Here is a 72,089-nt window from a genome sequence, read left to right as displayed (position 1 = left end):
TTAAAGCCTTGGAATCCCACACTAGTCTTGTCATTACTCTTCTTTAACCCACCCATCATATGTTTCATAACAAAAGTAGAATCCCTGAATTGATCCAATTTCTTTTCAAGTTCAACAATTCTGAGTTGAGCATCTGACAACTCTTTGTTTTTATCAGAAATCTCTTTTGTTTTCTCAGCCATCATGTCATGAGCTAAGTCTATGACTTGAAGTTTTTCATTTAATTTGCAGGTTACGGCTTCAATTTCACTTTCATAACCTTTTATTTTCTTCAAGTATGACGTTTCATTTCTTTTAGCAAAAAAGTTTGATTCTTTAATGTTAGACATCTCGCTTACCAAACTTTTGTTTTGTGCAGACAACCTGTCAACCTCACCCTGTAATTCACGACATTTTAAACACACAGAATTAGATTTTACCTCTCCTGTTTGTTTGTCAAGGTTTGCCATTAGAGCTGCAAGCTGAGCTTCCAATTGTTTATACTTAGCATCCTTTTCCTCAGCTACTCTTTCATGTTCAGACTTTTGTTTTTCATCTTCAGCACCTGTTGTCTGATCAACCTTCTTTTCTTCAGCTTTATTTTCTACCTTCACCTCAGCATCCACTTTCACTTCAGCATCATCTACTTTAGCTTCACCATCATCGATTGGAGTAATCTCTGCCATGAAAGCTTGAGTGACATTCCCATCATTTTCTAAGTGAATGCTCCAATCATATGAACCCTCTCTTGCAGTAGAGATCAATGCCTTTGAGCTGGAGTTGTTTGAAGCATTCGTGTTGTTTGAATTCTGGCTCGAATTATCTTGCTTTTGTTTCTGACATTCCCTAGCAAAGTGCCCATAACTTTGATAATTAAAGCACCTCACTTTGGTCTTGTCAAAACCAACACTTCTTCCTACAAATTTTCTTCCTGTCCTGTTCATGAACCTCTTCACACGCCTAGAAATCATTGCCATTTGCCATTGCAAATCCATCTCTTCAAGATCATCAGGGTCAATCTGATCGTAGTCTTCATCTAAAGTAGCAGGATCAGATATCTTACCCTGAATGTAGTTTTCATAAGAAGCCACAAACGAAGCAAGTAGAGCCAGATGCTCTTCAGCAGACTTCACACTCATTGGCATTGACTTAGCATTATTACTCTGCTTAGAAGCTGACATTTCTTTACTCCTGATGATCCTCCTGAAGCAGCAACAAAACACACATCACCATCCTGATTCACCATAACCTGCTCATTTTCACATGATAAAAACACAGTAGCAGAGTCGCTAGAAGTGTTGTGAGATGAAGAAGATGTAAGCCCATTGTAAACAGCCGGATCTTGAACCTGATCATATCCAGTATCTTTCTTCTTCATGCTGAGCTCATAAGCTCTCAACTTTCCTACCACCTCTTCAAGCTCTTTTGTTTCATAATCTGCTTCACCCTTGATCATAAGAGTGTAGATATCCCACTTAGTAGGCAAAGCATCAAGCAGCTTGTCATTCTTCTCTACGTCAGAATAGCAATCGATCTCATAATTGTCCATTTCTGACATCAGATGGTAGTAACGAGTGATGACGTCTTCAAGTGACTCATGCTTCATGTACTTGAAAACAGCAAACTGCTTCTTCAGTAGATCAATCTTGTTCTTCTTGACATCAGCATTTCCAGCGTATCTTTTCTCCAAAGCATCCCACATATCCTTTGAGTTAGTGTACTTCTTGAAGGTATGTTTGATGCTATCAGGTAACGACATTTTGATTGCAGCCAAGGCTCTCTTTTCAGCCTCATACATCTTTTTATCATTATCTTGCATGTTCACATATTCTGTTCTACGTGGTCTGCCCTCAAAGTCGTGTGTAGGATTCCTACATCACAAAATATGCAATCAAATATGCGTATTTGATTATTGTTTATTGCTTCATTCGATCCCAGGCAACGGCGCCAAAAACTTGATGTGCTGAAAGTGGTTCAATTAAATTAACTAAATTAAACCCTAAACTAGACTCTTTAAGCTTTAAATTTATAAAACTAAGACTCTCTAAACCCTAAACCACACGACCGGCAAGTGTACCGATCGATGCAGTATAGCCTAAGGAAGTCCGAGTATCGAACCCAAGAGACTCTAATAAATTACGCTAATGACTCAATCTAGACCTAGACTGACACGACATACTAAATTGTTTATTTGATGGGGGGTTTTTCTAAATATCCTAAAAATATAATTAAAATTATACTAACTAGACGCGAACTCGAACGAAGGTTTTGACCAGAGATGATGAAGACTACCTAGGCTAGACGCAAGCTAAACTCAGACTGGATCTCTATTCGATGATTTTGTGGTGTGGAACCGGGATCTTTGAATGCTAAACCTATTAAGACGCCACTAAGCCCCTCAAACACTCTCAAGGCGATTCTTATGGCACTACCTAGGCTGTTACGCTCACCGGTTTTCTAGATTTCTTTTCCGTCCTCTAGTTTCTTGAAAGTGCTTATGTAAGACGCTCTACTTTACCGCGCGAACGTCTAAAGCAACTATGGGTTTAATCTTGGCTTAATAGACAATGGGTTGTTAATTCCTTATAACTAAACCGAGACCTATTAATATCCTCGAGCCTTTCCGCGACGAGTCTAGCAGCACACTTGATTTTATTAAATTACCAAATATTGTTTCTAAGGTTACTTACGCGTTTTCACCCTAAAGGATTAATGACCTATTACGTGATATAGACACTCACCTAAATCAAGAACCCTAATATAACCCTATTTTGTGATAAAGACCGTCACCAAGGATTATATGAAACAAATATCAATAATAAGATAATCACAAGCACACATACGCACCAAGTTAAATTCCCTTAGCGTTTACAATGCAAGAAAAATCCACAAGCACGCCAAAAATCGAATAAAGAACCAAACTTTATTATGCTATTGTCATGCCTAGGTAGTTAAAAATATTTAGCCAAGAACCATAACCAAGAATGCAATACAAGTCTTAAAATAATAAATCATAGTCATGAATTCAATAAACAAAAAGTATATCGAACCAATAGATTAAATATTTGCAAACCCGTAATCGAATCTTGAATCGTGGCCTTGAAACTTGAACCGTATGAACCTCCAAATCGTTCCTTCTGTTCCCTCTTCACGTCTGATCACCTGATGTGTAGATATTGCCTCCCCAAAGTCGGCTCCCCCCTCAAATCTTTCGGTCGTAATATATATATCTGATGTTGCGTATAATTCTTTTGTTCACATATTGGGCTCGGCCCAATTAGTGCATATCGCCTCCTCCTCAACCAATCAAGGTTGCCTCCTTCCTAAGCCAATCAAGGCTGCCGTGATGATATATATTTCAATATGTCCAGCCGCCCTCCAATATGTGCCGTCCAAAAAAATGTGTTCGTGTTAAACGAACTTTTAAGTGGGCCTGGCCCCTCCTCACCGTAGCCCTATGCTTTATGCCACCTTTATTGTTCTCGAAGACCAATAGGGATCCCCCTACACTTCTGTTCGTCTCTCCTCAATTAATATCTTTTTGTTCAAGTTGATTCCCCAAAATATTAATTGATGTCCACTCGTAGGTTTCTCAAAACCAAAAAGAATATATCAATCATCCTCATAATAGTAACATTAATATGCTTCTTTTATCTTTTTGAATATCCAGCCTCCTATAATAATATAGAGATAGCGGGCTCGGCCCACTCGAGAAAAATAGCGGCAATTTTAATTCGGTCTCTGGCATCCTACTCTGCTCAACTGGCTGGTCATTTCTATATTACTCGTTTTCACTCCATTTGCACCAAGACCTGCCAAAACACAAAATAATATAATACACTACTAAAAACTAAAAATAATAAATAAAAACTATACAAATAATATACAATTTACACGGGACAAATATGCGTATTTTACCCTACATCACAGACATTGCGCCCTTTGTACCTGAACACACGACTTTGAGCCTACACATTTTTTATTTGCCCTCAAAGTCGTGTGTAGGAATCACATATTTTGATTGCAGCCAAGGCTCTCTTTTCAGCCTCATACATCTTTTTATCATTATCTTGCATGTTCACATATTCTGTTCTACGTGGTCTGCCCTCAAAGTCGTGTGTAGGATTCACGTACCCATCTTCGATGCATATCCACATGCGCGTATCCTGATATTCAATGAAGGACTGAAAACGATCCTTCCATGTCAGATAGTTTTCCACCTTCATCATCTTAGGTGGTTTGTTTCTAGTACCAACCTCATGCTCCATCTTCAACAACTCGTTCAAAGTAGACATGTTTGACATTTAAACGTTAACAGACTGAGAAAACCGTACAAAAGTCGTCCGAAAACAGTGGTTACCAAATTACACCGTTAGAATCGTCTCGAAAAGACGAATCCAATGATATATAATGTCAAAAACCGAATTCGGGATTTTCCAGAGTCTATTTTTTTTTTTGTCCTAAAAATCCAAGGAATCTAACGGCCGAAACGGTTTCGTCAAACGAGCTACGGATCTAATTCTATTTGCAAAACACTGAAAATTTTCCGACGCTTGCCAACTTAAATTCCACCCCTTAACTTCTCTCCTAATTTCGCTAGGTTCTTTGTTAAATTCGCTGGTTTAAGTTCGCAGGATAGGTTCCCTGACAAGTCAAGTTCGCTGGTTTGCAACTAGTTCAAATTCGTTGATCAAGTTCACAGGTTCGCAGGTCAAAATCGCTGGTCAACTTCGCTCCAAATTCGCTGGTCAATTTCGCTATTACGACGACCAGTAAATTCGCCGAAAACCGTGGTAATTTCGCTATGGAAAATTACACGGTCACCAAAGTCGCCTTTGGATTTAACTTCGCCGGTAAGTTTGCTGGTTAAACTCGCAGATCAGTCAAATTCGCCCAGTACAGCTAATTTCGCCCAGTAACTATGGAAACTCAATCTGTTCGAATTTTTTGATGATTTTCTGGATTCTGCTAACACAATTCTGCAAAATCAAAACACCAAATCAGCAACTTAAAACCGAAAATTATGAAGAACTGATTGAATAAACACGAAGAACACGAAGAACAGTATTCGAATCTTCAAGAAATTCAGCCAAAATTCTTCAAAACTATCAACCAAAAACAGTCCTGCAAACCCTAAAACCTGCAAAACAACAATCAAACAAACCAGAATATCAAAACAGCCAACAAAATTCGAAAATCAGAATCAAACACCCAAAAATTTTCGAAAATTTTAAAACCCTAATTTTCAGATTTCACCAATTTCGAAAATCCTTCTGCCAAGCACAATTCTGAACCGAGCAATCAAGAGCCTAATGCTCTGATACCAATTGTAGGTCCCCTTGATGTTATGGATCTTCACAGAATCGTCTTTCCAATCAAGAGTGCGGAATCCTCTTGATCAGAATTAGCAGAAAACGTGTAGAAAACAGAAATCAGCAATCACTTTCAAACCGGGTTTTCTATTGATTATCAATCTCACGAATTACAATCAATCCAAAACCCTAACACACTCAAATTCGTCCAAGCTGTAGGAGCTCTCACGAAATTCTATCTCTCACAACTGTTTTGGCTGATTAACTGATTAACCTAAACCCTAAAACCTAACCTTGTTTATATAACACAAGGTTTACTATTTTGGGCTAGGGTTTGCAACATGGGCAAGCCCAATTCGTTTCCCCTTGACCCAAATGGGTTTAGTTTAGCCCAAACTCTATAATCTCACTATTACAAAGCTAAACCCGCTAACTGTTTATCGTTTAACTAATTACAAGATATCCAAAGACCAAATCTAAGCTTTTGTCACAAATATGCACCAACACAAACCTTTAACTTAGCAAACTGGGCCAATTCCTCTTGCATAGCCTCAACCCATTAATTGTCTTTAAGAGCCATGTGAATGTTCTTCGGCTCCTCTTGGGAAATAAAGCAACTATACAAGCACTCGTTCACAATCCCAGTCTTCTCAATCGACACAAATAAACCAGTATTCGCTGCTATGCTTCTTCTCGTCTGAACACCTGCAGTAGGATCTCCAAGTATCATGTCAACTGGATGATCTCTATTTGCTCGTGTAGTAGCAACCGCATCGACTACTAGATTGTCACCCAGGTTTGATCCAACCTCCCCCTGAATATTCTGATTTGCAAACGGATTAATGAAATCCTCCCCCTGATTGGGTTCGGGTTCACCATCACTTGAATCAGTATCAGCAGCATCTTGGGAAGTTTCAGGAGCATCTGTCATATCAACATTTGATCTAGGCATGAACTCGCCTTCATCATCTCCATTTATCACTGTTTGAATCAGCTGAGACTCATCTGCATTGGAAAACTCAGGAATATTAAATGACTTAAAAACACTTTCATAATCATATAATATAGCTGGTCCACTCGTTGATTGTTGAGGTTTGTAAGAAGTAATTTCAACATTAAACACAACCTCAATTTTACCAGTTTTTAGATTAAAAACCCTTTTATTCGGTGTGCCAGGCACGTAACCTAGAAAGTAGCCATCGTCAGCCACCTCACCGAATTTTTGTTTATCTTTATTACGCACAATGGTGCAGGGTAATCCAAATGGTTCAAAGCCTTCTAAGTTTGGTTTCTTGTTAAACATCAACTCATGACAAATTTTGTTAAAACATTTAACAGTCAAAACTTTGTTTAGGACATAGCAAGCTGTATTCACAGCTTCTCCCCAGAAAAGAACTGGTAGCTTAGAATCTGAAAGCATTGTCCTAGCGGCTTCAATCAACGTCCTGTTTTTCCTCTCAGCTACTCCATTCTGTTGAGGCGTATAAGGAGTAGAATATTGATGTTCAATTCCCTTGCGAAGACAATAGAGATCCAGAATGCGATTCTTGAACTCCGTGCCATTATCACTCCTTATCCTCTTGATCTTTGTATCATGGACGTTTTCCAATTTTGTAAAAAGATCTATCAACATCTCTGCTGTCTCATCTTTTGTACCTAAAAAGAAAACCCATGAGTAACGTGAGTAATCATCAGTGACAACAAGACAATAGTACTTTCCACCTATGCTCCTTACGTTCACTGGACCGAATAAATCCATGTGAAGTAATTCATAAGGGGCATCTATGGAATTTACTGTTTTAGACTTGTGAGGTTTCTTATGTTGTTTTCCCTTTTGACATGGAAGACATTTATCTTCCACTTGAAACCTCTGCAATGGAACCCCTTTCACTAGCTCATTTTTAACAAGATAGTTCATTTTTCGATAGTGAATATGGGCCATGCGTCTGTGCCACAACATCGATTCAGCTTCAGATGCTTTTGATAGTAAACACGCCACCACTGCAGTTGGATCCTTAGCACCCATGTCCATGACATAAGTGTCATTTCTCCTTGGCGCTCGCATCACTATCCAATCGTCCGGTATCTTCAAACCTGGTTTCAACACTAATGCTTCATTCTAGGTAAAATGGACCGAGTGACCCTTGTCGCAGACTTGTGACACGCTCATAAGATTGTGTTTAAGCTGCTCAACATAGTTCACTTTGTCCAGTGTGATCTTCCCATTGGTCACCTTTCCTCGTCCTGTAATTCTACCACCTTTCGCACCCGAAAAATTCACATGTCCTCCATCATAATCTTCAAATTCAGTCAACAACCTCGCATCCCCCGTCATGTGCCTGGAGCAGCCACTATCAACATACCACAAGTTGATAATCCTCCTTAGCAGCTCCTGCACACTCACCAACCAAAAGATTAGTTAGATTGGCTGACCCAAGCCTTAATGGTCTTGGGTCGTCCAAATTCACCAACCACCGGAACATCCATCCAATATCCATTACTCCTAACTGGAGTCTTGGATCGTAGACCTGTTGGAATTTGATTTTGATTTCCACTAGGTCTTTGGTCCTGAGGGTTCCTATGTGTGTTTGGACTATTTGACCTTTGAAAATTTTGATTTGATTCCAAGAAGCATTATTGTTGTAATTTCTAAAGCCATTGTTATAAAAATTTCGACCACCACTATTTTGGTATCGATTTTGATATTGACCTTGACTTCTGAAATTATTTGAATTTTGATTGTTCATTCTTGGTGAACTGCTTCTAGGTCTCTCAAATCTGCTTGGTGGAGATCTAGGCTGAAATCTAGGTTGATTTCTTTTAAAACGAGGAACCTGTGGAGTTCCTTTTTCAGCCTTATCCACACCAACAGCAACTGTCTCTGGTTGCTTAGGAGCAGATTTCTTTGGAGAGTTGGACTCTCTCTCGTGCTTATCACCACTTTTCTCTGGTGACTTCTCTCTCTTCCTCTCATTCACTTGTGCTTCATTCTTTTTGTTAGGACAGCAGCTAGCTACATGTCCTTTGGTGTGACATTTGAAACACGACATCTTTTTCGAAGACTTCTTATCTGAAGCCTTTGAACTAGATTCAGGCTTTGATGATGATGCTTTAGAAGAATCTGGTTCAGTTTGCTTAGTTTCAGAATTTTCTTTGTTCTTGTTTTTAGCAAACTCTACATTAGATTCATTTTCAATAACAGCTGTTTCGTTTTGCATGTCACTTCCTTGAACAAAATTAATCTGTTTAATAACAGTTGGATTCTTATTCTTAGGATGTGAAGTTTTCTTTTTCAAAGCTGGTTTGCTGTTATCATTCTTCTTAGCATCATCACACAACTCATCACCTCGACTTGTTGTGGAACTACTTGGTGCTGTTGACATAAACTTTGTTAGCTCATCTTCATCAGGTAGGAATGAATAATCATGACTAAGAGGACGTGGGACTTCATTAAAGCCTTGGAATCCCACACTAGTCTTGTCATTACTCTTCTTTAACCCACCCATCATATGTTTCATAACAAAAGTAGAATCCCTGAATTGACCCAATTTCTTTTCAAGTTCAACAATTCTGAGTTGAGCATCTGACAACTCTTTCTTTTTATCAGAAATCTCTTTTGTTTTCTCAGCCATCATGTCATGAGCTAAGTCTATGACTTGAAGTTTTTCATTTAATTTGCAGGTTACGGCTTCAATTTCACTTTCATAACCTTTTATTTTCTTCAAGTATGACGTTTCATTTCTTTTAGCAAAAAAGTTTGATTCTTTAATATTAGACATCTCGCTTACCAAACTTTTGTTTTGTGCAGACAACCTGTCAACCTCACCCTGTAGTTCACGACATTTTAAACACACAGAATTAGATTTTACCTCTCCTGTTTGTTTGTCAAGGTTGGCCATTAGAGCTGCAAGCTGAGCTTCCAATTGTTTATACTTAGCATCCTTTTCCTCAGCTACTCTTTCATGTTCAGACGTTTATTTTTCATCTTCAGCACCTGTTGTCTGATCAACCTTCTTTTCTTCAGCTTTATTCTCTACCTTCACCTCAGCATCCACTTTCACTTCAGCATCATCTACTTTAGCTTCACTATCATCGACTGGAGTAATCTCTGCCATGAATGCTTGAGTGACATTCCCATCATTTTCTAAGTGAATGCTCCAATCATATGAACCCTCTCTTGCAGTAGAGATCAATGCCTTTGAGTTAGAGTTGTTTGATGCATTCCTGTTGTTTGAACTCTGACTCGAATTTTCTTGCTTTTGTTTCTGACATTCCCTAGCAAAATGCCCATAACTTTGACAATTAAAGCACCTTACTTTGGTCTTGTCGAAACCAACACTTCTTCCTACAAACTTCCTTCCTGTTCTGTTGATGAACCTTTTCACACGCCTAGAAATCATGGCCATTTGCCATTGCAAATCCATCTCCTCAAGATCATCAGGGTCAATCTGATCGTAGTCTTCGTCTAAAGTAGCAGGATCAGATATCTTTCCCTGAATGTAGTTTTCATAAGAAGCCACAAACGAAGCAAGTAGAGCCAGATGCTCTTCAGCAGACTTCACACTCATTGGCATTGACTTAGCACTACTACTCTGCTTAAAAGCTGACGATTTCTTTACTCCTGATGATCCTCCTGAAGCAGCAACAAAACACACATCACCATCCTGATTCACCATAACCTGCTCATTTTCACATGATAAAAACGCAGTAGCAGAGTCGCTAGAAGCGTTGTGAGATAAAGAAGATGTAAGCCCATTGTAAACCGCCGGATCTTGAACCTGATCATATCCAGTATCTTTCTTCTTCATGCTGAGCTCATAAGCTCTCAGCTTGCCAACAACCTCTTCAAGCTCTTTTGTCTCATAATCTGCTTCACCCTTGATCATAAGAGTGTAGATATCCCACTTAGTAGGCAAAGCATCTAGCAGCTTGTCATTCTTCTCTACGTCAGAATAGCAATCGATCTCATAATTTTCCATTTCTGACATCAGATGGTAGTAACGAGTGATGACGTCTTCAAGTGACTCATGCTTCATGTACTTGAAAACAGCAAACTGCTTCTTCAGTAGATCAATCTTGTTCTTCTTGACATCAGCATTTCCAGCGTATCTTTTTTCCAAAGCATCCCACATATCCTTTGAGTTAGTGTACTTCTTGAAGGTATGTTTGATGCTATCAGGTAACGACATTTTGATTGCAGCCAAGGCTCTCTTTTCAGCCTCATACATCTTTTTATCATTATCTTGCATGTTCACATATTCTGTTCTACGTGGTCTGCCCTCAAAGTCGTGTGTAGGATTCACGTACCTATCTTCGATGCATATCCACATGCGCGTATCCTGATATTCAATGAAGGACTGAAAGCGATCCTTCCATGTCAGGTAATTTTGCACCTTCATCATCTTAGGCGGTTTGTTGGTAGTACCAACCTCATGCTCCATCTTCAACAGCTCATTCAAAGTAGACATGTTCGACATTTTTAACGTAACAGACTGAGAAAACCGTACAAAGTTTGTCCGAAAACAGTGGTTACCAAATTACACCGTTAGAATCGTCTCGAAAAGACGAATCCAATGATATATAATGTCAAAAACCGAATTCGGGATTTTCCAGAGTCTTTTTTTTTATTTATTTTTTTTGTCCTAAAAATCACACGAATTCAACGGTGCAAACGGTTCTGTCAAACGAGCTACGGATCAATTTCTATTTGCAAAACACTGAAAATTTTCCGACACTTGCCAACTGAAATTCCACCCTTCCTTTTAATTTCGCTAGGTTTAAATTTGCTAGGTTAATTTTGCTGGTTTTAATTCGCAGGTCAAATTCGCTGACAAATCTGTTAATTTTGCTGGTCTATTTCGCTGTTAAGTTCACAAATTCGCTGGTCAAATTCGCTATTGCGACGACCAGTAAATTCGCCGAAACCGTGATAATTTCGCTGTGGAAAATTATTTCGGTTACCAAAGTCGCCTTTGGATTTAAGTTCGCCGATGACCGAGTTATTTCGTCCCAAATTCGCCGTGTGTTAATTTCGCTGGTCAGTCAGCAAAATTAATCAAATTCGCCAGATCAGTATGGAAATCCAATCTTTTCGAAATTTTGAAGATCTTCCTGATTCTCCTAACAACTTTCTGCAAAATCAAAACAAGCAAATCAATAACGTAAAACCGAAAATTATGAAGAACTGATTGAATAAACACGAAGAACACGAAGAACAGTCTTTGAATCTTCAAGTCTATCAGCCGAAAACTTTTCCAGAATCAACCGAATCTTTCCAGAAATCCTGCAAACCACCAAACAAACAAACCAGAAGATCAAACAGCTAAAAATTCGAAAATTTTATCAAACCAAAACACACAAATTTCGAAAATTTTAAAAACCCTAATTTTCAGTTTCAAAAATTTTCGAAAAACTTCCTGTTTCTGCAGCAAACAATTCTGAACCGAGCTTCTTCAAGAGCCTAATGCTCTGATACCAATTGTAGGTCCCCTTGATGTATGGATCTTTAACAAAATCGTCTTTCCAATCAAGAGTGCGGAATCCTCTTGATCAGAATTAACAGAAAACGTGTAGAAACAGAAATCAGCAATCACTTTCAAACCGGGTTTTCTATTGATTATCAATCACAAGGAATTACAATCAATCCAAAACCCTAACCACTATCAAATTCGTCCAAGCCTATGCTCTCACGAAAATACTCTCTCACACACCTGTTTTGGCTGATTAACCTAAACCCTAATGTCTAACCTTGTTTATATAACACAAGGTTTACAAGTGGGCTAGGTTTACAAGTGGGCTAGGTTTACACTCTTGGGCTGCGAATTGGACAGGCCCAATTCGCCCCCCATCACCCAATCCTTTGGGTTTAGTTAGCCCAAACATTACAACTAACTATTACAAAGCTAAACCCGCTAACCGTTTATCGTTTAACTAATTACAAGATATCCAAAGACCAAATCTAAGTTGTTGTCACAAACATTGCACCAACAATTTTCGCACTTTTGCACTTGTTTAAGAGATTATCTTAGTTATTGTAGTAGGCCCCTCTTTTGAAGGCGACATTACCCTCAACCCAGTAGTTTGAGTCAGCAAGGATACAATCCTAAAGGGTCGGATTATTGAAAGATAATTAATTAAGTTATTAATGCATAATGTGGTAGGCCCCTCTTTTGAAGGCGACGTTACCCTCGGCTAAGTAGTCTGAGTCAGCAGGGATACAGTCCTAAGTAGCCGGGTTAAAGTTTTAATAGTAGTTTAACTTATGAGGGGATCAAAGAGTTTGGACCCCCGCCATCCAATACCTTTGGGTATTGAAGGAGGTCCTACTAAATTTAACCCAGGTCCTTTGCAGGATCTATACACTGAACAATGGCAAGACTCTTACCAAACCGTTCCCTTAACCCCCGACCAGGTAGCCAACATACCTCCATATAGACCTGGAGATATGAATGGTGAAAATCTTTTATTTTATATAGACAGTAAAATATTGCCAAGACACCACGGACAAACGATAAGGAAGAATCACCTTCAACATAAGAAACTAGTAATTAAAGTCATTAATACAAAACCAATTAAAAAGTGCAAAAGATTAAAAATAAAAAGTATTACACTAAACACTTGTCTTCACCAAGTGATGTAAGAGACTTAGGCAAACATGGCCTTTAATTGTCAAGAACTCTTACGATCAATCTTGGATCCTGAGACGACTCACACACTCTATGATGGACAATGGATAATGGTGGTGGATGATGGTGTTATGGTGGTGGTGGGTGGTGGGTGAAGTGTGAGAGAGTTGGTGTGCCAAGGGATGAGTTGCAAGAGGTCCAAACACTCCTATTTATAGGCTGAACAGAAGCTCGGGCACGGCCCCGTGTCCATCTGACTCTCTCTCTCTTCATTAATTGTAATTCGTAATTACAATAAATGCGCCTGCAGGAAGTTGACCACGCCCCCGTGTCCGCTGGGCACGACCCCGTGGTGGGCAACAGAAGCTTCTATTAGTTTGTCTTTTCTGCTGACACTTGGGCACGGCACCGTGCTTGCTGAGCACGGGGCGTGTTCAGGCTTCTGTCTTCTTTGTTTTGCTTGGGAAGATGTTGTTGGGAGGTCGGGCATGCCACTTTTGTTCCTTTTCTTGTATTTATGTTAGATTTAGCTGTCTTTTTGCTTCTTTTGTTCTTCTGAGCTCATTTAATCCTGAAAATACAAAAGGAAGACAAAAGCACACTTTTTCCAACATTAGTACTAAAAAAGGGTTAGTTTTATGCCACAATTGATGTAATTTATATGTTGCATTTTGTGCACATCATATATGTATACTCAATTTATATAGACAAGATAGTAAATAAATCTAAGTAAGTTTTAACTAATAATTCGTCAATTTGTTCGGTTCAAGCTCGTTTTCATGGAAATAATTAAAAACTATATAAAAACAACGTAATCAACTTCGCCGTTAAAAATTTACCACTCTTCATGTCGAAACGTCGAACCGGTTGACTGAGTTGACCGGTTGACTCGGTTTGACCTAGTCGTCTGAGTTGACTGGGTTGATCGAGTTGACCCGAGCTATCTTGAATCTGACCGTTAACTATCGTTGACCGAACCGAACCGCGAGACTCGATCTTGGTCGTGTTGACTCGAACCTACATCTGACCGCGTTGACCGGGGTTGACCCGACCCATTGACCGTCCTTGACCAGGTTTGACCAAACCCGAAATTTTGACCTGAACCACAGTTGAGCCGAACTAGTTGAATCTGAAACCCGAACGATTCTGCACTAACTCAAACTGACAATGTGATATCCTACGAAAACGCTCAACAAAACTAGCTTCCTCAATGTCTGGGTGCTAAATTTCGGGACAAAATTTCTTTCAACTTGGGGATGATGTGACAACCCGTAACTTCAAGGTAAAACCGTTTGTTGCACTTTTATAAATAAAACCGTACGTTTTGATTATTTGATGAATTAATCCTAATATATCTATATTGGCATATCGTGTTGAACAGACTAAACTGTTGGAACCCACTCGCGTAGCTCGAAACTTACAAGACCCGAACCATACTACGAACTTTGTACATCTATACTATTTGATTAGTATTAGTTACACTTATACTAGTTTCTTAATATTAGTGATTAGGAAAAAAACAATAATTAGTATGCATTTTTAAACCTCCCCTACCTCTACTATTTTCGTAAATATGCATGTGCTAGCCAAACCCCAACTGATTCTTCCTTATGGCCCATGATGTGCAGCCCACACAAATCATCCTACACCCCCCCCCCATCGTCGCTATCTCTCCTCCTAGCTAACTCCCTCTCATTCTTTCCCTCTCGCACTCCATCTCAATCGGTTAGTATGTTCATTTGTTGTTTTCGGTTTGCAACTCTTGTATACATGGCTGTGTTTTTGGTATGTCTTGATGATCATGTTGATTTTAGGGTTAACTTGATAAGTAGTATGCATGAGATTCTTGTAGGATGTTCGTTTTTACCGTTTAGATATGCATGAGTCTACAGGAGTTAACTAGGGTTTGAAAGTCTTGGTGTTATTGTTATTTGTCTTGACAAATCTGAAGTAGATACATAATAACCTATTGTTAATAAGGTCAAATGTCCTTGTAACTAGCTAAGTATGTGTAGAGGAATCATAAAACTTGTTTTAAGAAGTCATGGAATGAAGACAGAAAGCTGTTTGGCATTTACAGCCAACTTCAGTTGGTGTAACCGAGTTGTAACCTAACGAAAACTCAATTTTCTTGAGCCCACAAAGTAGAGTTTCTAAATACGATTACAACGGCGATGAAATCATAATTTTTTGACGTCGTTAACTACTTAAATGGAATTTTTCGTTAAAGTGCGCTGAGCTGTCCATTTTCTGCAGAAATTGCAGGTCACGATTTCAGTCATATCTAAGGCTATATTGGTACATAAGTTACGAAATTTAAAATGTAGAAAATATGCGAGTAAAATGAAGTTCTTCAACTGGAATCACCTCATTTGGAGACTCGGTGATTTTTAAATAAAATAAACAGTGGGCAGGGGTAGGAATCGTAACGATTCAGACCACTGCCCATTGTTGGAATTTTTACGAAAAATTTGTAAACAATTAGACTTTGAAAATTTTACAAAAACATGCCGAGACCTTTTCACATGTCATTTATTTTTTTTGGGAATTTATCGTGATTTGCAACTATTTTATAAAAATACCCGAAAACAGCCCAGTTTTGAGTATTAAAGCTGAAATGTATTAAGTCGCAATGTGTGCATCTGATTGTTAGTTGTGTTATCTAAGAATGATCGAACAGGTTTAATGTCAACATTAAATGTCGTTTAAGTTGTATGATTCGACCATCTATATATTCATATACATATACCATTTGAACGAAAATATATATGTGGGATATATATGTAAGTTGTCAACGTGATTGCATGATACGTGTAAGGATTTTGTGTCTTTCATGAGCACACTAATAAACTAAACGGTAATCATGTTAGGACATGATTGACCGGTTCCATCTCGCGTATTTCTCTCCATAACTTAATCTGCCGAGCTAATCTAAGGTGAGTTCACACTTTTTTATAAAAGCATGTATTCTCGGTGGTTTGGGAACGGAATAACCAACTATCTCCTTGTGTGGGATACCATTACGTATTCTCCTTGAGTAGAATACGGGAAACCTTGTCCCCTTGGGTGGGAAAACATGTTAATTTACTATTATACTACACGTCTTAAGCATACTAGACAGAAACTCTATCTGAAAGTCCCTACACATTTTATACCGATTAATCGTCGGGTCAATGGCGAACGGGTTATTAGTTGAATAGCACTATTAGGTCTAACAAGCCTCACGCCGTGCCGCAGAGGACGAGCGTGGACTAATATACTTGGGCACTAGTCAATGACGATAGACATTGACGCGGGGCACTAAACATAACCACCGTTAGTAGTCGGTATGGCAACGGGTTTAGTAGCTTAAAAAGGTGCGGTAGCTCCCCATGACGTGTTTTTATAAGAACAGCGTAATCTAACGAACTTATGTTTTTGGAACAACACTAAACAACTTTGAACATGCCAACATTTTTGTTGATACGTTACTACATGCTTTGCAGGTCGTTAGGTACTATGCTGGAGTTTGCACGGAGGAATGGTCGTTATGGGACATGAACCATTGTGGTGTTCATGATAAACTTTATGAACTCTAAACTTTTACTTTGGTATTTGAACTTAATGCTTCTGCTGTTGACTTAGATTATGTTTTGAACTCTTAGACACTAGTCATATTAATTGTGTTGGATTTACATTTACTTTATTAAATTGTTCAATATGATTGGTGGCATGATCCTGGTCAGTCACACGCCTCGTGGTAATACTCCGCATGTGGATTTTGAGTGTGTGACAAATAGGTATAAGAGCCATTGGTTATAATGAACTTGGTTTTAAAAAAGGAAAAATCTTTCTGAAAAACCAGACTATAACCTGCTCAGTACTCAACGATCCACAACGACACTTTGCTCCACGTGCAAGGCTCAACACTTTAGGTGGTATGATTTATGTTTAAATGCCTACTTGTTGGTTACTTGGTGTGTTGATTATGGTATGCTTAGTTCTTAGGGTTTCAGTTGCAAAATATCTATCAAACCTAACACGCTCTTTTGACACCCAACTGTTTACTTGAAAACCTTATGTGCTTAGGTCTAAACTCTCTTTTGTTACTCTTTTCACACTCTTGTGTCATCATCCTCACTTTGTGTTTTATGGATGTGAAGATCATGAGTGGACGCGGCAGAGGACGTTGTCACACCCCCAAAATCCACCTGCGGAGTATCACCGCTTGGGAGCGTGACTGACCAGGATCAAGCCACCAATCATATCGAACACAGCATTTATTAATAAAAGTAGATAATGTAATTCATCACGACATGATTGATGTTCAAAACCAAACATTTTTTTAAGTAGCGGAAGCATGTAAGTAAACCCAACATAAGCGACAATGTATAAAATGTCATAAAATGTTTAATTAAGCATTCAAGATCCATGCCCCACAACGACCTGCTCCTCCCTGTGCAAGCTCCATGTATCTAACGACCTGCAAGGCATGTAACAGAGGATCAACAACTAGTTGAGCGAGTTCACAGTTTATAGTTCAGTAATTGTAATAGTATAGTAAGCCTTGTGTTCGTTCGTTAAGTCGTATTTCGTATTAGTTCGTATCGCAGCCCTCTAGGCATGTATGCGAAGATTAGGGAAAATTCTCAAGTATTCTAGACTAGGTATGTTTGCATCGCGGCCACCCGGCACCTGTGCGAAGTTTTAATGTATAGTTCGCAGCCTTCCTAGGCATGTGTGCGAAGATTAGTCATATTATCGCAGCCAACCCTGGCATGTGTGCGAAGATCAGTCATATTATCGCAGCCAACCCCGGCGTGTGTGCGAAGATCAGTTCTATAAGCATCACTAGTCTAGCAGTATCTTAACCAATCACCTTCCTCACCCGAGGATCATATCATTACGTTCCATTATCTAGAGAGGTACAAATAAATAAATCAATCCCATTCCCACCCTGGGAACCCCATGCCTTGGCTGTGTGAACTCACCTTGGTTTGCTCGGTATGCTATGTTATGTGTTCACAAGTAATCAGTCGAGTCCTATTGTATGCACGTGTAACCAATCAGTTCATGTTCGTAATGATACGCATGTAGTCTATATCATAACATGTACTTAAGCAATTATCACGTATCACGTAAGCAGATAAACAAAGTCGTGCAATTCATGTTTCACGTAAGTGTCATTTGCAGTTTGCACTATCATGGTTATTCATAACATACTTAGTAGGGTTAACATACGTAACGGAAATGATAAACTAATAGAGTCAGTAAGTTAACAACTTAACCAATAATCAGATCATGTGAATAGCAAACAATTAAGCTACTTCATTATACCATCAAACATTCAGGCTAAGCTTCCTAGTTAATACTCGGACAATCAACCATGTTATAAAGTTCGGACAAGATGTAACACCCCCACAAGCATATAAACTCGGACAAGAAGTGAAGGGGGGGTTCCCTGTTCAAAAGTCGGACCATGGGGTGTGGGGGGTTTAAAAGTCGGACAAGTAGATGGGCTAAGAAACTCGGACCATAAGGTGTATTCATCATCAAACTCGGACTGATGCATCTTATATTAAAGCTCGGACCAAAGCCCTCCCATTGTTAAAACTCGGACACATCCCATCAAAAAGGTCGGACTATGATGCATTTGTTATAAAGCTCGGACACCACAACATCAAGTATTCGGACCATGAGTTACAAGTCCAAAAGTCGGACAAGTACCACCATTAAAAATTCGGACTCATCCCCCAACCCTGAAACTCGGACTAGTTACATTTCAATCAAAACTCTGACAATATAATATCACAAAGATCGGACTCCTATGTGTTACATAAAAGTCGGACATGGTTCAATCATCACTTAAAAAATTCGGACTATTCCCTTCCCTATAAAAGTCGGACTTGGACAAGAGGTACAAAACTCAGACTCCTATGTTAATAAAGTTCGGACAACACTTGATTTATAAAACTCAGACAAACAAATAATCATGCGTTCATTGTGATTGTAACAGTTACACTTCATACACTCAACAGTTACGTTCTTGTTTTCTACGATCCAAAAACCCTAATTCATGTTTTCATAATGCAGAATCAATCAATCATCAATAGTTTTACAACAATAATCATCACAAGAACAATCTATCAAGCATGCAACTAATCATCATCATCATTCTCACAATATTTCAGATTCAATCAAAAATCACAGAATAATTATATGAAGAACTAGGGTTTGCAAGGATTACAAGAATTAAGAATTGGTATCAATCAAATAATCAACAAACAATCATTAACAATTACCTTGTACTGATTCTAGAGAAATGTGAAATCAAGAGTGATGAATATCTTGCCAATGATTTGGTGATGATTGCCAGAGAATGTAAAGTACGTGCTTTGGTTTTGTCAAATGATTAGTGAAAAGGGATTAGGGTTATAAATCTCTAGGATTTCACTAATTACACTTTTCCTCCCTAAGTATCATATTTTACACAAGCACACCATCTCAAACAATTCCACAGTTTCACCACCAAGTTTATATATTTACCAAGTCTTTCACAATTAACAAACAACCATGCACAATCACACAATACGATTCATTGCATCCAAAACGTATACAATTCCAAAGCAATCAATTGTGCAAGTAAACAACTAAATAATAAATGAACGTGCAATAAATGCGAAATAGAAATCTTGGAAATTCGAGTTGTCACATTATCCCCAACTTAAAAGAAATTTCGTCCCGAAATTTGGTACGCACTCACTGAGGAAGCTAGGTAAGCTGTAATGTTCATTGGTTTTCCTGGGGTGTCACATCATCCCCCCGTTGATTTGGAATTTCGTCCCGAAATTCCGCAGTAGTAGCTTCAGCCTCAGTAGTGGTTGCATTGGTTTCGAATAACTGGGGGTACTTTTCTTCCATTTGGTCTTCGCGTTCCCAGGTGTACTCTGAGCCACGTCGGGAGTTCCAACGAACTCGAACAAGAGGGATTCTCTTGCTTTTGAGGACCTTAACATCCCGGTCCGTGATTTCAACTGGCTCCTCGACGAACTGCAACCGCTCGTCGATAGTGAGTTCCTTAAAAGGAACTATGAGGGTCTCATCTGACAGGCACTTCTTCAGATTCGACACGTGAAATACATTGTGAATTGCACCGAGTTCAGCTGGTAGGTTCAGTCTGTAGGCTACTTAGCCTATTCTTTCAGTGTTTTCGAATGGTCCAGCATACCGTGGATTGAGCTTGCCTCGTTTACCAAATCGAACCACACCCTTCCAGGGTGAAAGTTTGAGTAGCACTCGATCCCCAACTTGGAATTCGAGCGGTTTTCTGCGTTTATTAGCGCAGCTTTTCTGGCGATCACGAGCTGCCGCCATGCGTTGTCGTATCTGTGCAATTCGTTCAGTAGCGTCAACTACCATTTCAGGACCTGTAATCTAACTATCCCCCACCTCTGCCCAACAGAGAGGTGACCGGCATTTACGTCCGTACAATGCCTCGAGTGGAGCGGCTTGTATGCTGGTGTGATAACTGCTGTTGTATGAAAACTCCACCAAAAAGGGTGGTGCTTTTCCCAGCTGTTGCCGAAATCAATAACACACGCCCGAAGCATGTTTTCTAAGGTTTGAATCGTGCGCTCAGACTGCCCATCCGTCTGAGGGTGATAAGCTGTGCTCATGTCTAAACGAGAGCCAAACGCTTTGTGCATTGCTAGCCATAGCTCTGACGTGAATCGTGCATCCCGATCCGAAATGATGGAGGTGGGCACCCCGTGCCTCGAAACAACTTCTTTAAGATAGACGTCTGCGAGAGTGGAGAACTTATCCGTTTCCTTAATAGCCAGGAAGTGTGCAGACTTGGTGAGTCGATCCACGATCACCCATATAGTATCATTCCCACGCTGGGATCTGGGTAGGCCTGTAACAAAATCCATGGAAATTTCTTCCCATTTCCATTGCGGTATCTTGGGCTGCTGAAGTAGGCCCGCTGGTTTCTGATACTCCACTTTGACTTTTGCACACGTCAAACATTTGCCGACGTAAGTTGCTATGTGGGCCTTCATGCTAGGCCACCAATATGTAGTTCTGATGTCGTGATACATTTTATCCGAACCTGGATGTACCGAGTAGCGAGACTTATGAGCTTCATCCATCACAAGTTCTCGTAAACCGTCGTATAGTGGTACCCAAATACGCCATGTTACATAGTAGGCGCCGTCTCCCTTTTGTTCTAATCGTTGCCTTGAGCCGCGTAAAGCTTCAGCCTTTACGTTTTCTGGTTTCAATGCTTCCACCTGAGCATCTCGTATTTGTGCAGGAAGTTCAGACTGAATAGTGAGCTGCAAAGCTCGTACACGCCTAGGTAAAGTATCCTTTCGACTGAGAGCGTCAGCCACAACATTGGCTGTTCCTGGATGGTACTTGATGGCGCATTCGTAATCATTAAGCAGTTCGACCCATCGTCGTTGACGCATGTTCAATTCCTTCTGCTTGAAAATATGCTCGAGACTCCTGTGATCGGTGTAAATAGTGCACTTGGTACCGTACAGGTAGTGTCGCCATATCTTAAGCGCGAAAACAACAGCTCCCAGCTCTAAATCGTGCGTCGTGTAATTCCGTTCATGAATTTTGAGTTGACGTGAAGCGTAGGCAATAACTTTATCACGCTGCATCAATACACAACCAAGCCCCTGTATCGATGCGTCACAATATACTACGAAATCGTCTGTGCCCTCTGGCAATGAGGGAATAGGTGCGCTGCATAGTCTATCCTTCAAGTATTGGAAAGTGGTTTCCTGGGAATCTCCCCAACGGTAGGTGACATCTTTCTGTGGCAGCATAGTAAGTGGCTGTGCGATCTTCGAAAAGTCTTTGATGAATCGTCTGTAATACCCTGCCAAACCCAAGAATTGGCGTATTTCCGTTGGTGTATGCAGTGCGGGCCAGTTCCTGATCGATTCTACCTTGGATGGATCGACATGGATCCCATCCCTGTTCACCACATGGCCTAAGAAGTGGACTTCACGAAGCCAGAAGTCGCGTTTTGAAAACTTGGCGTACAGTTGTTCCTTTTGAAGTAGTTCCAAGATAAGACGTAAGTGCTGCTCGTGCTCCTCCTGACTCTTGGAGTAGATCAGAATGTCGTCGATGAAGACAATGACGAACTTATCTAGATAGGGTTTGCACACCCTGTTCATAAGATCCATGAAAACTGCAGGCGCGTTCGTAAGCCCGAACGGCATGACTAAAAACTCGTAGTGACCGTAGCGAGTTCTGAATGCGGTTTTGGAGACGTCCTCATCCCGGACTCTCACCTGATGATACCCTGACCTCAAGTCTATCTTGGAGTAGTAACTCGACCCTTGCAACTGGTCGAATAGATCGTCAATACATGGAAGAGGGTAGTGGTTCTTCACTGTCACCTTGTTCAATTCACGGTAGTCTATGCACATCCTGAAAGTACCGTCCTTCTTTTTCACAGATAATTGGTATCCAAGAGTTCTTGTAGCTCCCTAAGGCGAAGAGATAGGTCGGATAAATCCCTTATCCAAGATTTCTTGTAGTTGCGTCGATAGTTCTTCCGATTTTGGTGGAGCTAAGCGATACGGTGCGTGAGATATAGGTGCTGTCCAAACCTATAGGAATGAGGTCGATAGGGAATGTCTGACCGGCGAGGATAAGATTACAACCCTGAACTATGTGTGGCCTCCAGACTTGTACCATAAGCTAACACTACGACAGGTTTGGTGTTCAAGGGAGTTTGGTGTACGTTTTAACATTTGACTATCTTTTAAGAACATAAAACTGGTATCCACACCCAAATCAAACAAGACAGTAACATAAAAAATCGTCGAGAAGAAATTTACCCATTATTACGTTTGAATCGTTCCTTGCGTCACCCTGACCAATCACGTACATGCGGCCCAGGCGTCATTGTTTCCATCGTTTCCCCAACGCTATCCTCATTGTTGTCCCCGTTGCCATGGTCGTGGTTCTGCGTCTGGTCCTGGTTTATTTGTGGGCAATGCCTCTTGTAGTGGTCTTTAGCATCACACTGAAAACATCCTTTAAAACTTTGCTGTTGCTGCTGATTCTGTGGATGTTGAGGCGGCCGTTGCTGTTCTTGAGTTACAGGGCGTGAGTTCCGACAATCCTTAGCTTCATGACCAATCTTGAGACACCGCTGGCAACGACCCTTGTTGCACTGACCGCTGTGGTGTCTATTACATCTGTTGCACTTTGGATGATTACCTCGATATCCACTCTGCCCACGACTACTAGAAAACTGCTGTCTGGGGCTCTGGTAGTCATCTATCTTTTGCTGCTGCGCCAGGGGCTGGACCAAAATTAATTCCTTGCTTAGGCTTTCATCCCACTTGCGTTTGTTGTCACTAGAAGCACATGTAGTAGCAGCTTTAACACGTTTCGGTAGTTTGTTCTGTTCTACCGCCTGGTCTGTGAGACGATGAGCAAGCCGAGTGACTTGCTGGATAGTACCAAGGTTAGCTGTGGTCACATGACTCTGAATTTCGGGCACCAGTCCCTTGAGATACAGTTCGATGCGTTTGGTGGGAGGGTCTACCATAGTAGGACAAAATGTGGCTAATTCGTTCGATCTCTTCGTATAAACTTCAATTTCAGACCCCACCATCTGTAAGTTGAGGAACTCTACCTCTAGTTTGTGGATGTCTTCCCGACTGCAAAACTCTTCCTTAATTAGGTCCTTGAACTCGTTCCAGGGGGTGGCATTAGCAGCTGCCAGCCCTAACATCTGAACCTGTGCTTCCCACCAGGTTAATGCAGCACCTTCGAGTGTTCCAGTAGCAAACTTTACTCTTCGAGACTCAGGGCAATCATGCACCTCAAAGTCAGTTTCGAGCCTTTCAAACCAGTGGAGGAGGCCTTCAACTCCCTCAGTTCCACTGAAAGCACTAGGTCGACATTCCTTGAGGTTTTTGAAGGTGTAAACAGGTGACTGAGCGTGTTGACCTCCTGCTTGTATGGCTGCCAGTGCCGCATCAATTCGTTCATTAATGAGAGCCGTCAACTGAGCTTGAGTCAAGTTGATATATCCGGCCATGATCTTCATAGCAAATGTAACGTAAGTGAGAATGGTTCGCGAGTAGTGCGATGACAGAAGAGTGTAAGCACATAGGTGTTCTCATGTAATATCGAATAGCAAGTAATGTAATCTAAGCATACCACGAGCAAAGTTCTATGTAATTCTAGCATGTAGGCAATAAACATAAACCTTATTACCTAGGATGTTGAGTCTTGCACGTGGAGCGAAGCGTCGTTGTGGATCGTTGAGAGCCATTGGTACCAATCTGTCACACCCCCAAAATCCACCTGCGGAGTATCACCGCTTGGGAGCGTGACTGACCAGGATCAAGCCACCAATCATATCGAACACAGCATTTATTAATAAAAGTAGATAATGTAATTCATCACGACATGATTGATGTTCAAAACCAAACATTTTTTTAAGTAGCGGAAGCATGTAAGTAAACCCAACATAAGCGACAATGTATAAAATGTCATAAAATGTTTAATTAAGCATTCAAGATCCATGCCCCACAACGACCTGCTCCTCCCTGTGCAAGCTCCATGTATCTAACGACCTGCAAGGCATGTAACAGAGGATCAACAACTAGTTGAGCGAGTTCACAGTTTATAGTTCAGTAATTGTAATAGTATAGTAAGCCTTGTGTTCGTTCGTTAAGTCGTATTTCGTATTAGTTCGTATCGCAGCCCTCTAGGCATGTATGCGAAGATTAGGGAAAATTCTCAAGTATTCTAGACTAGGTATGTTTGCATCGCGGCCACCCGGCACCTGTGCGAAGTTTTAATGTATAGTTCGCAGCCTTCCTAGGCATGTGTGCGAAGATTAGTCATATTATCGCAGCCAACCCTGGCATGTGTGCGAAGATCAGTCATATTATCGCAGCCAACCCCGGCGTGTGTGCGAAGATCAGTTCTATAAGCATCACTAGTCTAGCAGTATCTTAACCAATCACCTTCCTCACCCGAGGATCATATCATTACGTTCCATTATCTAGAGAGGTACAAATAAATAAATCAATCCCATTCCCACCCTGGGAACCCCATGCCTTGGCTGTGTGAACTCACCTTGGTTTGCTCGGTATGCTATGTTATGTGTTCACAAGTAATCAGTCGAGTCCTATTGTATGCACGTGTAACCAATCAGTTCATGTTCGTAATGATACGCATGTAGTCTATATCATAACATGTACTTAAGCAATTATCACGTATCACGTAAGCAGATAAACAAAGTCGTGCAATTCATGTTTCACGTAAGTGTCATTTGCAGTTTGCACTATCATGGTTATTCATAACATACTTAGTAGGGTTAACATACGTAACGGAAATGATAAACTAATAGAGTCAGTAAGTTAACAACTTAACCAATAATCAGATCATGTGAATAGCAAACAATTAAGCTACTTCATTATACCATCAAACATTCAGGCTAAGCTTCCTAGTTAATACTCGGACAATCAACCATGTTATAAAGTTCGGACAAGATGTAACACCCCCACAAGCATATAAACTCGGACAAGAAGTGAAGGGGGGGGTTCCCTGTTCAAAAGTCGGACCATGGGGTGTGGGGGGTTTAAAAGTCGGACAAGTAGATGGGCTAAGAAACTCGGACCATAAGGTGAATTCATCATCAAACTCGGACTGATGCATCTTATATTAAAGCTCGGACCAAAGCCCTCCCATTGTTAAAACTCGGACACGTCCCATAAAAAAGGTCGGACTATGATGCATTTGTTATAAAGCTCGGACACCACAACATCAAGTATTCGGACCATGAGTTACAAGTCCAAAAGTCGGACAAGTACCACCATTAAAAATTCGGACTCATCCCCCAACCCTGAAACTCGGACTAGTTACATTTCAATCAAAACTCTGACAATATAATATCACAAAGATCGGACTCCTATGTGTTACATAAAAGTCGGACATGGTTCAATCATCACTTAAAAAATTTGGACTATTCCCTTCCCTATAAAAGTCGGACTTGGACAAGAGGTACAAAACTCAGACTCCTATGTTAATAAAGTTCGGACAACACTTGATTTATAAAACTCAGACAAACAAATAATCATGCGTTCATTGTGATTGTAACAGTTACACTTCATACACTCAACAGTTACGTTCTTGTTTTCTACGATCCAAAAACCCTAATTCATGTTTTCATAATGCAGAATCAATCAATCATCAATAGTTTTACAACAATAATCATCACAAGAACAATCTATCAAGCATGCAACTAATCATCATCATCATTATCACAATATTTCAGATTCAATCAAAAATCACAGGATAATTATATGAAGAACTAGGGTTTGCAAGGATTACAAGAATTAAGAATTGGTATCAATCAAATAATCAACAAACAATCATTAACAATTACCTTGTACTGATTCTAGAGAAATGTGAAATCAAGAGTGATGAATATCTTGCCAATGATTTGGTGATGATTGCCAGAGAATGTAAAGTACGTGCTTTGGTTTTGTCAAATGATTAGTGAAAAGGGATTAGGGTTATAAATCTCTAGGATTTCACTAATTACACTTTTCCTCCCTAAGTATCATATTTTACACAAGCACACCATCTCAAACAATTCCACAGTTTCACCACCAAGTTTATATATTTACCAAGTCTTTCACAATTAACAAACAACCATGCACAATCACACAATACGATTCATTGCATCCAAAACGTATACAGTTCCAAAGCAATCAATTGTGCAAGTAAACAACTAAATAATAAATGAACGTGCAATAAATGCGAAATAGAAATCTTGGAAATTCGAGTTGTCACAGACGTGGTGGTGGTATTAACATGACTCAGGACCAGCTGACGGCCCTGATTAACGCACGGGTTGCGGAAGCTTTAGCAGCCCAAATAGGAGGTCAACCTGCTTAGCCTCGAGCATGCACGTTCAAGACTTTTATGGATTGTCGACCTAGTTCTTTCAGCGGTACCGAGGGAGCCATAGGTCTTCTCCACTGTTTTGAAAAGATCGAGTCAGTCTTTGAGATGTGTGAATGCCCTGTCAACAATAGGGTGAAGTTTGCAACAGGAACACTTGAAGGAAGTCCGCTTTCCTGGTGGAACACACAGGTGCAAATACTAGGATTGGCAGCTACTAACGCAGTCCTTGGAAAGTATTTCAAAGATCTAATCAAAGAAGAATATTGCCACATGGATGATATTCACAAGCTTAAGGTGGAATTCTACAATCTGAAGATGGTAGGGTCTGAGATAAAAGCCTACACGAAGAGGTCAAATGACCTGGCAGCACTTTCTCCCAATATAGCTAATCATGCTTATAAGCGCATTGAGCTCTACATCAAGGGTTTAGTACCGGAGATACAAAGCATGGTAACTGCAGCAAACCTCCCGACAATTCAGCAGATTATATGACTAGCACACCGCCTCACTGATCAGGCAGTCGAGCAGGGCAAGCTGCCTAAGCGGGTTAGTGCCACTGCTGATGCACCCAGTGATAACAAATGTAAGTGGGATGGAAACTCAGGCAAAGGTTCAAGCTCCTCACAGCCTCAGTCACAGCAGAGAAAGACCGATGACAACATAAGCCCCAATCAGCATGTCGCTACAAATCAAAACCAGGGTGGGTACAGGGGAAACCACCCTAAGTGCAATCGTTGTAATTTGCACCACAGTGGACCCTGCGACAAGAACCGATGTCAGAGGTGTAACAAGCCAGGGCATGCAGTAAAGGATTGTAGGAGTTCGTATCCTGTAAGGCAGAACCAGTAACAGCAACAAGCCCCACAAAACCAGCAGCAGGGTCACAACAGGGGGTGTTGCCAATGTGGAGCCGAAGGCCACTTCAAGAGAAACTGCCCTCAGCTGAACCAGAATCGCAACAACAACAACAATCAGGGCAACGGGAACAACAACAGAAACAACAATGAAGACAATGGTGCCAAGAGGCGGGTTTTTGTGATCGGACAAGGAGAGGCAAGGAACGATCCCAATGTCGTAACGGGTAAGTTTCTACTGGACGACTACTTTGTTTCTGTTGTATTTGATTCGGGGGCCGATACTAGTTACGTGTCCTTAAGGATTAGTCAGATGCTTAAGCGTACCCCAATTCCCCTTAACTCCAAGCATGTTATAGAACTAGCAAATGGTAAAAACCTTGAGGCCACACACATTGTCAAGGGTTGTAAACTCGCACTAGCTGGTCAGACTTTTTTTATCGATCTCATCCCCATCGTTCTTGGTAGTTTCGATGTCGTTATAGGGATGGACCGGTTATCCCAACACCGAGCGGAAATACTCTGTAAGGAGAAGATTGTCCACAGTCCTCGTCCTAACGATAAACCTCTCACTATTCATGGTGACAAGAGTGGTGTTGTTGTGGGTATCATCTCGTTCCTTAAGGCCAAAAGTGTTTGCGAAAGGGCCACACTGCTATTTTAGCTCTTGTTACCGATACCCAAGCTAAAGAGAAGAAGATTGAAGACATCCCTATCGTACGCGACTTTCCTGAGGTATTTCCTGAGGAATTACCCGGTCTCCCGCCTCATCGCCAAGTCGAGTTTCAAATCGAGCTAACTCCTGGAGCGGCACCTATTGCTCGTGCACCTTATCGTTTAGCCCCAACTGAATTGGAAGAGTTGTCCATGCAATTACAAGAGCTATTGGACAAAGGTTTAATTCGTCCTAGCTCTTCGCCCTGGGGAGCCCCAGTATTGTTTGTCAAGAAGAAAGACGGTACCTTCCGTATGTGCATAGACTACCATGAACTTAATAAGGTGACTGTGAAGAACCATTATCCCCTTGCACGTATCGATGATCTATTCGACCAACTGCAAGGGTCGAGCTTTTATTCCAAGATAGATCTGAGATCGGGCTATCATCAGCTGAGAGTCCGAAACGAAGACATCTCCAAGACAGCATTCAGGACTCGTTACGGACACTATGAGTTTCTTGTTATGTCATTTGGGTTGACAAACGCACCTGCATTTTTCATGGACCTCTTGAACCGAGTGTGCAAACCTTATCTTGACAAATTCGTTATCGTGTTCATCGACGATATCCTGATTTACTCTAAGAGTCGGGAGGAACACGAGCAGCACCTACGCCTTATTCTGGAACTTCTTCGAAGTGAGCAACTCTATGCCAAGTTCTCAAAATGCGACTTTTGGCTTCGTGAAGTCCATTTCCTTGGCCACGTGGTCAATAAAGCTGGGATACATGTCGACACAGCTAAGATTGACTCTATTAAGAATTGGCCTGCACCTCGAACACCAACTGAAATCCGTCAATTCTTGGTTTGGCGGGTTACTACCGAAGGTTCATCAAAGACTTCTCGAAGATCGCACAGCCTCTTACTACTCTAACTCAGAAGGGTGTTACCTACCGGTGGGGTGATGCTCAGGAATCCGCGTTTCAGCAGTTGAAAGTGAAACTCTGTAGTGCACCCATTCTCTCGCTACCATAAGGCACCGACGATTTTGTTGTTTATTTCGACGCGTCTATCCAAGGACTTGGTTGTGTGTTGATGCAACGTGAGAAAGTCATTACTTACGCATCACGCCAACTCAAGGTTCACGAAAAGAACTACACTACCCACGATTTGGAGTTGGGAGCAGTAGTGTTCGCACTCAAGATAGGGAGACATTACTTGTACGGTACCAAATGCACTATCTACACCGATCACAAGAGTCTCCAGCATATCTTTGATCAAAAGGAGTTGAACATGCGACAGCGTCGATGGGTCGAACTCCTAAATGATTACGAGTGCACGATCAAGTATCACCCAGGTAAGGCTAACGTTGTAGCTGATGCCCTCAGTCGAAAAGAAACTAAACCTAAGTGTGTACGTGCGTTATAGCTTACTATTCACTCCAATCTTCCTACTCAAATTCGAAACGCTCAGATTGAAGCACTGAAGGAAGAAAATCTCTTAGCTGAATCCCTACGGGGCATGGAGAAGCAACTCGAACGCAAGGAAGATGACACTTACTACTTCATGAAACGTATATGGATTCCATCCTATGGAAACCTACGAGAGCTTGTGATGGACGAAGCACACAAATCTCGTTACTTGGTACATCCTGGTTCTGATAAGATGTACCATGATCTCAAAACCTTATACTGGTGGCCTAGTATGAAAGCTAGCATTGCCAAGTATGTTAGAAAATGCTTGGCCTGCGCTAGGGTCAAGATTGAATGTCAAAAGCCATCAGGGTTACTGCAACAACCAGAGATACCAACATGGAAATGGGAGCAAATTTCCATGGACTTCGTCACTAGTTTACCTAGATCTCAACAAGGAAACGACAATATTTGGGTAATCGTAGATCGACTGACTAAATTAGCACACTTTCTAGCAATTAAGGAAACCGACAAGTTTTCTACACTCACAAACATCTATTTGAAGAAAGTAGTCGCTAGGCACGGAATGCCAACTTCCATCGTCTCTGATCATGACCAGCGTTTTGCATCCGAATTGTGGCAAGCAATGCATAAATCTTTTGGCTCGCGTCTAGCCATGAGCACTGCCTATCACCCACAGACGGATGGTCAAACTGAACGTACCATCCAAACTCTCGAAGACATGCTGCGAGCATGTGTTATTGACTTTGGTAACGGCTGGGAAAGACATCTGCCTTTGGTGAAATTCTCATACAACAATAGTTACCATACCAGCATTAAGGCTACTCCGTTCGAGGCTTTGTATGGACGGAAATGCCGATCACCTTTATGTTGGGCTGAAGTTGGTGACAACCAAATAACTGGCCCATAACTCGTACTCGACACGACAAAAAAGATTGCCCATATCAGACAACGGATGGCGGCAGCTCGTGACCGTCAGAAAAGCTACGCTGATAAGCATAGGAAACCTCTAGAATTCCAGGTCAGGGACCGGGTTCTACAAAAAGTCTCACCTTGGAAAGGTGTAGTTCGTTTTGGCAAACGGGGCAAGCTTAATCCGCGTTATGTCGGACCCTTCGAAATCACAGAGAAAATCAGCAAAGTGGCATATAGACTGAACCTGCCAGAAGAACTCAGTGGTGTACACAACGTCTTTCACGTGTCAAATCTGAAGAAGTGTCTGTCAGATGAGACTCTCATTGTTCCTTTCAAGGAACTCACGATCAATGACCAACTACGTTTCGTCGAAGAACCGGTGGAGATCATGGAACGGGAAGTCAAAACTATTAAACGTAGCAAGATACCTATAGTTCGAGTTCGTTGGAAATCACTTCGTGGCCCAGAATTTACCTGGGAACGAGAAGATCAAATGAAGCGCAAGTATCCTCAGTTGTTTAAGAAAGATGAGTCTAGTACTGGAGCTACTATTGAATTTTGGGACGAAATTCCGAACCAGCAGGGGGATGATGTGACACCCCACGAAAACGCTCAACAAAACTAGCTTCCTCAGTGACTGCGTGCTAAATTTCGGGACGAAATTTCTTTCAACTTGGGGATGATGTGATAACCCGTAAGTTCAAGGTAAAACTGTTTGTTTCGCTTTTATAAATAAAACCATACGTTTTGATTATTTGATGAATTAATCCTAATATATCCATATCGCGTTGAACCGACCAAACTGTTGGAACCCACTCGCGTAGCTCGAAACTTACAAGACCCGAACCGTAGTACGAACTTTGTACATCTATACTAATTGATTAGTATTAGTTACACTTATACTAGTTTCTTAATATTAGTGATTAGGAAAAAAACAACTATTAGTATGCATTTTTAAACCTCCCTACCTCTACTATTTTCGTAAATATGCATGTGCTAGCCAAACCCCAACTGATTCTTCCTTATGGCCCATGATGTGCAGCCCACACAAATCATCCTACACCGCCCCCAACTTGAATCCCATTAAGTTACGTATATTTTTTTGCATGACCTTCATAATTACCCAACTTCTTTCTTGAAGATTTACGGCAGCAGAAGGATACCCCCCCCCCCAATCATCGCTATCTCTCCTCCTAGCTAACTCCCTCTCGTGTTTTCCCTCTCGCACTCCATCTCAATCGGTTAGTATGTTTATTTTTTGTTTTCGGTTTGAAACTCTTGTATACATTGTTGTGTTTTTGGTATGTATTGATGATCATGTTGATTTTAGGGTTAACTTGATAAGTAGTATAGATGAGATTCTCGTAGGATGTTCGTTTTTACCGTTTGGATATGCATGAGTCTACATGAGTTAACTAGGGTTTGAAAGTCTTGGTGTTATTGTTATTTGTCTTGACAAATCTGAAGTAGATACATAATAACCTACTGTTAATAAGGTCAAATGTCCTCGTAACTCGCTAAGTATGTGTAAAGGAATCATAAAACTCGTTTTAAGAACTCGGGGAACGAAGACAGAAAGCTGTTTGGCATTTACAGCCAACTTCAGTTGGCTGTAACCGAGTTGTAACCTAAGGAAAACTCAATTTTTTGAGCCCACGAAGTAGATTTTCGAAATACGATTCAAACGGCGATGGAATCATAATTTTTTGACGTCGTTTACTATTTTAAATGGAATTTTTCGTTACAGTGCGCTGGGCTGTCCATTTTCTGCAGAAATTGCAGGTCACGACTTCAGTCATATCTAAGGGTATATTGGGAAATAAGTTACGAAATTTAAACTGCCAAAAATATGCGAGTAAACTGAAGTTCTCCAACTAGAATCACCTCGTTTGGAGACTCGATGATTTTTAAATAAGATAAACGGAGGGCAGGGGCAGGAATCATAACGATTCAGACCACTGCCCTTTGCTCGAATTATTACGAAAAATTTGTAAACATTTAGACTTTGAAAATTTTACAGAAACACGCCAAGACCTTTTCACATGTCGTCTATTTTTTTGGGAATTTATCATGACCTGTAACTATTTTATAAAAATACCCGAAAACAGCCCAGTTTTGAGTATTAAAGCTGAAACGTACTAAGTCGCAATGTGTGCATCTGATTGTTAGTTCTGTTATCTGAGAATGATCGAACATGTTTAATGTCAACATTAAATTCTGTTTAAGTTGTATGCTTTGACCATCTATATATTCATATACATATACCGTTTGAACGAAAATATATATGTGGGATATATATGTTAGTTGTCAACGTGATTGCATGATACGTGTTAGATACGTGTAAGGATTTCGTGTCTTTCATGAGCACACTAATAAACTAAACGGTAATCATGTTAGGACGTGATTGACCGGTTCTATCTCGCGTATTTCTCGCCATAACTTAATCTGCTGAGCTAATTTAAGGTGAGTTCACACTTTTTATAAAAGCATGTATTCCCGGTGGTTTGGGAACGGAATAAACAACTATCTCCTTCTGTGGGATACCATTACGTATTCTCCTTGGGTAGAATACGGAAAACCTTGTCCCCCTTGGGTGGGACAACATGTTAATTTACTATTATACTACATGTCTTAAGCGTACTAGACGGAAACTCTATCTGAAAGTCCCTACACATTTTATACCGATTAATCGTCGGGCCAATGGCGAACGGATTATTAGTTGAATAGCGCTACTAGGTCTAACAAGCCTTACACCGTGCCGCAGAGGAAGGACGTGGATTAATATACTTGGGCACTAGTCAATGACGATAGACATTGACGCGGGGCACTAAACATAACCACAGTTAGTAGTCGGTATGGCAACGGGTTTAGTAGCTTAAAAAGGTGGGGTAGCTCCCCATGACATGTTTTTAGAAGAACAGAGTAATCTAACGAACTTATGTTTTTGGAACAACACTAAACAACTGTGAACTCGCCAACATTTTTGTTGATACGTTACTACATGCTTTGCAGGTCGTTAGGTACTATGTTGGAGTTTGCACGGAGGAATGGTCGTTGTGGGACATGAACCGTTGTGGTGTTCATGATAAACTTTATGAACTCTAAACTTTACTTTGGTTTTTGAACTTAATGCTTCCGTTGTTAACTTAGACTATGTTTTGAACTGTTAGACACTAGTCATATTGATTGTGTTGGATTTACATTTACTTTATTAAATTGTTCAATATGATTGGTGGCATGACGCTGGTCAGTCACACGCCTTGCGGTAATACTCCGCATGTGGATTTTGAGGGTGTGACAGACAACACCACCTCGATCACCACCACTCGTCGTCGTTGGTGGTGTCGGCCACCACCACCATCAAACATCAGATTTTCTTCGAAATACAAATACCGTCGCCGCAGACGATCGCTGAAAAACGGCACCTCCGCCGTCTCTGTGTCTCTCCAGTCTCTCTCTCATCTTCGATCTAGTCACCGGAAAACAGGGAACCGAGGTGGTGGTGTGAGTGTGTGGTTGAGAGGTGTTTGCTGGAGACAAACTGCCGGTCATCGACACCAAATTCCGGCGTGTCTGCCGGAATGAACAGAGAGGGATGGAGACAAGGGGGGTTGTCGGTATGTGTTTGAGGGTGTGCGGCTAGAGAAACTACCCCGACCGGCATCCAGAGAACAGCTAGCAAGTAGATCGATAGGGGTGTAGCTGGATGGTGGGATTGTTTGGGGAGATAGGAGGTTTTATGTATGTGTATGTTGCAGTAGAGATCAAGAGAGGGAAAGTTGAAGATGATGGTGTGCGTGGTTATGATCTGTATTTTCAAAAATGAAGTAGTTAGGGTTACACTACGCTTTTATAGGTAGGGTTTGCTTAGTGGGCTTGGGCCCAAGGCCCACAAGCCCACTTCCCGGGTTTCAAGTGGCCGTAATCTCCTACGAGGCCTGTTTTCAAACCCGAGCTTCGTAAAATATAATAACGTATATTTTTAAAATCAAAATCATGTAAAATGTACGCCGGTAGTCGGTTTTGACGCGTTCGTTCGTCGGTTGCGTTAAATCGTGTAAAACGCGTCGTTTGTCGTTTTAATCCGTTTTTCGATCCTGTTTCGACTATGGTTATTAAAATTTAATTACGAAGCTAGTTATATCGTAAAATTTTAGTTTTGAAGGTATTACGCATCTCCGATGCTTCCGTTTTGTTGCCGGTGCGCTACTACAGTCGCGTTTTTCGTTCACGTTTGCGCTTTGCGACATATGGAAGCACGATAAATTTGCAAAACTAAGTTTATAAGTATAAAATATTCGTATAAAATTCATATTCGTCAGCGTTGTCGGTATTTCGTACGGTTTCAGTTCGTTATCGTTTAATATTCAGCAGTTTTTCCGCAGATCATCATACGCGCACTGTAAAGTCGAATAGACGTTCCTAGACACTCCAAATGCCTAATTAAGTTAATTTGCATCTTAAACACTATTTATTATCGCTTTAAACATTTGTTAATCGCGTAAATAAAGGCGTTAATTACCGGTTGTCACATAAACCCTAAACCCTAAAGCTAAAACCTAATGCCAAACCCTAAAGCTAAACCAAAATGCTAAACCCTAAAGCTAAAGCTAAACCCTAATGCTAAACCCTAAAGATAAACCCCAATGCTAAACCCAAAAGCTAAAACATAATGCTAAGCCCTAAATACTAATGTTGAACCCTAATGTTAAACCCTAATGCTAAACCCTAAATACTAATGTTAAACCCTAAAGCTAAACCCTAAATACTAATACTAAACACTAAAACTAACCCCTAATACTAAACCATAAATACAAATGCAAAATCATAAAGCTAAAACTAAATCATTCACCTCAATCAAAGATTTACAACACTTATTTTTCAATTTTAAACATGGATATACATATATGTATAGTTAAAAATTGACAATATACACATATGTATAGTTAAAAGATTAACAATATACACATGTGTATAAATCCCTAAAAGAACTAATAGAAAAGTCTCTGATTTTTCCAAAAAAAAAAAAAAATCGTTTTTTACATTTTTTTTTTTTTTTTTGCATTTTTTTGCTTAGGGAAAATGTGTGTTCCAAAATACTTCTCAAGTTTCTCAATTAGCCTACTACTTCTCACATGATCTTTTATATATATATATATATATATATATATATATATATATATATATATATATATATATATATATATATATATATATATAGGGGAGGGTTTAAATGAGAACGTTAAATATTGTGAGAACCATGATAACAAATGAAAAAACCACGAGAACTTGATCAAAAACAAATCAAATTCAAAAAAAAAATCCTACACTTATCATTATTATTCGAATACAATGTTAGAAATTTAATTTACACGTTTAAATTTACGTGAATTCGTAAATAAAGAAAATTTACACATGTGTAAGTTTGCCATTTACACATGTGTAAATCTGTTATATTTACACATGTGTAAAAAATCTAAAAAGAGTGATTTTGAAAGGAGAAATGAATTATTTGATGTTGTAAATTCATTTTTTGATGCTGTATCTTAATTACAATGAGGTTTGTATTAAAAAAATTGGTTTTGATTGGTTTTTTCATTCGTTCTCACGATTCTCGCAATATTTAGCGTTCTCAAGATAACACTCCCATATATATATATATATATATATATATATATATATATATATATATATATATATATATATATATATATATATATATATATATATATATATATATATATATATATATAGGGGTAGGATCATTTCAGAACCATAAATATTTACAGAACTCGCAGAACTCCTAATAAACAATCTTTTTAATTATATATTTTTATGTTTAGGATAATTTTATTATTTATTATGTGTATTTTTACGATTACATACATGTTAAGAGTAATTTAATCATTTTTATATGTAATTTTATAAGTACACATATGTAAACTAGTTTTTTACATATATGTAATTAGTTATGACACATATATATAATTTTGGCAATTAAACATATGTAAACTACTTTTAACATGTATGTAATCAAAGAAATACATATAATAGATGATAAAAAATATCCTAAATACAAAATCTTATATATAAAATTATTGTTTATTAGGAGTTCTGAAAGTTCTGTAGTTATTTAGAGTTCTGAAATGAACTCAACCCTATATATATATATATATATATATATATATATAGAGAGAGAGAGAGAGAGAGAAAGTATAATGTACTTCACGCCTTAACGTACATTAACGTACTTCACGAAATATATAACATGCGTAATTATTTTTTTAACCAAAATAATGTGCGTGATTTTGGATCCCATGCGTGATTATGTGGTCCCATGCGTGATTATGTGGTCTCATGCGTGATTATACCCCTGATCCAACGGTTACCATTGCCTCCTACGTGAAGTATGATAAGCCGTGAAGTATGTTAACCTTTCTCTCTCTCTCTCTCTCTCTCTCTCTCTATATATATATATATATATATATATATATATATATATATATATATATATATATATATATATATACATATATAGAAAAAGTGTATTGTATAAAATGGCTTAACGTACGCTACGTACGCGATGTGAAATCGCATGTTATAAAATAGCATGGATGAAATCGCATGTGATAATTTTGATGAAATCGCATGTTGATTTTTTTGTAACAATTTCGCATGTGATAATTTTGATGAAATCGCATATTGGTTTTTTGTAACAATTTCGCATGTGGTAATTTTGATGAAATCGCATGTTAAAAAACCAACATGCGATTTCAATGTGGGATGAAGATCTGACGGCTGAGATGATCGCGTACGTAATATAGGACAAGGGCTCTTGTACGTTAACCTAACCCTATATATATATATATATATATATATATATATTATATCATAATATTCACTAATTTCCTCATTGGTTTTAGCCTAATTGAACAGAAATACAAATTCATCACAATAGTTGTGAATTGTACCTTCTTGACTTATTGACATAATCTTTTCCATTGTGATTTCCATGGTAGTGGCAGAATTGAATTTGATTTATAGTTGCCTCACCTTGATATGTTGTTGCTGGTAACTCACTGATTTTCTTTATCGCTATCTTGATTTATTATCAATCTCTAATTTGTTGTTCTCGACTATACGCTCCTTGAATCGTCACTTGAGATCACCACATTGAATCACCGAAAATCGTTGCTGCTACTTGAATTTTCCACCCAATTGTTGAATAATCGTTGTTGATCTTTTGTTCTTGAATGATACGAATCACCAGTATTTATAATTGTTGCTTCAAATTCTTGTTGTAAAAATCCAAACCCTAACCCACAGTCGAGAGGAAAGGAAGCGTTGATACCATTGTTACAAGTAAAAATGGTGATCGAGAGTTATGAACTAACATTAGAAGATGAAGAAGAATCACAAGAGAGAAGAGGAATAATCCCAAATCAAAGCTAACATACTCATATTTTTCAAACACCATTTAACAGACCCTTTCAGGACTTGTTACTATTTACAATATCAGTCCATATACTATGAACTACTGACACTCTAAACCCTAGACTATTTATCACATATCAAGGTGAATACTAATGTATAGGTCGTTGAAACCAAGCCTTTCATTTTTTAAGGGAATATTTCTGAGAATAGTAATCAATTTTTAGGAATGTTTCAATTAGGTCACTAAGTTCTAAGGATGTTTTAATTAGATCACTAATAAAGTTTTTGTTCTAATCAAATCACTCAAGTTTATATAATTTGAAATTAATGAAACAAATAAGAAAGCAAGAAAGAAACTTGAGTTTGATGGGATATTGATAATTAAAGCAAATTTTCGAGCAACTAGAAACGATTGGATAACTATTTGACCTGTGATTTTTTTTAACAGCCAAGATGATATAAATCGAAATAAGACGGTTAGCAAGAGACTAGCACCGAAGCAATGTTTTAAAAACCGGTTTTTAAATCAAACCGGATTAGGCTAAAAAATAGTTCAACCGGTTGAACCAGGTTATACCGAGCGGTTCAACTGGTTGACTAGCTAACTCTATAATTTCATAAATTACAACATCAACTCAAAAATTAATCCAAAAATGCATGATTACATATTAAAAGATGATCCAAAAGTAAATCCATAATAAAAAACAATCCAAAAGATAATCGAAAATCATTCAATTTTTCAAAAAGCTCTTTTAAATGGAAGTGTACGATATGTTTAAGTCATTTGAGTGTTGAATACATCTACTTCACGATCGCATAAAATATGAAATTCACTATTATCGCTATCCTCATCAACTAAAGGATAACTATTTTCATTTCATACAATACTAAACAAGAACTTTTAGTTACGAATAATCATAATATATAAAAATTACGTAAGATAAGTAACATATATAATAAAAATAAGTAACAACCCAAACTAAAATAACCCTGGGCCGGTACTGGTATTACGTTTCAAACTGGTATACCGGATTTCACCGCCGGTACAAACCTTATGCCGTTTCACTTATTTACCGGGGTGTTTCGTACCGGATTTACATCTGAAAACGGTAATACCGGTATAACTGGCCGGCATTTACCGGTTTAAAACATTGCACCGAAGTACAGCCACCAAGATTACAGTTTGCAAATAACATAAAATCCATTGACGCAGCTTCTACAGGGCGGGAGGGGGCGGCCGACCCCCCGAACTTTTTGCTTAGTAGTGGAGAGTATATAGTTTTCGTATAGTAATTTTTGGGTATATAAGTTTTTGACCACTCAGTCTTATAGAAATTTTTTGGTATATAAGTTTTCGACCCTCAATCGGAAATCTCGCTAAAATCTACACTATATACCATTAAAATTTCTCCTAGCTTTTACTCCATTGAGGGAACACATTGCTTTGATCTCTTCCAAGGCTCCACATTCGTGTCAAGTAAACCACACGTAAGATCTGTTTTGGGCTTTCTTTGGGAACACCATGGATGAAAGATCTTCATTATCTATCACCGTGCTAACATTGTGATGCGGTAACTTACACCTACATGTTGGGTTTGTTTGTTTTTTTTTTTTTTTTTTTTTTTTTTTGAACGGCAGCAACTATATATAAATATAGCGAACAGCAAGAAGCTGAAATTACAAGCGAAATATTAAAAACATCAAACAATTGAGGCGATGTCGAAGTCCACCCAGTTTTTCCACTCCAAATACACACCTTTGACTCTATTTTTAACACACATAAACGAGTCCTCCTTGATAGACTCGACAATCCTCCGCACCAGCTCCAAGTTGCAAACAGCTTATGTGTTCGGTTGTTGACTTAGAAATGATGTTTATCACGTCTTAAAGTTGCAAACATGCATAATTGGTAATGAAACAAGACAACGTGTTGCGTGTTTGGGTTACGGATTGGGATGGAGAAGTATATGTGCAGAGCTCGTTGGATTTGTTCCAATAGACCATAGTGTATTTAATAATCATCTAATTAGTTTTTCCAATGTTTGCTATCTATAAATGAACTATAGCTCAACTGGCATTAGAGGAGAGCTGAAGATTTAGGTCTGATACCAGAGGTCTTAAATCAAATCCAATCCCAACTGAGTTTTACCACAGTAGACCTTCAGGCTGCAGGTTTTCCCCAGAATTGGTGATTGTGGGCTTGGGCTACCCAACACTGTCTGCGATCGCGGGCGTATGGGATAGTCTTTTGTCATTGGGTTACCCCAGGTAGCCGGTCTTTTATTTCCGTCCAAAAAAAGTTTTTCCGATGTGGTATCTATTAAAATGAAACATGATGTTAAGTTTTATATGTCATGTTCAGGTTCATGACTTCATGTGTTTGACATGATTTTCGGGTTCGCGTCATGTTCAGAATTTTCGAGGTGCGTATAGGGTTCAACTTGCCAACCCACAAACATGACTCGTTTAGCAAGCCTACATAAAAGTGATAAGCAACAACCCGAAGCAGTTCAACATGTTACCAACCCAACCCAACCCAACCCGCTCACCAGTCACCTGTTTCCAGCTCTAAGAGAACCAACAACCAGAACTTATCAGTCCAGGCATCTCACACAGACGACATTTATTCATGTTTCCTCTTGTCAAATCAAGAATCGAATGAAAGTAAGTAACAATATAATAAAATAGAAGTACAAAAATAAAAATATTAAAAAAAATGGAAACCAACCTGTCATGCGGATATTTAAACCACTTTTACAACCTGCAATATACATGATCACAGCTTATTACCAAGTTTTTGAGGTTCATTGATCAAATATCAACCGTGGGTCACTGGGATCAGAACTCTCGCCCATTTTTGTGCACACATATATGTAATGTGAATCGGGATCTTCTAGAACATAATCAGCAGGAAGCATTCCCTTGTCGGTGGTGCGAACAGGTGAGAGGTGTGATTTAGGAGATGAGGTGGAACCTGGTGGCTTTTGGAAACCGGGCCTAGCTGCAGCAGACAATTGTTTTAGTACTACAAGATTGTATATAGTCGGTCGGGTAAAATAGACGGGTCAGGTAAAAAATGTTTGGGTATATAAATTGTACGGATTAGTTCTTTAAAAGCACGGATTGGTCGGTGAGACCATCGTTTGGATTTCATCAACGGCAATGGACTTTAAAAACATATTAGGTATCCTTAAACTAATCAAATAGATTATAGTGCAAAAAAAATAAACATAAAACATTTTACTGTGATGTGGAAAATATTGTTATCCGGATACACTAATTAGGTGAACTAAGAGATTTATAATATATTATTAAAAAGAGTTACACGCATAATCCTTGCTGTATGTACATATTGTGGTTTTGGTACCTGAGTTTGAAAATTATGGGTATGGTCCTCATTGTTTGCCAGCCTATAACATGGATGGTTCTTGGCGTTGACAGAACGTCAAAAGCTATGTTGAGTTTTTTTTTTTTTGTAAAATGACTAAAATACCCTTTATTTTAAAAACAAGAATTAAAAGATTATGGGAGTAAGAGGAGCCTCCTGTTAAGGTATGAGGAAGGCAACAATCAGGCCGATTTTTGTAAAGTTTCGGTTCGGAATCTATGTTACCACATTATTTTTAACCACCAGGCACCATCTTTCCCGGTTTTTTCTTACTTCTTAGGACGCCGGAGCTTCCTCCCCAAAAATTTTAAGTTCCTAGTATTGTTTACACATGTTTGAAAAGTGCTAAAATTGACCAAGAATTGTTACCTCTGTACGACTGAACTCATTGGTAGTCTGTGATGGTGTTGTTACGAGATAAACTTTGTAATCAGAATTGTATTAGGTTGTATTTGTGTGATTAGGGTTACATGAGGTGGGTGTTTGTATAGAACACCATATTACACATCTAGTCCCTATACTATAATGCTTTGTCTAATACTCCCCCGCAAACTAAGCGTGGGAGCGACTTTGTTTGAAAACTAAAAACATAAAAAAGAAAGATAGTTGGTCTTCATTCTTCTCCATCAGCTAACTGCCGCCTTGTTTCACCACGGCCTCCTTTCATCACCAGAGTATAAATTGTTTGACCTGCGCCGTGCCGTAAGATTCTTGTTCTTTCATCAGCAACACTAAGCGTCACTAGTTTTTTTTTTCGTTTTCCACTCGGGTTTGTTGCTCTTCTAATTCTTTCGCCGGGATACACTGACTGGGGTTTGTTACCCTTATCCGGCGACACTAGGGTTTGTTCCCCTTCTTCAAACGACAACACTTCCATGGGGTTTTGTTTCCCCTCGCCTTTCCATGTGGTTTTATTTCCCCTCGCCTTTCCATGGGGTTTTTATTTCCCCTCGCCGTTCTTCTCCTACATCGCCAGAAGAAACAGCCACCGTTGTATGGTGGCGGCAATGGTGTTTAGGGTTTTGTAGCAGGTTGTTTTTTCAACCCTGGGGAGGTCAAAGTTGTGGTTGTGTAATTGTTGTTTGTTGTTGTAGATGCGGCGGCTAGGGTTTAGGGTGGTGGTTGTAGGTGTGGCGGCGGCTAGGTTTTGGCCTTTGGGTTGTGGTTTGGAACAGTTTTGGTGCTTGTTATAGGTTCAGCGGCTAGGGTTTTGTGGTGCAGCGGCTGGAATAGGTGGTGTTTAGTGGTGGTGAAAGGCAGGGGTACAGAGGAGGAAGAAGAAGCCGTGCGCAGTAGTTGTGCGGTGGTGGTAGGGCGGCGGCGGTGAACTGCCGCCCCTCCAGTGATGTTTACCTAAAAGCTCTAATGCTATTTGCGAACGGGATATGACCTATTAGCCTCAAAAACTTCTGTAGCAACATCAACTCCGGCAATTTGTCCTTTCCGAGTAGTGTCTTGATTGATTAATCTGAATGCTGCAACTTCCACGTGTCGATACAAAGGGCATTCGTAAACAATTGGTAAAGAGGTTGTATTGAAATCGAGAGAATACCTTGTCGATACAAAGGGCATTCGTAAACAATTCGTGAGTGTTTATATAGAAAACCATATTACACATCTAATCCCTTTACTATAATACTTTGTCTAATATTACGGCTATAGTGAAGTTCTTCAATGAAAATTTCAGTGCTTAAACAGGGGAAATGGGAAGGCAAGCATAGTTAGTGGGTGACAACGGTCTTGGTGGCTACCTCGGTATCACTTAGTAGGGGTGTGCACGGTCCAGTTCGGTTTGGTTTTTGGGTAAAACCATAACCGAAACCGAATTTTCGGTTTTTGGTTTTAACAGCTGTTCGGTTTGGTTTTTGAAACAAAATTTCATAAGATTAAAAAATAAAAAGGATAATCTAAGATTTAAGAATCTTTTTTTTGATGATTACATTTATGTTGATACATTTAACCTTTTAAATTTACATTGTTCAAATATGCCTAACCTTCTAAACTATTCTTATATTTCGCCAAAGTTTTTATCAAGACGTTTTCTTTTATAATACTTTGAAAATCACTTATTTAATGTTTTATATTAGAGAAAAATGCCCCGATAGTCCCTGTGGTTTTGCCTTTTTTCACCTATAGTCCCAAACTTTCTAAAATTACCTGAATAGTCCCCAACTTTTCATTTTTTGTTCCCGGATAGTCCCTGGGTCTAACTTCAGTTTGTTTTCTCTGTTAAGAGGGTGTGAAATGACAAAAATACCCTTTCCTTAAAAGGCCAAACCATAGGGACTATCCGGGCATCTTCTTCATTTTTATTTATAAAACCCCACCACCACACTTCATCTTCAACCTCCACCCACCATCACCCTCCTCCACCCTCCACCATCACCGCCACGGTCACTCTCCACCAAATCGTAATTACACCTACAATTAATTTCAAGTTAAAACCATCCATACCTCACTTCTTTAACGGCCCTTATTTCTATAAATATCATATCATGGATAACGAAACTCAGATCAAGAAACAAAAGCTTGAATCACCAACAACAATGGAATCTTCCGGCGAGATTCTCGTACTCCCATTTTTCGGCACCGGCCATATCAACCCATCAATGGAGCTCTGCAGAAACATATCTTCACATAACTTGAATGTCACACTCATTATTCCTACACATCTTTCTTCATCCATCCCTTCAACTTTCTCCGATCAGTCACCATTTATTCATGTCGCCGAGATCCCGTTCTCAACGCCGGAGACAGGATCCGGCCCGCCTAGAGGGAACCCACTTGACCAACAGAATAAGCAGATGGGTGAAGGGATCAAGTCGTTTTTGTCAACTAGATCTGAGACCCGACCCGTTTGTGCGGTGGTTGATGTGGAGGGATCAAGTCGTTTTTGTCAATCGCCGCCACCTCCGTCGGTTAATAAGCAATCGCCACCACCTCCGTCAGTTAATAAGCAATCGCCGCCGCCTCCGTCACATGTTCCGGTTTCTGTAACTACTCCTCCGGCGACAGTTACCGCTGCTCCGCCGCAAGCGGTTAAGGTGTCTCCAGGTCCGACGAATTCTTCTTAATCTTCACCGTTATAGATTCTGTTCTCCTCCGTACCTGATCCTAACGTACTTAATCCACCGGAAACCTCTCTTGGGCCACCGGCGGTTAATAATCAATCGCTGCCACCTCCGTCTGTTAAAAATCAATCTCCGCCTCTTTCTCATGTTCCGGTTTCTGTAGTTATTTCTCGGCGGCAGTTACGGCGGCTCCGTCGCAGGCGGTTACGGTGGCTCCAGGTCCGATGAATTCTTCTTAGTGATTGTGGCGGTGGTGGTGGAGGGTGGAGGAAGGTGATGGTGGGTGGAGGTTGAAGATGAAGTGTGGTGGTGGTGTTTTATAAATAAAAATGAAGAAGATGCCCGGATAGTCCCTATGGTTTGGCCTTTTAAAGAAAGGGTATTTTTGTCATTTCACACCCTCTTAACAGAGAAAACAAACTGAAGTTAGACCCAGGGACTATCCGGGAACAAAAAATGAAAAGTTGGGGACTATTCAGGTAATTTTAGAAAGTTGGGGACTATAGGTGAAAAAAGACGAAATCACAGGGACTATCCGGGCATTTTTCTCTTTATATTATATTATTTCGTGTAAACAGCGGATAAATCATATCAAAGATAAAATAACATAATAATGTTCTTATTATAAATACTTAATATTCAAGAATAAAATTAATAATAAATATATCAATATATAAAAAAAATTAAAAGAATTATCTTTATGGTCATTCGGTTCAGTTATTTTGGTTTTTGTAAAAAGAAAAACCGAAACAGAACCATAAATTTCGGTTCGGTTTTTTGGTTTTCTGCTCACCCCTATCACTTGGTGCCTCGATATCACTACCCTATTTAACTTTAACTCTTTTTATAATAATAAGGGTATTTTAGTTGTTTCCAAAAACTTCACAGATTTTTTAACATGTGTTCTCTGTTTTAACATGTGTTGGCGCCAAGAACCACATATGTTACATTCGAGTGAACAGTGAGGATCAACCCTGTTATTTCTCAAACTTAGGGACAATACCACAGGGACGATCCAATCTCTAATGATTATACAATCTTTTGTCTTCTTATAACAATTACTACCAAGAACTTTCTTATTTATTATTTCACTACGTTTTTAGAAACAAACAAATTGACTGAATTGACTTATATATTGCGAGAACCACATGAACACATGTAATTGTTTTAACTATGATAACATAACTGCCTCATTTTCTCTCTCCCACTATATCTGGGCAGCACAGCGTACAAGTGCTTATACGGTTCTCGCAGTTCTCTGCTTAAAAATGTTTTTTTTTTGTATTGAAGACACCCCTGTGCGTGTCATGAGAAAATAATGCAGAATGTAGACTCATATACATATAAGTTGTAAGCAATTAATTATTGACAGTTTGACAGAAAGATTTCATATAACTTTATTCAAATTTCGGCTAAACTGATAAATTAAGAAATAACTTACGTATGATGTACAAGTCTATTTTCCAATTGTAAACTGGGCGGTTTATATGAGGCATCCTCACCGTTGGATCACCATATGTAATCTGCATTAATGGTATGATTGGTATCTACTATATGGAGTTCAATTAAAAGGGATATAACATATAAGAAGGATTCATAGTCATACCAGCATATAGGTCCCTCCAGGTTTAAGAAGCCTGCAAATAAAATAACAGATGTTATGATTATTTCACTACATCTTTGAGGTTCTTTAAATTACAAAACACATGACAACGAAGGAGATCTCAACCTGCTCACTTCCCCGAGCATTTGAGACGCACTAATGGGAGCATCAGTTCCACACTTCAAAAGCAAAAAAAAAGTTACAGAAGTTAGAACACACACACACACAAACACACGCTATATTATAATACATATAAAGAGGATAAAAATGTAATTTTACATAATTTTAAGAGTTTAAGTAGGACAACTTTTAAAACATACGGTATGTACAATCCTTTAAAACATATTGTCGACTTTTAGACCAACAAAGCCAACGATTTTTAAACGGCCATAACTTTTTCATAAGTTAACATTAAAAAATAATTTTACCCCATAAAACAAGCATTTTATTCTCTTTATAATCTGAGTATAGTATTGCTATAGGTTTATTTAAAAAAAAATAATATGTTACGTGATTACCAGTATCTGTGTACAGACACCCCTCAAGTATTATACTACATATAGGCTTAACAAAAAGTTAATTTACGTATTTTTAAGAATTAAAGTAATCACATCTTTCAAACATATGGTACAATTCTTTAAAACATATTGTTGACTTTTAAACCAATAGTGGGTGTATGTGTATAGGATTCATAACTAATTTTAAGTAAAAAGCCCCAAGAACCGCATACGCACTTGCACATAGTGCTAGCAAGAAAGTAGATTATGTGGTTGCATAACAACCTTATGTATCACAAGTTAAAGCAATAGACACACATGTTTATGCGGTTCTCACAAATCTCTACTTAAAATTGGTTATGTATTGAACGGCATATATGTAAATATACACACATTTAATATGATGTGAAAAATAAGAAGAACCTACCATCAATGAGTCAAGAGTTCCTAAAACCCGCAGATCAGAAACCATGCAAAAGAGAACAGAAAGAAGACTGTTAATATACAAAACACTTGTTTAAATTTAACAAATTCCACCGCAAGTCCTCAAGGTTTATCCTTATTTCCATATATACTACCAAAGCTTATAATGTGGTACGAAATTCAATACTGAATATACCTAAAGTCCAACTTTAAGTTTTACATTAATATTTAAACTATATGAATGAACTGAGATAAGTCTATACCTTTATCAATTACACTATCAAATGAATCGTCAAGAAAAAAGCCCATATCCCGAACATCCATCTGCAAGTCTTAGAATATGATAAGGAAAACTCGATAACTATAATTTACCACAAATATTAAACACTTATATAATAAACAAGATAAAAGTAACCGGTTTTTAGTGAGGATACATTTCAACTGAGGAACATGCTCATATTTGCGTCTCATCATTTCAATAGCGACACATGAAATGTCGACATTCATGATGTCTTCATACCCATCTTTTACCATGTCCTCTGACATAACTGCCAACAAATGCACAAAAAAGTTCAACAAAAAAAAAATCTTGTTCAAAAGAAGCTCACGCAATATACTACATAAGCAAAGGAGAGCTTCATGGCTCATGCTAAAAATAAAATAATTTCATTAGCACGTATCTCTTTGGATTTAAAACATCATATTTAGTTGAGCAAAAGACTACATTTTTAACTACTGCCAGCAATCAATAATGCTTGATCTATATCAGTTAACGATACTTAAACAACTGAGAAAACATCTATAAGCATCTTCCATGAACGTCCAAATTAGCAATAAATATCTAAGTTGCATCGTTATGTCGCAGTTGAACGGATTGCTAATACTAGTACTTAGGTTAGGGCTGTTCATTTTTATCGAAAACCCGACCCGAATTCAAAGCCACCCGAACCCGAATTAGCGAAGATCCGAAAAACCCGAACCCCACCAACCCGAACTTTAAATGGTTTGGTTATCGGGTAAAAGTTTACCCTACCAAAAACCCGAAAAACCTGAAACACGAAACCCGAACATTTATTGTTTTTTTCTTATAGAAGTGTTTTGGTTTGGAGTCTTTAATATATGAAACATTAAGTTTTGGGACTTTTAAATATTAAATAGTATATTGTGAAATAATGTTTGAACTTTGATGATATTTTTAAAGTAGCAATATGAATTTTGATGATATCTTGTAAAAAAACATTATTTTTTCATTTTACAGCCCGAAAACCGAACAACCCGATCCGAACTAACCTGAACCCGAATAACCCAAAACCGACTAACCCGAACTTTAAATGGGTCGGTTATCGGGTCAATTTTTACGAGTACTGTTCCAGAATTTGACATGCTGGAACCATGGTTGTAAACATCCTGTCTAGGCTCAGATTAGTTGCGATTAATCACTAATCGGAGGTTCACCGAGTAATGGCCGATGAATCACTAGGTGGTCAACGGTGGTCCTATTTCAGCCAAATTTTGGCTAGATTCCGGCCAAATTTCGACCGAACCTTATAAATTCCCTCCAATTACTTAAAAAATGGGTCAACGAGGGGTTAAAACATCTCTACTTTAAAAAAATACATATAAAATGTGTATATATAAAACTAAAAATTACATATAAAAATCCCAATCCGATTAATCCCGATTAGTTAAAACATCTAATAGACACGGTACCCTCTATGTGAATTATATAAAGTTACATATAAAATGTGAATTATGGGTCAACGAGGGGTTAAAACATCTCGCCAATCGACTAGCGCCTATCGATTCTTACAACACTGGCTGGAACGGGTAATTCAAGAACCAAAAGCCTAGCACTTCAGTTAAAACATCTAATAGACACGGTACCCTCTATGTGAATTATATAAAATTATATATAAAATGTGAATTATGGGTCAACGAGGGGTTAAAACATCTCGCCGATCGACTAGCGCCTATCGATTCTTACAACACTGGCTGGAACGCGTAATTCAAGAACCAAAAGCCTAGCACTTCAGTTAAAACATCTAATAGACACAGTACCCTCTATGTTCAGCCTAATAAGTAATATCAAGACCAGGAACTACGAGAAAAAGATTCCTTTCAGTCACTAAAATCATAAATCCCATTACGTTTAATAACACAGGATGTGAAAAAAACAGAACCATCGCTACCATCCACTTTACTCATTGGAAAGGTTAACACTTTACAATAGTCATCTTCATTTATACCAAATGCTAGCATGTCACCCATTCAATTACTATATTCTCAAGCTGAGTGTAACAATTACAAACTTGGCAGTCAACAAGGACCTTAAAGAGGCTCCGTGCCTTGATTACATATCGGAATCACATTCTTTAGCAAGTAACTTCAATAAAAAATTTCTCCATCGTTATGTTCTATACTTCTAACCATAGAGAGATATTGCCTCATAAAGGATGCCTCATCTCAAATATCACCAACACATATTGGACGCATTGATTGCAGATTAGAGGCTTGGTTTAAAAAAGCGGGAAGCGCACAAAAGCGATGAGGTCTAAAACCGATATTTTAAAAGCGAAGCGCAAAAGCGGTGAGCTTTTCGTACGCAAAGCGCAAAGTGATTATATAATTTATTTTATATATCCCATAAGTGTTTAGCATCCAATACCTATGATTTAGCTATAATTAAGCTTTATATATGTTTTAAAATGAAAAAAAAAAAAAAAACATAAATGTACAGCCTAAAAAGCCTGTTGTACAACACTCAGCAGCACAGAAACACACCATGTACATAAGGTGTGCGCCTCACCTGCGCCTCAGGTCAATTTTTAGGCTAAAAAGCGCGCCTCACATGCGCCTTTTGTACATCGTGCGCCTTGTGTCACTTAAGGCGATTTGGTTGGCGCCTTGGGTCGCCTCGCGCCTAGGCGCGCTTTTTTAAACCAAGATTAGAGGAGACTCCATTATAAGCGTGTTTGAGTGGGAGCAATCCATGATAAGTGACCTAGTCAAGATGAATCGGTATCGAACGGAAATTTCCAACACCTATGACAGGTTTCCATTCGGACAACCAAAAAAGGAGTCGGTTGTCGGTAGGCAAAGCCGATAGTATTTTACTATGAATACACTATTCTTTGTCATTTTACGCATAAAAGGAAGGGACGGAACCTAATTCAACAACATATTACCTAACCTACCTATTATGTAAACCACTAATGTTTCATCTTCTGAAACCCTAAAGTACTAACAAAGGTTCAGCTTTATCCGAAAAACAGCCCGAAATTGTTCATATTACCTCTCAAATCAAACACAAACAACAGCCATACCATTTCCTATCCATCAAACACACAGCATAACTTCTTCAAATCTTACAAAAATACCTTCAAAACCAAATTAACACTCAAAAAACGACAGCTATAGTATCTTGTATCAATTAATTAGCTGCATAAACTCTTCAATTTTTACCCAAAAAAAAAAAAAAAAATCAGGTTGAGAAAGCTAATGAATTAAGAGAGTGAAAAGAGATACATACATACCAGCATTACCGCAACCAACCATGAGGATTCGAGAGGAGGTGGGAACGTATTTACGAAGGAAGGGGCGTAGGGCATGGTAACGCTGGTACCAATCGAAGGAACCAGCAGAAGCTTCGTGAATGTATCGAGCGTCCCAATAAACAGAGTCTCCGTAGTTGTAAGTGTTGCATGCTGACTCATCCGTGAACATCGGTGCCGGAGACGACGGTGGAAGTAGTTGTGGTTGTGGTTGTGGTTGTGGTTGTGGTGATAGTTTGGATTTTGTTTGTCTTTTTGGGTGGATTTGGTTTTAGAAAATCATATGCCACTCTTTTTAGCGTAAACTAGCGGTTAGTTATCTCTTACGGAATTTTAAGTAGGGATGAGGAAATGACACTTGGAACGGGAACTGGTATCGGTACTGAATTTACTAAACTGTGTATATTTTTTGTACTGATTCGGTACCGATTTTTTATATTTTCGGTATCGGTCTGGTACGGTACTGGTTCATTACCGGTATTTACTGGTTTTTACCTTCAAATACCGGTACCGAACCGTACCATACCGGGTATATTCGATACCGGCACCGGTACCTATTTTAGAGATTTTTGGTACCAGTACTTTCGGTACCGGTCGGTACCAAACTCATCCCTAATGTATGGGTCATATGGCAGGTCAAAAAAAGGTTATATGGCTCATTTGGGTTTGTTGATGGTGGCATCAATCATATGGGCATATAATTTGACTCTTATACGATTCATATTTTATGTCGGTGTCCTACGACAGTCTTTTTCATGTCATATGGTCCGTATGATACGTCAATGGTGTTTGAATAGTGTGTCGGTGGTGTTTGAATAGATAATGATTTTCATGCTTGTGAGCAGTGGCAAAGCTTGAGATTTCCGACCGGGGGATGGAAGTCACCGGATCTAAAAATTTCTATAAAACTGAGAGGTCGAAAACGTATACACCCAAAAATTTCTATAGGAAACCTACATACTCTCCACTACTAAGCGAAAAGTTCCGGGTTTCGGTCGTCCCCTCCCGCCCCTTAAAAGCTTCGCTCAGTGAGTTAACATTGAAGATATATCAAAGATGTTAGGAATCAAAGTATAGACGAGTGTATGCAATAAGTTATTATGAAGAGCCAAGCAATATCCAAGGAGTTATCATCTATATCTCAATGATCTTACTATTTACATAAGAAGTAGTTATTATAAGAAAAAGAGAGTTTATTAATCATCTATATCTCAATGATCTTACCATTTACATAAGAACTAGTTACTATAAGAAACAGAGAGTTTATTTATAACATGCAAAGAAAAGAACTTAAGAGAGTGAATTTGAAGTGTCATTATCATATCCAAAAGAAGTACTAACATGGAGTTTTGATAACAAGATTTACTTTGATGAGGCACTTGGTTTTAAAGGGTTCGTGGCTTTATAGCCTAGTGGCATCTTGGGAGTGGGATAAGACTTTGGGATCAATTGGTCCTTGTTGATCAGTTCTGTTTTATACATAATGGAAAACATGAAAATATACATGATTGCAAGAGACAGACCAGTAGAGAATCAGAGAATCCAGATAGAGACGCAGCAATAGTGTTATAACATGATTATCAGCTTGATCTGGTTCCTCCTTATGGTGCAATCTAATGATGGTGATGATGAAAACCAATAAAGGGTAATCGGTTGAGGAGAGGAGGTCGATTGATGTTATGAGAGTAATTAGGTTATCTTGAAGTCTAACCCTTTAACCGCTACATTGGTCTCCTTATATATGCACCCAAGAGGAAACCCTAATTAGTTAATAAGGGTTATAAGGTCCATCAACAATTACCAACTAATTATTTAATAGGTTGTTATATATTTTGATCTATATAATGTAAATGATTATAATGACTACTAGATTAAATATTACATCATAATATATTTAATCTTACATTCTCCCACTTGGCCGAGTAATCATTTACTATGAGTATTAGATAAGCCTGGTCAGGAGTTAACATTCATTTTAGCCTTAAACAAGAACTATAGCAGAGAAATACAGTCGTTGAATCATCATGCAACTCAGGACCCCTATTAGTCATACTATAGCCTTAATTTAAAACCTAATCGTTATAATCAAAATACGCATAAGCCCTTTGTTTGATTTGTAACTTTATTTGTCTATATGCCATTATACCGGTTTAACATATTCTTAGAGACATACAAAATCAAACTGATGAGTAAAATTAACTAATACTTAGTCATTCATAGTATGATATGCAGTTGCGCACGGCCATTAATTAATACCCGTCTATGAGCTCTCTTAATAAGACTTATGGGTAATAGCCCTTCAGTTATAGGATCCTTAAGCATATCATGAATGTATTTGATACAAAGACTTAGTTTCCTCAATTTGTTCATAAACGAATAATTGATTGTGTATCGAAACTTAATGCAGCACCTCTCGAACGGTTACTGTTCAAGGAGTCATGGTAGCTGACTTTATCACAATAAGTCTTCAAAATAATAATTATATGGAGTTAATAAACTTATGAGTCCATTGATTAATTTCCAACAACATTTAGTGAATATATTATGTCGTTATAACTTAGGTCGTTGATATCAGTCCATTATGACTCCTCCATGAGATAGGCTTTGTCTGCTGACATAAAGATATACCCGAAATTACATTTTTGTCATCTTTGAATATTACAAAGTTAAAGTAATCAACCGGTTTGAGTTCTCACTTCTTTTTTAAATCATAGCCTCTCGTTTCTTATAAAGATATTGTAATACTCTATTAGATGCTTCACATTAATCTAGACATATCTAGTGTGTTGCAATGTGAGTAATATCTAAACGAGTATAGACTTGAACTTACATAAGGCTTCTAATTAACGAAGCGTAAGGAAATAATCTCATTTACCATTTTATCCTCTAAAGGAAAAGCAGTATTGTTTGTTACATATTTAAGGACCCATTTAATGTTAAACTTATGGAACGGAACTAATGTCCCATTGGGTCTATCTCGGCATGTTATGAGATCTATCACGTAAGAGATATCTCTGAGATCTATTATATCAAAGTTTGTGTTAACAATGTTTTGACTTATGTAACATATACCTGTCAAAAGAATATCATCTATATAGACAAGTTTAATTTAGTTGATCCCACTCATCTTGAGATAGGTACATTAATCCACTTGATTCTTGATGAAAATAATTACGTTAAGATTTCATCACATTATGATGTTGGCAATTAACCCATACATGGATTTTATTGGCTTACAAATAAAGTGTTCTTTAACCTTCAATTTGGAACTTTCATGTTGTTTTATGAACATGTAAATATGTCAGCCATTTGTTAGGGAAAATTGTTTTTAATGTTCATCTAATGTAGTTTTAAACTATTATAAGCTACTAATACACTGATGATCCTCAAAGAAATCTTTGATAATTTATCTCTTCTTGAGTGTAACCTTTGACAATCAATCATGCTTCTTCGTGTCTTAACGCTTATATCAGGATTTGGTTTAGTTGTGAACACTCTTAGGTAATTCAATCAAATCCTAAACGTTATACGAACACATAAAATCCATTTTACTAGAAAATTATTTTATTCCATTTAGAAAATTGATTGACTCTAATGGCTTAATTAGAAGAGATAAGATTAGTAAACTTTTCCAAAATCCATTTCAACTTCAGTTAGGGAGGTTATGTAATCATCAAAGTTAGTAGGCTTTAAACCTAGATGACCTCCTGAGTTGATTATTGGGTTTATTAGAAGTTTCAGTTTTATGGATTAGCTCTTGGTTAGGTTGCTATCATTTTCATTCTAAGTTTGTAAGAGTTGGTGCATTATGGTGTACAAGAGGTGTAATCGGAGTTAAATTCAGAGTGAAATTTAATGACACTCTTCCCCCCACCTCTTGTATTCCTTGCAAGTCATAATAAGGACTTTGACTGCTCCCGCTGACCTTAGAAATTTTAAGGAACTCAACATGCTTAGGGTCAATATTTAACGACCAACAAATTCTAATAGAGAAAAAACAAATTAATAACGTTAGTCGTTGTGGTTTCTCATGTTGAGGATTATATTAGTTTAGGTAAGAAATCTAAGTATTAAGCAACAATGAAACTTTTGTAAGAGTAGCATTAGATTTTAAGCAGACAACTTTTGATGGAACAATGTCATGATGGAGCAGTGTCTTGTACAAGAGGTGTAAATTGAAGTATTATGAAGTTTTCACTCCCCCACATCTTGGAACTATTGCAAGTTATTATTAAGACACTTAATGCTCCCACTGATCTTTGATATCTCTAGAAATGCTACAAGAGAAGTTTCAATGAGGTATGTGACGTCCAGATATCATAAGAAGCTTAGAGACATATTTAATGGAAATCTTATTAATTATATATATTAATAGATTTCTTCTAAGATCGTGGGCCATATGCGACAAAATTTAGATACAAGTAGATAGTCTTTAAATGATAAATGAATTATGTCTGAATATTCTAAGTTCCACGAATGTCAATGAATGACTTATGATGGACCCATACTTATTCCTTAAGCCAAGTAATATTTAGGGTTGTAACGTCATGATTTAAAATCACTTAGAATGATATTAGATAAAAAAAATCATCCTCATTAACCATGTCATGATTTCTCATGAATTTCAGTTATAATGGATGATATTTATAGGTCTCATTTTCCTTTTGTCAAATTCTCATTTGCATGATGACAAAAGTTGTGAAAGTGTAAGGTATTATCTAGTTTTATCTTAGTAATGTTTCAATCTAGATATTTAGAACAAATAAGATGAGAGTTTAAGGTAAGTGTGACTTTATGTTGACTATGCAAACCTCACAACCTTCATAACATTGCTTAATTATGATACTATATTCTGACTAATCTTCAGAATATATATAAGGTATCGAAAAACGTTGTTAGAAGACTGCTTATTATTGTTCTTATAGCCTTAACATTTAATTTTGTCAATAACTCTCATGTTAGTTATATTTGTTGACTTCTGGTAAGGAAACGTTTAAAACTAGAGTCAACTAATCACGTGTTAATAGGAATATTAAAATTGGAAGACTTAGATATCATTAGTAAGTGACTACCTAATTAACTTATCCAACTGTTCTTCTGAATAATGGATACTCTTGTTGCTTATGCCTAATCTAATGGTATAATTATGCAGTGAGATTCTCTCTTGAAGAATCTTAAAGTTTGAATTTTGTACTTGTATTTTGACTATAGACCTTAAAACAATCCTCTTTTAATGTTTCAGTGGTTGTAAGGTGAACAACATCTTATTTTCCAGTTTCAAACATTTATTTCTATGTACATATGTTGCTTATCAACACACTCAATTTCCTTTGGTACTTTTGAGTGTTATAGTTGATTTATAAGGCATCAAATTGTACAAGTGAAAATTTTAGTATGTAATGTACTGGAAAAATGTACTTATTTCCATGCGTAAGCCCTTAACTTTATGGGTCATGGTAGTGTACATTATGATGTATTCAAGAATGCCACTTAACCTTATAGTTTAGAATTTTAAATGAAGGCATGCATCTTAGGAGTTATGGTGATTATTCCACAGATAATAGATTAGTCTTAGGAAAGACTTAATCTGGAATAACTTTAGTGATAGCATTTATGTTAGAGAGATCTTGATTATCATAAGAGACATCATGTTCAATTTATCCTATTCATCATGCTCTACTTTTCTTCTATAGTACCTTTATCAGAAGAGAGCAGTAGGATTATCGTGTCTTAAGAGATAATCAAAGATATAATTTAAGAGCTAATTCTTATAGAAACTTTAAATAAGGCAAAACACATGAGGTTTAGGAATTAATTAATAACCATCACATAATGTTTGGCCTAATTCATTCGATGTTTGCGATGTACCGCGCCGCAACGCTCGTGGGTGTTATATCTAGTTAATATTAATTAATAACCAATATAAAGATATCACTTATGTTTATCCTTATCTTTATCTAAAATTAATAACTAACTTCAATTTTGCAATTTAGATCATTTGTTTTTTTACCTCTAACCCAAAGTTTTTCATCTTTTGCAATTTAATCCCAATTCTTTTTTAACTTCAATTTTGGTCCACCATACTTTTCATCTTTCCCAAGTTTTTCGTTTTGTTCTAAATTTTGTGAGTTAACGCACCGCAACGTGCATGTGGGGTGCAACATTTTTTCGTATATTTTTTCCCCGTTTGACTGGCCCGTCGCGTCACATATATTTTTTGCGTTTGACAAGTTCGTCCAACACGCGAGTCATGGATGGATTTAGTTATTTTTTTCTATGTTTTACGTTTTAGTTTAATTTATCAGCAACGAGCGTGCGTGATTCAAAGATTTTACGTATGCTTTTCGCTCGGCGTTATTTTTTTCTGTTTTTATTTATTTTGTTTTTACGAGCTTTTCCGGTGTTGGTGGTCGCTGACAATAGTATAGTATCGCTACTACTTACACAAATTTATGAAAACCGCTGCAATGCAATGCAGGGGCTTAAGGGTGAAGGGAGTGCTTACCTAATGCTATTAGGTAAACTCCCAATTCACCCAATCACATAGTGCCATGTCAATTCACCTAAAATATTTACCTAATGCTCAAAACCTTTGGCGATGCTTCACCTAATAGGGTTTAGATAAATTATTTTTTTAAAAGGAAAAATGTGTGATTTGTTGAGAAGGAATAAACCCCACCACACACCCTTCCCTCCCTCTCTTTCCCATCTGTAAACCTTCACCGAAATGCCCATCTAATCGATAACATCATGATCGGTAAAGTGGTTGGCGGGGGTCTTAACTATCGGTAAAAGTGTTTACCGACACTTTACCACTCCCCAATCCCTTCACCCTAATACTCATGAAATATAAACTCACAAGAATACTTGTAAAAAAAATCTTATATCCATAATAACACATGGCAAAATGTGATTGGTAATATGACGAAACAAGCATCAAAGAAACAGAAATTACCACTGCAACTTATAAACGCTCGCTGACCACGAAGACCTGAATCAACAGCAAGACGTTAATCACAACAGATTCAAGTCTTCAAACCACAAAATCCCCCAATTAAACCACATCCAAACCCTAGAACCACACAATCCTCAATTAGATCTCAAAATTCACCACCAAAATCGTCTCAAAATGAGCACATCAGCGTGCATAAAGCAAGTAGATCGATCCGCATTGGTCGCATTTGCTCCCGATGCACCGTTCTTCGTCGCCGGAACCATGGCCGGAGCTGTGGACTTGTCGTTCAGTTCTTCTGCAAATCTCGAAGTGTTTAAGCTTGATTTTGGATCGGATGATCGTGATTTGATACTAACCGGTGCTATAGCTAGTTCTGAACCGTTTAATCGGCTGTCGTGGGGGAAATCACCGGCGTCCGGTTCGGAAGAGTTCTCGCTTGGTTTGATTGCTGGAGGAGTTGTGGATGGTGACATTGGTGTCTGGAACCCTAGGGTTCTTATTAGGTACTGCTAATTGTGAGCGATATTGACCGGTATTTGACCGATATTGACTGTTATTTTGGATACTTTGGGTGATGTGGAGTCGAGGAAGATTTCATGACTTACGAGATTAGATCATGTTTCAAATATTGGCACTTTTGAGTTCTAAGTTTTGATATTTCATGGCTTGCGATTAGATCATATTATTATTATCATATATCCTTTACGTTTTATATATGATTATATGTATGCATATATAAGTTCTGCATGATATTATAATTATTGATATCCCACCGCGATAGGTCTCAAATATAGCCCCTTCACTGAGATTTGATTTTGGACCGCTATAATTGCATAGCCTTTGACAATGTTGAATGATCTAGTTAAACAAGCCGAGCCGAGCTGGCTGGTTTCGAACTCTATTTCTAAAGCCTGAGCTCGGCTGGTGATTAGGTTTTTAGGCTCGAGCTCGGCTCGTTTATTATTTATTAGCTTGTTTATATACATTGATAGTTATTTAGTATATTAGTTACAATTTATATATATTGCGTAGTATATATTATTTAGTTAGCATTCACATTCCATTCCTTATCTTTATCCGTATAATTTTACTAAAAATCACTATTCTATAAATTTACCTGTCACTTTTTAGAACCCTCCCACATCCCCTTACTCATCCTAAAAAATATAAGGATTTACTTGAATTTTCCTTAAATATAAGAATCCCCTTTGGTTTTTCTTAAAAATATAAGGATAGGGTAGAAGGATAAGAAATTGGATGGAGTGGTGTTTTTAGGTAGCTTTCTAAAACTTCCAGGATGGAATGAGTGTAAGGAATGGGATGTGAGTGCTCTAAGGGCTTGTAATCCGGCGGTACAAAGATGTCCCTCCCCACGATGTCGAGGTTTAAGTGTGGACAAAAAAGGTGTAGATTTGGTAGTAGTATTTATGTAGTTATTTATGTAATAACTTTACATATAATAATTATTGTTATATAAATAATAGGCACGTTTAGGCTCGTGAGCCAGCTCGAGCTCAATCAGTGAAAGCTCGGGCTCGTGAATTAAAAAGCTTATTTTTGGGCTAGAGCTCGTCTAAGCTCCGTCGATTCGAGCTTTGGTTAGCCGATCTTGAGTAGCTCACGAGCGGCTTGGCTCGTTCACACCCTTACTTGTAGCTTAGCTACTTCATTTTATGACAATTTAGATGAAAAACTGTTTGATTTGTGGACATTATCATACTTTGAGAAATTGTGATCTTACTTTAGCAATACTCTCTTGAAACGAATTAGGATCTTTAGAGCATCTATATTATGTTCTTGTATTTATGGAAGACTTGTTTTGATTCTTTTCATTGATTTCAGTTCGGAGGAAAGTGAAAATGCTCTTGTTCAGCAGCTATCAAGACATAAAGGACCTGTAAGTTTCCTTTTCTTATGGGGTGTAATTTAACATGTAAAGTTTAGTTTCAGTTGCATAATATTGGTTTTTTTTCCAGGTTCGTGGACTGGAGTTTAGTTCCTTCTCACCAAACCTTCTTGCATCGGGTGCCGAAGAAGGTGAAATTTGTATATGGGATTTGGCTAAACCAACGGAGCCGAAGCATTTTCTTTCTCTCAAGGTAACCTTTGTTTACTACATTTGAATAGCTAAAATACTTGCATTTCGTATGGCAATTCCATAGTAACATTATGATATTTAACCTGCAATTTTATATCACAATGTCCTATTTAAATTTTGACTTCCTGTATATGTGTCTGTTCAAGATCTGTTGTAGTTGGCTTGTATTTCTTTGAGGATTGTTTTACTTTACTCCTAAAAAAGGTTGGTTCTCCTAATTAATATATCTTTGTTAATTTTGATTTTTGATTTTGTAAATTAATTTTGATTTTTGAATTTGTAAACCATCTTCATATGGAAGATTCCTCCCAAAGACAAGGCTTAGACTCAATTTATTTAAAATCTAATTTGATTTACAAAAGTTTTAAGTGGATATTTTATGAATTAGTTCTAGGGTGATCATTTCTTTTTTATCAACACACTTCAAGTATCGTTAGTTTGAATAATTCTTGGTCCTTGGATGCATTTGAGTGTGTATGTTTGATTTTGATCTGAATTGATGTAATTATTCTTGAAAAATCTGTCTAGTGTCAATTGTGGTTCTTCTACTTTTAAAACTTCAATATTTGTTCAGCATTGGGTGTGATCTATAGTTGAGCGGTCATTTAACCAGTCATTGATAGTTGACATATGTTAGATATTAGGCGCGCTTGATCTGCGGTCATCCCGTGCATTGACCCCCATTGACCCCCCGTGTTATGTTATTATAGTTGTTTTGGATGCTTAAATATGCCTTTTGTACCCAAGACACAAGGAAGAGTAGATTACGAACATATGATTATTTGTAGTTACTAGTTACTAGTTACTAGTTAAGATTAAAGTCACATGTTTATAATTTTTTATATTGATTACAAGAGATGCATTTTAACGTGTGAACATTTATGCAATACACTGAATTGTGCTCTGAACAGAGTACCAAGTTCAAGAGGGCTTATCTTGCTTCTTGTTTGATTACTATGTTAGTTCAATAAATTTTTTAAATCAGAGTTACATGCATTTCCATGTTGATTCAGTATTTTACAAATTACTTTACTGGGGCATTCTCCATTTATTATCGACATTTAGTTAACCCGTTTCTGCAGGGCAGTGAATCTTTAACACATGGAGAAATTTCATTTTTATCATGGAACAAGAAGGTCCAGCCTATCTTGGCATCTACTTCTTCTCAAGGAACAACTGGTATGGGTCGGAGTAGATACAATTATATTTGAACTATCCCAATTTTATATAAACTAGTGGGTTACCACCTGCGCTCCGCAGCAGGTTCGAAACGTAGATGAAAATAATCAAATCGTGAGAGTTAAAGTTGTTTGATGTTTTAGTTAAGGGGCTAAACATGTCATTATTAAAGTTGAGGGGCTAAAGTTGGTTAATGCTAAAGTTGATGGGCCAAAGTTGGTTGATGGGACAAAATAGCATATTTATAATATATAGAATTTATATTATATGGTTTTTTACTTTGTTTCTGGTTTCAGTGGTTTGGGATATTAGGAAGCAAAAGCCGATTATAAGGTGACTAACTTTATGCAATCAGATGAATTTGCAAAATAAAATTATGAGTGGTAAGTTGGTAACTAATTTTGTATGGTTTTCCGATTTAAAGTTTTTCAGATTCGGTTAGAAGAAGATGTTCCATTTTGCAATGGCATCCTGAGTTTGCCACTCAGCTCATTGTTGCTTCTGATGATGACAATTCACCTTCTTTAAGGGTAATGATTTATGCCTTTGTTTATGTTTTAAAAAGTCAAATTTTATGTTTATTAATTAGTTACCTTTGCTTTTGGCATGCAGATATGGGATATGCGGAACACAATGTCGCCATTGCGAGAGTTAGCAGGTCATACTAAAGGTATACCGTTTATCGGTTATCATTCAACATGTTTATACTTTCAACTGTTCATACAATTTTCTCAGGTCCTTTTTCATATGCCAGGTGTCGTTGCGATGTCATGGTGTCCTCATGATAGCGCCTATTTGCTTACATGTGCCAAAGATAACCGCACTATTTGCTGGGACACTAATTCTGCTGAGGTTTGTATATCTAACTTAAGTTCGATACCGAACCTGTACAATCTAGTGTCTCTCTAAGGTCTTAAAATGTTGGCAATGTTTCAACTTTGCAGATTGTCTCTGAACTGCCAGCTGGAACCAATTGGAATTTCGATGTCCACTGGTATCCAAAATTACCTGGGGTCATATCAGCATCTTCGTTTGATGGGAAAATTGGTATTTATAACATTGAGGTTCGATATATTGCTCCTATTAATGTCCTATTCTTGTATCGTTGTTTTTTAACAATCTATTGGTGCGTTTTATACAGGCTTGTCCTCGTTATGGTGTTGGTGAGGGTTATTTTGGATCAGGTAACACATTATAATATATATCAATTAATAACACATGTTTGCTACAATTTGGGGCTATATATGTAATTTCATAGTTCTTTGTTCTTTCTTCTTTTACTATCCACAGCTGGATCATGGATGACGTCATCAAATTTTGCATTATGCAAACTTGCGATGCAGGATAATTTATGCATCAAACTTATTTACATTAATCATTTACTTTTGTATGTTTAATTTTATTTATTATTAGCTTTTTTAACTATATATTAAAAAAGTGAAAAAAGTGTGGATGTATTAATAATAATAATAGTAATAATAATAATAATAACTTTTTTTTAATATTTGTTATGATACTATTATAATTAATTTAAGCATATTTTGTTTTTCTCTTAAATTTTTTAAAGGATGATGTTTTATAAAATTATCACTATAGGGTTGCGACATGCTTATTTTTATCTACGGATAATAACGTACAAATGATAGAAGCACAAATGTACATGCCCTCGACGCTGCTTCACAGATTAGGGTTTTTTTTTTCGAATAAAGTGACCACGTTTACCCTTACGTTATTGTAATAATATATATGACGTGCTTATATTTATCTACATGTCGATAAATGTTTTATTCAAAAGCGAATGAGTCAAATATAATTGATTCTTTTGTTCTTTAATCTTTACCATGACGAACCTGGTCAATACCGTTCGAACAACATTGGGGCCGGTACCGGTTTTCGTTTTTATGGTTTTCTCGACGTTCCTACCGTGTCGTGACCAACCCAACCCCCCAACCGATTCTGACCGAATAACATCGACACAGGTATCGGGTGCCACATCGAGTGCCGGTATCATACCAGTGTTGTAATGAATCGAACCAATCGATCAAGTGTCCGCCGCAACACGCGGAAATCTTACTAGTTTTTATTAAATATAGAGCTACAATTTTTATTATCGTTATTGTTATCATATTATAACTACTGTTATTGTTATTGATTTATATGCAGCACCTTTAAGAGCCCCAAAATGGCATCAACGCAAAGCTGGAGTCTGTTTCGGATTTGGTGGCAAACTTGTTTCTTTTCACACAACTGGTGGAACTTCAGAGGTAATTCTACTGTTGTCTTATGTTCATTGCATGTCTCTTTTAATAGTTTATATTATTTTAATCCTTTTTAATAATATTCAGGTTGAAGTGCATGATTTGGTTAATGAACATAGTATCGTGAGCAATTCATCTGAATTCGAAGCTGCAATAAGTAGCGGAGACAGAGCTTCACTGAGACTACTGTGTGACCAAAAAACTCAAGAATCCAAGTATGTATTCTCATTCATCATCTCGAATTCAATCGTTCCGATTTAATTTAATTTGATCTTTTGAGGGGTTTTGTTGAATTGTCCGATACAGATCTGAAGATGACAAAGAAACATGGGGATTGTTGAAGGTTATGTTTGAAGATGACGGAACAGCACGAACAAAACTCTTAAACCACCTTGGCTTCAGTTTACCGACAGAAGAACAAAACTACGTTACAGAACAAAACAATCTCTCTGAGGATCTAAGTTCTTTAAATCTCGACAAAATTAGTGAAGATATACTTACGGAGGGAGGACCGACACTCAATTACCTAACATCTGATAACGGGGAAGATTTCTTTAACAATTTACCAAGTCCTCAAGCTGTCACACCCGTGTCAACTTCTCACAATAGCTTTGCTATAGAAGAATCTGTTCCTGCTGTGGAAGAATCATCGGTAACAAAAGAAAACGACTTACCAGATGGAAGTGCTGATAATTCGTTTGATGAGGCTATTCAGCGTGCATTGGTTGTTGGGGATTATAAGGGAGCTGTTGCACAGTGCATAGCTGCAAATAAAATGGCGGATGCGTTAGTTATTGCACAGGTCGGTGGTTCTTCCCTGTGGGAGACCACACGCGACCATTACCTCAAATATAATTCTTCTCCTTACTTGAAGGCATGGTTTTCTTCCCTCTTATTGTTTGTTTAGCTTTATTGTTGAGTTGTTGACTTAGTTTTAAAAAGCACCCTTGAGGCGCCCTCAGGCGAGAGGGTTATTGCTTATGACTGCATGAGGTGATGGGCGTACATGAGGCACACGTGTCGAGAGTGAGGCGAAGGTCAAAACTGCATGAGGTGCGCGCATCTGGAGCACCTCTTGTACGTAGAGGTTATTAATAGGGGTCTGCACGGTCTGTTTCTATGGTAAAACTGAAACCGTAACCGAAATGTTTGGTTTTAGGTTATTGAAAACCGTTCGGTTTCGGTTTTGCAACGGTTCGGTTTTTCGGTTTTTTCGTTTTTGGAACACAATTACGTAAGATTTAAATATAAAAAGTATAATCCAAGATTTAATAATCTTTGTTAGATGTTTACATTTAAGTTTCGTTCACTTAAACCTAACTTCTAATCTGTTTTTATGTTACTCCAAAGTTTTTATTAAGACATTTTCTTTTACAGTACTTGAAAATCATTTAATTTGTATGTTAAATTTTGTTATTAGTTGTATGCAATGGATAGGTCATTTCAAAGATAAATAAACATGGTAATGTTTTTATCATAAATACTTAACGTTCAAGGAAAAAACTAATAATTCCTAAATCAATATATAACAAACATTAAAAAAATGATTTTTAGGTTATCGCTTCGGTTCGGTTTTTTGTGCGGTTCAGCTATTTTCGGTCCTTTTTTTTGCGGTTTCGGTTCGTTTTTTTCGGTTTTCTGCTCACCCCTAGTTATATACATATATATTAAATTGTATATAGAGACTATTTATATCTGAATTTGGGTACATGCTGATAGAAACCTTTCAGGAATGTAACAAATACTAAATAAATACATAGCGCCTCGCATACGTGATGCGTGCGCCTCTCTTCTTGCCTCACACATCAACTCATGGATCCTATTGCCTCAGTGTGCCTCGCGCTTTTTAAAATCAAGATAGAAGATTTTTCAGTTTTCATTTTTATATTTTCCTGGCCCACAGGTTGTTGCTGCAATGATAAATAGTGACCTTGTTGGTTTAGTAAATACCAGGCCCCTGAAATCTTGGAAAGAGACTCTTGCTCTTCTCTGCACTGTAAGTCGCCTAATATAAGAGTGGTAACTGATAACTTACAGTTCTTGTCAAACTGCAGTGATTGTTTGTTTTCAATACAATTAACGATGATCCTTAGAAGTTTTGGGATCTTATGACAGTTTGCTCAGGGGGATGAATGGACTTTACTATGTGATAGTCTTGCTTCTAGGCTCGTAAATGCTGGTAATACATTAGCTGCAACTTTTTGCTACATATGTTCGGGGAACATCGATAAAACCGTGGAAATCTGGTCAAAGAAGGTTACAGTTGACCATGAGGGGAAATCCTATGTTGATCTTCTTCAGGTATGAAAACAAAGTCAACGACAAACAAACATGTAATCTTTCTTTTTGGGGAAAATTTTGTATACCCTCCCTCAATACTTGGTATAATCCCATAGTTACCCCAGCAAAAAATCCTAATATCAAATATACCTGTTTTCAAACTTTTGACATTTATACCCTTCCTTTAAAACTTGCATTAGGATATGATAGTTTGAGTGTAAGAAGAAAGGAAAGGGTAGAATGGTCATACTATAAATTGTATTTAATGAAATTGTCAAGTATGAAATTTAAGTATTTTGAACACACACACCTAAAAAGTCTTGGCTACAAAGTCTAAAACTCCTTTCTCCTTATATATACAGGCTAGGACTTGGCTACAAAGTCTAAAACTCCTAAAAGGTATAAAAAGTCATAAAACACAATAATGTCAACCATAAAACACACCTAAAACCCACAGATAATAGAGTGAAGATTACTAAAATAGAGTGAAGATTACTAAAACACCATATTCAAACCCTAATAGTCCATAAAAACTTCAAACACACCATTGTAGAACTATGAATATAAATCCATAATCAGAGCCTTATCATCCAAAACACAACACAAAACCTACATATATGATGTTTTAGTAATCTTCATTATGTTATTTGTGGGTTTCTGGTGTGTTTTATGGTTGACATTACGGTGTTTTATGACTTTTTACACTTTTTAGGAAATTTGGACTTTGTAGCCAACTCCTAGCCTATATATATATATATATATATATATATATATAGGATTAGGATCGTGTGAGAAGCACTAGGCTAATTGAGAAACTTAAGAAGCATTATGGATCTTTTCGTACTCTATACATATGTATAGTTTAAAATTGACTATATACATATGTGTATAATTCAAGATTTGACAATATACATATAGGTATATAGTCGATTTTAAACTATACATATGTGTATATTACGAAAAGCTTAGGGAAACGTGTGGTCCAGAATGTTTCTCAAGTTTCTCAAATAAGGTGAACTTCTCTTAGGATCCCTACCCTATATATATAAATATATTATGAAATCGCTCCTTGTTGGTGCGTGGCTAACTATTCATTATTTTTGTGAAGGAATTAATGGAGAAAACAATAGTCCTTGCTTTAGCAACTGGGCAAAAGAAATTCAATGCGTCTTTATGCAAACTTGTTGAAAAGTATGCTGAGATATTAGCAAGTCAGGGGCGTTTATCAACAGCTATGGAATATTTGAAGTTGATGGGAACCGATGATCTGTCTCTTGAACTTTCCATCTTAAGAGACCGGATAGCTTTCTCATTTGAACCGGGTATGTGCCATGTTAGCAATTATTAAAATACGCGTCCTGTTTTATCATCAGCTGTTAACTGATTTTTCTTTCTTCACAAATTTGTAGAGAAAACTGCAACGGAGTCTACAGATTATGGTTACTCTCAAACACATACAGGAGATGTATACCAACAAATGAATTCAGTTGTGGAGCCCCATCAAAACTATTATCAGGTATTTTATGTTTTTATTTATGTTATAACTTCCCACTTCCATACGTAAAGCCCAAACTGTTCCGTATGCTTTATTGATGGGCTGTGTTACCTTTTTCTATTTCTTATTCCAGGAGAACTATCAACAACAGCACCAACAACCTGCGCTGTCTTACGTTAATCATCAGGAAACGCCACAAAGGAGCATGTTTGTTCCATCCCCTGCGGTTCCCAGTCCTGCTGTACGTTAATGACTGAAGCTATTATTAAAGTAAATAGTAAGCACCTCGAATCCAGCTTCCACTGGTTTCGAGCCTAAACCCGTGCGGTTTATGTGGTCCCACTGGTTAGCATAGCAGTGTGTTGGTAGGGTCCTGTGAGTTTTCCCTAACGGGTTCTCACTATTACCCAAAAAAAAGTAGCATAGTGATTCCACTGGGGTTTGCTAATTGCTATATATTATCATATTTTGGTTGTAAACTTTCGATCATTCTGTCTTCTTAAAATTAACATCTATGTTGCATGCTTGTAGGTGGGCTATAATCAACCACCGGTTACAACTCAGGCAGCGGCAAGACCCTTTGTTCCTGTGACGCCACCAATAATGAGAAATGTTGACCAATACCAGCAACTCCCCACCTTGGGTTCTCAGTTGTATCCTGTATGTATACATACATAATTTTCTGTTCATCACTTGGGTGTACATTTATGTGTGTATGATTCTAACTGCAAATCTTTACCAGCCTCAGTTGAATGCCAACTCCAATTATCAAGCTGGACCAACACGGCCCGGCTTTGTACCATCTTCTGTGGCAAACACTACAGGCCCGACGTTACCACCTAGTGTGGCCCCCGCACCTCCTGTAAGAGGGTTCATGCCTATCAATGGTAATACAGGAATGCAAAGAACCACATCTGGTGGTCAAATGCAACAACCCAATGCCGCTACGGAGTCTCCTCCTCCAACAGTACAGACAGCTGATGTGTCAAATGTCCCTGGTAAATCACTTGCTCGTCCCGAATGTGTTTTTCATTGTTTTTTTTGTGGAATCATTTAAACACGCACACACACACACACACCATGGTTTAATAAATGACCTTTTGAATTTTGATGTATTGTGTTCCAGCTCAGCAAAGGGCGGTTGTTGGAACGTTGACTAGACTCTTCAACGAGACATCAGAAGCCCTGGGAGGTTCAGGTGCCGTTCCAGCTAAGAAACGGGAGATTGATGATAACTCCAAGAAAATAGGTGCTTTGTTTGTTAAACTAAACAATAACGATATCTCCAAAAACGCTGCTGAAAAGCTTATTCAGCTCTGTCAAGCTTTGGACCGGAGTGACTTCCCTGCGGCCCTCAAGATCCAGGTATCATTTTCCAGCACATACGCACCGATTCAAGATTTAAAAAAAAAAAAAAAAAATCGTTAACGGGTCTAATAGGCAAAATAATAAAAATAACTACAAAGGAAACGGTTTACACAGGTCGAAACTGAGTTTTGACCAAACCAGTTATCCAACCCACTGGCCCGTCCATTTCATCCCTGACGGTTAACCGTGTGGTGATACAGGTAGATCTTACCACCAGTGATTGGGATGAGTGCAGCTTCTGGTTAGCAACGCTCAAAAGAATGATCAGGATCAGGCAGAATGCAAGATGATTGAATGACTTATTCTTGAATATGCCTTTTTTTGCGTTATATAATTCAAGATTTTCTGAAATTTTAAAGCAGTTAAAAGAAGATGGATCACAGGGTTTTGTTTGTGTTTTTGCCCTTATTGTGTGATATATTGAAATAGATTTGGTTTTCTTGACTAGCTTTATCAGAAATTAAGGGTTAGCTTATTATTATTCTTGAATTTGTACTTATGTTGGTTCTTACTTCACCTTTATTATAACTCATAATAAACGTTGGCTACTAGTACCCAATGATTAGATACGTAGAATATATGTAGGCATTCCATATTTAAAAGTTAAAATAACTATCATCCAACGGCATCAATTTAGCACAAACATCACTTATATTTGTACAAGATGAGAGCTTCTAATCATGGTTGTAGAAATCGCTAGTCGCTAGTCAGCCAGTGGGGTGGGGACTGGCGATTAATCAGGATTAACCGGAGATTATTCGGATATAATCGCAATTAATTGTAATTAATTGAAAATTAATCGAGATTAATCGGTGATTAATCGAGGATTAATCGGCGTCTAGTCAGGATTTTTACAACCATGCTGAAGGTTACAAAAACACGACTAGTTGATTATAATAGTAATGATTCAAAATAAATGAGGATTTCATTTTGTGTAGTTAAGAACTAAAGATGGTTTAACATAAAGGTAAATTATTGCTTTGAATGGGAATCAACATAAATCGTTTCAACCTTTTGCAATGTTTTAAGCTAACCAAACAACTTGCGGATCAAAGTAGAGGCGTAGATAGCTAATTCAAAACACAATACTAACATGGAATAAAGATTTATGAGAGGATTGTATGTAAAACCAATTAGGTGTAGTGATACTTATATAGGAAAATCATGGTTTGAATTAAAATAAATTTATGTAATTAAACGCTTAATATCAGATTATATTTGAAGTACGAGCCATTTGTTTTGTAATGCAATTCAAAACTATAAATCTATAATTACGATTATCTTATCTTATGTCTAATAAACGATTTCAACTAATACCATGTGGCAACATCCCCCTCACACAAATTTCCCAACCAATGTTTTTCATGTTTAATCATTTCTAGTATTTTAATACAAACTCATAACAATACTTTCCATGTGTTGTCTTAGAGTAAACTGTTATTTTGGTCCCTGAGGTTTGGTCACTTTTGCCATTTTAGTTCAAAACTCAAACCTTTTAAATTTGGGTCCATATGGTTTCGCTTTTATTGTCATTTTGGTCTAAAAATGAAATTAGCTGATATTTGGCTAATACAATCTTGTTATTTTATCTTTTTCCTCAGGGGCAAAATAATCAATATGAATTTATTATAATATATTATTAATTAAATTAATTACCCCTTTACCCTATAAAAGCAGATATATCTTCATCTTCTCCCCATACCCAAACATTAATCCTTAATCCAGCACTCTTCTTCTCTATACAACCCTCACAACAACCTCCACCGTCACCCATCACCGTCCACCTCCGCCACAAACCACCGCTCACCTCCACCGCAACATTCACTTAACCCCCTTCCGTCACCAGAAACCACCGTCACTTTCAGCCGCCGTAGGAATCAACAGAACCACCGTCTCCATAACACCTCCATCACTGCAGCTGCCGGCGGCAAGGCTGTGGTGGTCAATGACTGGATCTAGGGTTGCAAATCGGAACTCGAAATCGGACTTTGGATGAATACTCAAGCTGTGACACGACATCCTCCGGTACGCAGCTTCTAGAATAAGACTCGTCAACACGTGCGGCTTGTCGATGGAGTCCGACGAATTTCTCCGTTTTGATATTTGAGTTCAGAGCACTGTTGCGAGCTTCGTTAGCAAATCTGGTGACTTGTTTAGCTAATTGGATGGATATTGTTGAACTGAGTTTGTGGAAATGAAGGAGATAAAGAAGAATTCTGGGAAGTGAAGGGATATTGTTTAGCGAATCTGGTGACTTGTTTAGCAAATCTATCTACTATAATAAAAGAAACCAAGTTTTGGACACATGTTATTCATTGAAGCCATCTATTTTTATAGATAATTAATATCAATTAAAAGATAATTACACAATTAAATTTAATATAAATTTAAACAATTCATTTAGGAGATAATATATATAATATTTTAAAATAGAGTAAATTACAAAAATCGTCCTTAATGTATGTCACTTATTGCAAACTGTGTCCTTTGTCTTCAATAATTACAGAAAACGTACTCGATGTTTGCAAACTCTTGCAAGTTAGGTCCTTTAGCTCTAACTCAGTTAATTTAAATGATTTATTTATTTTAGAGTTAACTGCCATTTTCGTCCCTGTGGTTTGGTCACTTTGGCCATTTCAGTCCATTTTTCAAAAATGCGCCATTTTCCTCCCCGACGTTCTGGAAAGGTGCCATTTCAGTCCAAAAATCATAACCCAGTTAAGTCAGTTAGTAAATAAGGACTGATTGTGTAAATTTGTAACATAAAGGACTGATTGTGTAAATTTGTAACACCACCACCACTAGCCCTGCCACCACCACCACTCCGCTGCCACCACCACCACCACCACCGCCACCACCGCCACCACAAACAACCATGGCAGCCATTGTAAACAACCATCTGCCACCACTCTTCTCCACTTCCGGCCAACAACCTTTCTTCTCCGATGACCTGCGTCTACCATATCATCACCATCTAATCACCTCATCGATCTAACCAGACAACCAATCCAAACGAGTTGAACGATAATCACCGGCGAGCAATTATCTCGAGCCGAGTGATGGAATCAAGTCTGATGCATCGGTTTGCTTTTATCAGATTTTCATGATTGATCTTCGTCTGATCTGTATCGAGTAAACCTGTTGCTACTTCATCGTTACCGGCGACTGCATCATCACCATCGCCGGCGACTACATCAACCATCTTCGTCATCTGCAACTATCACGTGAACCACCATTAGACACCGTAGTACCTCACTCCGACAACCATCTTCATACGCCACCACAAGAATGACTAAAACAAGCAACACCATCCATGCTACTGTTCCATTGACAACCCCAATATATCGAAACACACAATCAAAACAGAAAATATCACAATAAATTCGTCAGATCTGAAACACACCAAGAACAAACACGCTGGAATCAGCAAAGTCGCTGCACAACACACTGACCAGGTTTGAACAATGGTGGTGAACGATGACCGGAGTGAGGTTCAGGTTAAGTTCAAGTGGTTATCGGGCACGGTGGTCTCGAGAACTCCGAACACAGCGGTGGTGATGTGCTTGGTGATCGTTGTGATCGTTGACGGAGATGATGACGATGATGAACGGTGACTGTTGATGAACTATGATGGATGGATGGATTGGGGTATCTCCGGTGGTAAGACGTGGTAGCAGGTCGGGTTATGTATGGAATGGTGGTTCGAAGAACTGTTGATGATGGTGGTGGCAGTGGTTGTGGTGGCGGTGTGGCTGTGGTGGCGGTGGTGGCGGTGGT

At 38.1% G+C, this 72,089-nt stretch overlaps 2 protein-coding genes across 5 annotated transcripts; one reads left to right on the top strand and one right to left on the bottom strand.

Moving 5' to 3' along the window:
- Positions 1-40,719: 40,719 nt before the first annotated feature.
- On the bottom strand, positions 40,720-50,977 carry LOC110872139 (EEF1A lysine methyltransferase 4). Of its 4 annotated transcripts, none has more exons than XM_022120921.2 (8): positions 50,658-50,977; positions 47,563-47,676; positions 47,392-47,460; positions 47,133-47,152; positions 46,335-46,387; positions 46,212-46,242; positions 46,047-46,128; positions 40,720-41,147 (listed from the first exon to the last, which is right to left on the bottom strand). In XM_022120921.2, the coding sequence occupies exons 1-8, from the start codon at positions 50,839-50,841 to the stop codon at positions 40,951-40,953; spliced, it is 750 nt and encodes a 249-aa protein (XP_021976613.1). In that variant the 5' UTR covers positions 50,842-50,977; the 3' UTR covers positions 40,720-40,950. The 4 variants fall into 4 exon arrangements, with proteins under 4 accessions (XP_021976613.1, XP_021976610.1, XP_021976622.1 ...); XM_022120918.2 differs by having other exon boundaries at positions 50,662-50,977; XM_022120930.2 differs by having other exon boundaries at positions 46,108-46,128; positions 50,662-50,977.
- A 6,638-nt stretch (positions 50,978-57,615) lies between these two features.
- LOC110872130 (protein transport protein SEC31 homolog B) lies at positions 57,616-68,795 on the top strand. The gene is made up of 22 exons (XM_022120910.2): positions 57,616-58,137; positions 59,477-59,531; positions 59,611-59,733; positions 60,815-60,911; positions 61,208-61,244; positions 61,336-61,441; positions 61,524-61,581; positions 61,666-61,763; positions 61,856-61,975; positions 62,053-62,095; positions 63,075-63,175; positions 63,257-63,384; positions 63,476-64,043; positions 65,073-65,165; positions 65,285-65,470; positions 66,558-66,771; positions 66,859-66,965; positions 67,078-67,185; positions 67,476-67,604; positions 67,687-67,942; positions 68,071-68,309; positions 68,513-68,795. Exons 1-22 carry the CDS (start codon positions 57,809-57,811, stop codon positions 68,600-68,602), a joined length of 3,285 nt encoding a protein of 1,094 aa, XP_021976602.1. The 5' UTR covers positions 57,616-57,808; the 3' UTR covers positions 68,603-68,795.
- Positions 68,796-72,089: the final 3,294 nt, after the last annotated feature.

Source organism: Helianthus annuus, chromosome 1 (genome assembly GCF_002127325.2).
Source record: "Helianthus annuus cultivar XRQ/B chromosome 1, HanXRQr2.0-SUNRISE, whole genome shotgun sequence".
In the NCBI taxonomy this organism is placed as follows: domain Eukaryota; kingdom Viridiplantae; phylum Streptophyta; class Magnoliopsida; order Asterales; family Asteraceae; genus Helianthus; species Helianthus annuus.
This window is presented reverse-complemented; position numbering and strand designations above follow the sequence as displayed.

Bases quoted from the DNA above. Each gene is read 5' to 3' on its own strand.
- LOC110872130 (XM_022120910.2), top strand. From the start codon at position 57,809: ATGAGCACATCAGCGTGCATAAAGCAAGTAGATCGATCCGCATTGGTC. The intron at 67,186-67,475 runs GTACGTTAATGA...GCATGCTTGTAG, and splicing joins CTGCGGTTCCCAGTCCTGCT to GTGGGCTATAATCAACCACC. The intron at 67,943-68,070 runs GTAAATCACTTG...ATTGTGTTCCAG, and splicing joins TGATGTGTCAAATGTCCCTG to CTCAGCAAAGGGCGGTTGTT.
- LOC110872139 (XM_022120918.2), bottom strand. From the start codon at position 50,851: ATGTTCACGGATGAGTCAGCATGCAACACTTACAACTACGGAGACTCT. The intron at 46,388-47,132 runs GTAGGTTCTTCT...TTGCTTTTGAAG, and splicing joins GAACTCTTGACTCATTGATG to TGTGGAACTGATGCTCCCAT. The intron at 41,148-46,046 runs GTAAGTTATTTC...TGTCTGCTGCAG, and splicing joins AATAGACTTGTACATCATAC to CTAGGCCCGGTTTCCAAAAG.